This window comes from Nuphar pumila, chromosome 4 (assembly GCF_984573655.1).
Source record: "Nuphar pumila chromosome 4, dmNupPumi1.hap1.1, whole genome shotgun sequence".
In the NCBI taxonomy this organism is placed as follows: Eukaryota; Viridiplantae; Streptophyta; class Magnoliopsida; order Nymphaeales; family Nymphaeaceae; genus Nuphar; species Nuphar pumila.
The window spans coordinates 8,256,373-8,317,901 of NC_143252.1; the positions used below are offsets into that span (position 1 = coordinate 8,256,373).

At 37.9% G+C, this 61,529-nt stretch overlaps 2 protein-coding genes and 1 long non-coding RNA gene across 3 annotated transcripts; all 3 read right to left on the bottom strand.

The window, feature by feature from the left end:
• Nucleotides 1-7,724: 7,724 nt before the first annotated feature.
• Nucleotides 7,725-17,360, bottom strand: LOC149839254 (cyclin-L1-1-like). The gene is made up of 9 exons (XM_090002412.1): nt 17,238-17,360; nt 16,461-16,649; nt 16,270-16,351; nt 15,225-15,365; nt 14,726-14,895; nt 8,854-9,124; nt 8,359-8,761; nt 8,192-8,227; nt 7,725-8,065 (listed from the first exon to the last, which is right to left on the bottom strand). Exons 2-9 carry the CDS (start codon nt 16,610-16,612, stop codon nt 7,995-7,997), a joined length of 1,326 nt encoding a protein of 441 aa, XP_089858538.1. The 5' UTR covers nt 16,613-16,649; nt 17,238-17,360; the 3' UTR covers nt 7,725-7,994.
• Nucleotides 17,361-27,030: 9,670 nt separating this feature from the next.
• On the bottom strand, nt 27,031-33,363 carry LOC149839255 (coiled-coil domain-containing protein SCD2-like). The gene is made up of 12 exons (XM_090003957.1): nt 33,242-33,363; nt 33,063-33,144; nt 32,806-32,847; nt 32,620-32,682; nt 31,957-32,006; nt 31,832-31,859; nt 31,344-31,418; nt 31,146-31,256; nt 30,999-31,059; nt 27,805-27,918; nt 27,550-27,671; nt 27,031-27,114 (listed from the first exon to the last, which is right to left on the bottom strand). The coding sequence occupies exons 1-12, from the start codon at nt 33,361-33,363 to the stop codon at nt 27,031-27,033; spliced, it is 954 nt and encodes a 317-aa protein (XP_089860083.1).
• Nucleotides 33,364-40,913: 7,550 nt separating this feature from the next.
• LOC149839256 (uncharacterized) lies at nt 40,914-41,815 on the bottom strand. The gene is made up of 2 exons (XR_016431316.1): nt 41,215-41,815; nt 40,914-41,156 (listed from the first exon to the last, which is right to left on the bottom strand). It is a non-coding gene; the product is annotated as an uncharacterized LOC149839256 (long non-coding RNA).
• Between the last annotated feature and the right edge of the window lie 19,714 nt (nt 41,816-61,529).

The window sequence follows — 61,529 nt, forward strand, 5'->3', positions numbered from 1 at the left end:
AAAGTGTTATTAGAGCATCTGGTAGGGCAGAGTACTGTTGAATACTTGCTGGTTTGCTGATCTTCACTGCTGCACCAACCTTAAACTCTTGTGAACCTGCACAACAATAGGAAAGCAAATACAGATAAGTAAAACTATCAATCTGCAGATATCGATTGACTGTGTGTGCAAGCATCATGCATGTTTATATGGTAATGAAACTTCAATGCAAGCATATATTTTTTCCTAAATATGTTATATGTGTCAATGTAAAAGTGCACATACTCGGTCGTGTTTCTGTGAGAAAAATGAAATAATATTCATGCACGCACAAAATGCATAAATCGGCACTGCATATATGCATGTATGTGCATAGAACATAATTATTCTATGAAAGTGATATATCTGTGTGCGTGTAACTGTATGTAAGCATCTTAAATCGAACACAAACATAATGACCATGCTTAGATGCACATATACACAGACGCATGCACGAGTGCACAGACTTGATAAAATCAGATTTTGCGATGATAGATGCATATCATGGCATCCACATGAATACATGTACATCAATCAGAATACGGAGAGTTTATATTGAACCAACACACAGCAAGATCCATGAAAGCAAAGACTATGTTCGCATGAATCATGCAGATATACTGCTGTATGTATGAATGAATGATATTGCAACACATGATATGACCCACTATATATTGCATGGATGTAGTCACAGCAAAAAGATATTTGTTCGTGCCTATCGTTTGGGGTTTTTGGAGCCCTCACCTTGTTCTTCAAGATTAGGGTTTTAAGAATCCTAATCTTGTTCCGTTAATTGAGGGCATCCCAACCCTAATCAGGTCCATCTTCATGGGGCTTTTACCCCTAATGCTTACCTCTGCCGGAATCCGGCAAGATCGTCGGATCCCATCGGTTTCGAGTGCATCTGACCCTTTCCCATCACCACCCATATCGGAACAGTCAAGGAGAGAGAGAGAGAGAGAGAGAGAGAGAGAGAGAGAGGATTCTCCAGTGTGTTGTGCTCCCTCGCCGTCGACGCGCGCGTCGCTGGCCGGCAGGCTGCCGAGATCGGCATCTCCTCCCCTCTCTGGGGTATTTCCGTCTTTAAGGCTTACAAAATAAACCTCATAATTGATATTTTTCATATCAATGGTTAAAACAAAATATAATGCACATGGATGATTTCAAAATAGGTATCTACAAAGATGCGGTTGATTAATGATTATATTAAGTATTTCAAATGGGTGGATGATATTCTCCCAATTTCAAACGGCACGTCAGATCTTATAACATTTTCAAATAGGTTGTCTGTATTTTCAAATTTGCCAAAAAATGTATTGTCTGATAATTCTTGAAACAGGTTAAGGGTCTTAAATTTTACTCTGCAATTTATATTCTTGATAATGTTTATTGTTTAATGGTTCAGGCATGTCCTGGCTGAATGTTTGAATATTTTGTTTTTACTGTTTAGTGCCTGTGACTTTCTGAATTTTTCAGATAGGTTGTTAGAGTATTGGAATTGCTATAAAATTACAATTAAAATGCAGAAAATAAAACTCTAACCCTTATCTTAGTTTTCAAGGTTTTACTATTCTATGTTTTAAAATTTGTAAAAACAGGGTTAAAAACGAAATTTGTTGCATATGAGTGGTTAAAACCTTGGAAAATTGAAGTGGGTGGCTTTGAGCATGATATTTACAAGAGAGTGGCTAGAACTTATCGGTATTTGCAAACAGTGGTTATATTTTCTCTAAATTTTATAAATTCTTCCAAAATTATTAATTTTTCAGAAAAGTTGTTTGAGTTCTCATATTTGCAGAAAAGTTGTCTGAGCTTCTTTTTACAAAAGGGAGTTCTCCGAATTTTGAATTTTACAGTTCAGTATAGAGTTCAATAATAATTGCAGTTTAACTGTGTAGGCTTGATATATTTATAGAATGATGGTTTAAATATTCTGTTTTTACTGTTAAGTGACATGTAACTTTTTGTTTTTACACAATGGGTGTTGAGAACTTAAAAAGTGATTATAAAATCATTATGAAATTGTAGAAAAATATATATGTTCTTTTTGCATGAGAAATTAGACGCAATCATGGCTTAGCATAAGTATTATTGTTTTATCCTGTTTGAAAACTTGCCTTAATGTGGGAGTTTATCCACCTTCATAGGCAAATGGGAGAATGTCAGTATTATGCCCATGAAATGCATAGAGGTATTTTCAATTTCAAATGAAGCAATATATTGTGGATATAAAATTCTTATGAATAAGAATAAGATTCATTGAGATTATTAATTATTTTGCACATTAAGGATTTAGGAACCCTAAATTTGTGCATTTGAATGAGGGCTTCAAGAGCACTAATCAGCCATGATCAAAACCGTGGGAATAGGGCATTGATGCTTGTACTGTAACTAGTTTCACACCCTCTTTTATCAAAGTTTGCAGAGAACCCTGGCAAAAAACATGATGATTTTGCAAGTGGTTGAATGTTGAGATTATTCAAAAACGATGTTTTTGCTTGTCTACATTAGTGCCAAATTTGCATGATTTGAAAATGTCTCACAACAAAATGATGAATGTAATTTTTTCCTGCAGATTATGATGAATCTGAAATTTTGGCACCAGATATGAGCTAAGATCTAATTGCACCGGACCAGGTTTGTCTAGATCAAGTCAACTTAACTGGAAGGAATCATCAAGCATTTCAGGTTAATATGAACATATTAGAGAATCTAATTAAGTAGATTGAATTGGATCTACTGAAGTTGGATCAGATTGGACACTATGGACTCCATTTGACCCAGATGAACCAGTGTGGGCCCAAATTAGGCTTGATAAACCCGATCCAACCTAGTTGACCAAGTTAGATTGGATTGGGTCATATTCTAATAGACATTGTTGGATCTAATAAAATATATTGGATTTTGTACAACCTGAATGGATCTGAATAGATCTGATTGAATTAGTTTGAGTCCAGACAATACGATTGGAGTCGGTTGGACTGGCTTGAGCAGAGTGGATCATTGAAACAAAACCATATATGTACCTAGGACACCTAAAAAGATTTTGATGGGCTTTTCATTAACAATACCCATGTCGGTCAAATTTTTTTTATGTGGTGTTTTAGATCTATGATCTATTTTGGTATTACGTTTGAATACCTCATGCTTATGAGTTTTGAGACTGTTTATTTATTGAGTTAAATAACTGAATATTGGATCTAAATACATAGATTCATTTCTATAATCATTTTTCACTAAAAACTCATTGTATGGTTTGAATCTAGTTAGGGATGGTAGTGGACTCGGGCAGGGGTAGGGGACAAGGTCCCCACTCCCACCCCATCTCAAAATCCTGTCCTTCATCCTTGCCTCCATCTTTTGATTTTAATCTCCATTCCCGCCTTCATTCTCGTTTCATGACCTTCATCCCCGGTCCAAACGGAGCAAGATGGGCCGGGGCTCCATTTCCCCTTTGTCCATTGCTATCCGTAAAGAAGGTTTGGGGATGGGACAGGCAAAGCAAGGTGGGGATCAGGACAACGACTGGGTGGGGGATAGCGTAATTTCATCCCCACACGGGTTTTGATTTCAACCTCCATTCCCGCCTTCATCCTCATTTCATGTCCTTCATCCCCAGTCCAAACTGAGCGAGACATAATGGGGCTCCATTTTCCCTCGGTCCATTGCCATCCCTAAAGAAGGTTTGGGGACAGGGCAGGGTAGAGCAAGGTGGGAACGGGATGATGATGAGGCGGAACGAGGGAAAGCATAAGTTCATCCCCACACGGGTCTTGATTTTAACTTTCATCCCCACCTCCATCCCCGGTCCAAATGGGGCGAGGTGGGGTCTCATTTTCCTTCGGTCCACTGCCATCCCTAAATCTAGTTATGATCTGAATTGGGGCTTTGCCTAATATGGGTAAGTTTATATCCAAATTAACATGATGAGATCCAGAGTTATTTATATTGCCATAATTGATCTATATATGTTTCATGCATGTGTGCTTTGTATGGTTCTCTTTAGATCTTCTGATTGTATGGATTCATATTTGACTCAGATTTTATGATGAATCTGAATAATATCAAGCTAGATATTTGGACTTAATAATATATTTTTTATAGATATGGGTTTGGACTATAGTGAAATCCTAATTACTCAAGAATAAGCATGTAAAGGAGTTTGATATAGTTTATTTATGTTCGGTCTAAGATTATGTAATGAGTGTGAATAGTTGGTTATTGAATATAATTTGATCTACATATATGATGGATTTAGACTACAATCAAATCCTTTTGTTACCTATGATTTTGCTTAAGCTATCTAAACTTGCACGAAAATTCATTTTTTCACTATGGGTGGTGTTGAACTTGATGATAACATCACAAGTTAGTTTTGGATATAGACTCATATAAATCCAATGGATATGGGTATAAAAAAAAATTATTCGTTAATTGATCTGAATGATGAGATATAAAAAGACAACTTTCATCAAAATATGAAATTGATGCATATCTAAATTGAATTTGGATTTGAGAACTTAAGCTTTATTCCTAATGCATGTTGCTTTTAATTTGTGATGTCTTAAATGTACACATATTGCTTAATTGCAATACATTAGAAAAGTAAAAACCAAATTATAATTTGCACATGCATGTAGATATTTATTTTCATATAATAATAAATAATTATCATAAATCATGTTCCTTATGGTTTGCTCGTATGAATGCATGAAAGGTGTTTTTCATGCTTTAGAAGCTTTATGCTTGGTATGCAACATAGTTTTATTCATGTTTTTAGTAACTATTTAGATTTAAACATATTGATTCAAAATGATCAGGTGATGGTTAACCTGATGAGAGTTAAAACATGTTTTATGTGATAATGATGTACATGGATCATGTGAGTGTTCCATATAATGAAAAATGTGAATAGTGAAAGTATTTATTATATTTGGCAAATCATGATTTTTTCATAAAAGTCATTAGTTGATCAAAATCTATAGTACTACACTGGTATGCATATGAATTTTTTGCAAAGTTATTAGCACATGATGATGCCTCATATTATGGTCATGCAAGAGTTATAAAAAAAAAAACTCATGACTAACTAAAAAAGTAAGACATGTATACTCTGATGTACTCTAATAAAGTAAGGCAACCTGAATGATATATGTACAAATTAATTCACCATGGTGATCCATATTTGTTTGCTTAAGAGCTTAAACAACATAACTGAGGGTGTAGTGGATGTGAAAACGAAAATAAAATTTTGAACATAACATTGTACATTAAAGGTTTATGATTAAAAATTTGACATGATATAAAACCCATATAGTTATATGAAATGAGTGCATTGTGAATATACTCATGATAGAGATATATCATGAAAGAAAAATCTAGTTAATGTATATAAAACCTCATGATGTTATAGCTAAACTCATATTATATGTGAAAAGAATTATGGTTTATATAACGATGGAAAGACCATATGAATAAGTGTAAAATAACTCATAGCATGTGTGAAAAACCTCATACTTGAAAAATAAATGATGAAAATTTTCACATGACAATATGAGAAATAATTCATAGCATGTGAGAAAACATCGTACTTAGAAATTAATATAACATTGAAATTATGTGTTTATTTGGTGCATGTTTTATCATGAAGTGTTATATATGATACATGATGCACCAGTTGTGATATAATAGGCTTGTTTATCTCATATGGTCAAGTAGGAGATGTTGGATCTAGGTACCAAATCCATTATAGCTATAAGGTATCACAAAAGAGCCACAAAAATGGTGAGATCATTAAGAGTTATTTATGTAATTTAATTATTAGATTTGATAGTATTTAGTATGGGTTATGGATATGGTTACAGGATTAAAGGGGCATTATCTCCAAGTTGGTAGGTTACCATAAGGGGATCTTGTAAAAGGCTGGGTGAGATTAGCAATCTTACCATTTACAACCACAAAACCCACTTTACTGTGTTGTAGCTCAGTACAAGTGGGACCCACAGAGGGGTGGGTTTTGTGGTTGTAACCCAGCATTTTACAGGATCCCCTATCTTGTTTTTGTATGGTTTCCAATTTTCGTGGTTGGCTGGTGTAATATAAGCGATAGTTCTAGAAGCAGGGATATGTGTGTTAGAGAAAGAAAGTGCCTCATCCCACGCTGGGAGGAAACAAAATAGGGAAGTTCGATAGGATTTCAGTAATGATGAAAATGACCCTCCCATTCTCACAAAATCACAGTGGTTATGCACTTGTAGCACAACTAATATGAACGTACCCAAGTTCATGTGTATTTTGGGGGTGAGGAACTCTCACCATGAACTAGGTCACTTAATGGGCCCACCCAACAAGCATCAAATATTTTTTTTTTTTTAAAGGCAAGCTGGGGTTAGGCAGACCCCTGCCAGATATCTCTTAAGCCCCATGCGGCAGAGGGATTCAAACCTGGGCCATCAGCTTGGCACAGGACCCCACTTACCACATGGGATACCACCTCGCTGGTCAACAAGCATCAATTTTGAGATGTCAAGTCTGTAGATTCTTGCCCCAAGGGGGGTTGGCATAGTGGGGTGGGGCCCTTGGCCACTAGAATGGTGGTCAAGGTTTGATTCTCATGGGTGTCTTCTGTGTGCAAGCCAATGGCCAGCATAGGCCCTGGGGATGGGGGTCCTAGCCTTGGAGTTTTACGCCGTCAGCATGATAACCATAGGTATGGCAGGCCGAGCCAGCACGACCAGTTCTTCGTGCCCGGTGTGGTTTTTTCTGGTTATAAATAAAAAAAAAATCTGCAGATTCTTGCTATGCTCACAACCATGAAGAAGATGTCCTTTTCTTGGTTTTTCTTTTGTAGGAAAAAACCTGATCAAGAAGTGTAAAAAGAAAATAATAATAGCAACAAAAACAAAACAAAATTCCCATGCTCTGATGTTGAGACCTATGTCACAAATATAGCCGTTAAATCCAATATAATGCCGAAATTCAAAATGTATCTTATTTTACAGTTAAGTTTTTGTCACAATATCAACGCAGTGAAAGCAGTTTTGGTAACATGGATGCGTGACTACATTTTCTTAAAATTTTCTCGAGAAAAATTAGCTTTTTTAAAAAATCACAATATTTCCCAAGAACGAGATTGGTGATATTGGTTTAGATCCACCAAAGCCATCTGATAGCCACAAATTTTATTGAAATTCAAAGGCCATAATTTCTCTCTCTCTCTCTGATTATGACAAGAATGCAAGTGGCAAAACCAAGCTAACAATTTGTGCGTTTGGATAGACTGAGAAACGGCACAAATTGCAGGATTTGTACTATAAAACAAATAGCTTAGCATTCGAATCCTGGACTGGCAAAGTCTAGCACATTTCACCAGCTTCCCAGGTTCCACAATTCGATAGCTAAGGATTACCAACTTCAAAGACAATCCGAGTTGAAGTATCCAAACACGGTAGATTTGGCTGAACATAGTTTTCTGTCAAGTCATTTGTTATAGATGATCCATTAGAAAAACAATGCTGTGGACATGACAACTGACGCATAGATTTAACTTAATAGCTTAGGAAAACAGAAGAGGTTCTAGACTAGGGGTGGACACCCAAAACAATCTTCTCCAATTTTCCTCAAGCACTCCTCAGATTTGGGTACCGTACCATGAAATACGTATCCAACATTCCTTGTTATGCTGAATGTCATACAGATAATGAATGACAAATGACGCGGATTGTTCAATCACATTAAGACATTACCATTGGTAATCCTAAGACATGCTTTTCCTGGCTTCAGATTGTATGTTTGATCTTCATAGGCCAGTTTTTACATCCAGTTTACATCATGCTTCAAAAAATTACACTCGGAAAATACCCAGAAGGAAAACCTGAATATTTCAGGAGTCCTATCACCTTCGTTGCTAAAGAACATGGGTGAAAGGGAACCTGAGAATTAAACTAATACATCAAGATGGTAACAAAGCAAAATCCTTATGAATAAGGATGATGTCGATGTCGGTCCTTCTCGCGCGAAGAAGAATAACTATGGTAGTCACCTCTATCTGCAAGACAATTAAGTTCCTAATTAGAGAAACAAAACCAACATGAGATTCATATGCAGGCAGAATACAACAGAGTAGGAATAAGAGGAAGTTGGCTACAAGAGATTTATAGTCTGCATCACATACCCCGAGATGACTGATGTCTTGATTTCTCCGAGTGTCCTGAACGATGCAAAGGAAGGTTACTATTATTACCCCCGAAACAAAATAAGTAGAGATAGATTAAAAGACCTGAAAACATCATAACCAGTTGAATGAAAATAAATGACAAAAGTAGTCGCTTTTTGCTTTACCGGTATCTTTTCCCTTCTCCTTGCTCCAATGACGACTTCTTTCCCTGAATTTATCTCTGTCCCTTTCTGTCTCCTTTTCTCTCTCTCTTTCTCTATCAGAATCCCTTCCCCTCTCGCGATCATAGTCTCGATCTCTCTCACGATCCCGGGCTTTTGATCTCTCCTCTCTCTCCTTCTCCTTACTCTTGTCCCCATTGGCATCCACCCTATGATGATCCACCTTTGTTTTCCCTAAGCCATCTTCATTCACCTCTCCTTCTTTTGGAGCACTCGGAGCATCTTCCTCACCCTTGCTTGATTCTTTCAGCAAGTCCAGTGCCACCTTTACCACATCCTTAGTGCCAGCAGTCTCCGTGTTTGGTGTCCCCGATTGAATGGGAGTGTTGCTCCCATTCGCTGTTGCCTATGGGAAAACTTAAAGATCAGCAATTTAGGTCAGAAGATCAACATTTGGATCATATTTCTGAATTTATATTGAACACAACAAAGCTTCACCTTTGGAATTGGGGTTTGAGAGTCCCGCGTCTTGCTGGATAATGTAAAAGAATCTGAATCTTTACATACAGGTATATACTGTGCCTTGGAAAGAGAGTAAAGATGAGCAAGTACTCTACACACTTCATCAATCCCAGCCTTATCTGCACCGAAAATAGTCCACCATGGTGGATTTTCAGGAAGGGGAAGCTGGAACCGACGAGCAGCAGCATAGACAACCCCACAGGCCACAACTTCACTTTTGAAGCGGACGCACAACGTTGTACGCAAACTACCACACAAAGACGAGCATGGCCAAGACAATCAAAAAGATAAAATCAGCTTATAATAGAGGAGCAATCCTGCTAATTTAATTATAAATAAATCCAGAATAGCAAAAACAGAATATTATGAATATGTTGAAAATTAAGAATTAATCAGAGCCTTTTGTCATCTCAAGAACAAGCATGAAAAGGAGTGGCTGAGATACAGCTTGCAAGATAGACCCTAATAAATTAGGTTTCCTTTCCATCTTGTTGGATGATGACCTAGAAAGGTTTCTATTGAAGAATCACATGTCATTCACAGCTTCCACCAAAATGAAGGCATGCCGACGATCAACAAGGGAATTATAGAACATGTAAAACATGTATCACTTCCTCCACAATGCCCCTTACAAGTCATGCATCTTTAAAGACCAGTCAAAATGAGAGGGTCATTGTTGGGATAGGTCTCATAACAGAACAGGGTGAACTCAAAAAGGTGGATATACCCATAGTGCTACTTCTTGTGGCCAAAAAAGGATGACTGGAGAATATGTTTATCCAAGAAAAGGAGCATTGACAATCCAATGGACTGAGCTTTCCCAGGAACAAACCAAAAGAGGTGCAAGATGGAGTGCTAGCGTCATGGTAGGCATTCTTGGGACTTGGTCTCGGATCGGTCACTCCTGACTCGGTGACTCGGTGACTCGGCTGAGTCATGGTTTTAATTTAATTTGTTAAAAATAAATAAGAAACATAGATTTTATATATGCAAAACTCTTTAAACAGTATGTTCATTTAAAATGTGGATTTTTCCTACATTGCATATATATAAATACATAAATATATGTATGTAATGCATATTATTGTCTCTCCCCAATGTTGTCAGTATTGGAATCAGATCTGTATTGTTTGGCCAACGATTCAGGTGAATTGACCAATACCGATTCTCAAGTGAGTCGTTCTGAATCGGCCAAAAAATAATTAAAAAATATTACGTGTCAATCAGAACGTGGCACGTTAAAGCCATTAAAATAATATTGCAAAAATTAATTTTAAGCTATTTTTACATTTATTAAAAAATAGCCAATTCAGGTCAGTATCGTATCAATTTTCTGGCGATACGATACGCACCGATACCGACAACATTGCCTCTTCCAGTCAATTAAGTATATTTTCAGCAATTACTATTTAATGATACATCTAAAATTGGTAGGAATTTGCTGACTTAACTATTTGACTGCATGTAGTCCACATTTTTTCATAATGCTTAATTGCTAATTAAGACTAACTAAATTCCTAAGGAAAGTTTCTAATTCTTTAGTGTGAATTTAATTTATAACCTTCCATTTCACAATTCTCTCTCTCTCTCAAACTCAAAAAATAGATGAGATGGCTGACTTGGGCGAGTCTAGAAAAAAATCAGCTGATTTGTCCGAGTCTCGGCTGACTCAACCAAATCAATGGTCTTGACTCGGCTGAGTTTAGTTCTAACCGAGTCAATTTAGTTTTTTAACTCGGTTAAGCACCAATACGATAGACTTGCCGAGTTTGCCAACTATGACTAGCGTAAGCCATGCTGCCAGACAAGTGCCACCTTGCAGGAAGAACACCAAATTAGGAAGCAAGTGGAACTCTCTGAAAACAAGCAAGGAATAAGAGAGTGTGAAGGAATAGGAGATGGAAGAGGAGAAAGTAGTCAAGGCATGGTGGTGACCCTATGCGATACGGACACAGACATGAACATGGATACAAAATGGACATGGGATGCTGATGTGGCTATTTTGAAAATTAATGTATTTACATATTTAATCATTTAAGCTAACCGAATATACATAATAATCCAATATAATACATAGATGAACAATTTCATGTCAATGTCAAATTTTAAAAAGGAAAACAACAATAACCAAAAGAAAAAAAATCACGAACATAAAATGAGCATAGATGAAGTCAGTGACACAACAGACTGTTAACACATGCCTGTCCATATCAATGGAATACAATGTGTAAAGCAATTGATTTCAGCATCACGTGGTGTTGGCAAGAATGCAAAAAGAGGCATCTGTGTGACACAGGTGGGAGGCAAATAGGCACTGAAAGTGTGAAACAAGGAACTGCACCAAGTACAAAATATGCAGGAGGGACAAAAGGAAACATGGGCATCACTAAAAAGAAATTGTCAATAATGGAACAGTCCACCATGAAAGAATCTATACAAGCAATATGGCCCAGAAAAAAAAAAATAAGACCAAGCACAGAAAAGACCATAAAGATCAAAGAGTGGATACTAGCTGCTAAAAGTCGAAAAAATGGCGAGCAGTCTAGATCAATGTTGTAAGTATCGTACTGTATCGTACAGTATGTATTTTTACTATGGGAAATAATTATATGATACACGATACGAGTGTGTTTCATATGTATCGTATGATACAAACATGTATCGTACTGTATTGTACAATACAAGGTCTATTGTATGATACACCTTCGGCGTACTTTAAAAAGGGCCGAATTGTAATCTTTTTTTTAAGACCTCTTGAAGGCCGACTCCCTCATTTGTATAAAAGTCATTAGAGGGGTATCCACGCACCCTAGGAGTCCTGAGAGCGCTTTAAAGGCCGATCCATGTGTAAGGAAGAGGGCTTTTGCAATTTGTTCTAGTAAGAGTGCATTTCTACCATTTTTCACTCAAGTGGATTAAGGTAAAAAATCTTTATCATAAGTAAAATTACAAAACTATCATCCAAAAAATTCTGCATCAGGGGGCCCTGCCTCCTGCAACCCCTCGCCAACTTACCGTGAAGTTGGATCAACGAAAATTACGAATTTATATCAAGGTAGAAATCAGGTTCCACGCTCAAAAGACGACATCAGATGATCTGGCATAGCAATGGGGAACTCAAGTAATGAGTAGAAACGGATTGAAAATCAAGTGCAACTATTGCTATAATGTTTTTATTTATCTAATGTGAAAGTATGAGTCTTGTGGCATGTTTTTAATTGCAAGATATTTAATATTTTTCATTGTTCTTTTGAGATAGTTGATGTTTAATGATGTCTTATGCAGCTCATAGAGACATAAACGATTCATATGTGTTTTTATGGTTGTATTTTATGCAATTCATCATTATTTCATGTGTTATGATTTTTTTAGAATTTTTGCTATTTTTCTGACTTTTCATGATTTTTTACAAATTTTGAAAACTTTTATTAAAAAATTATGATTTTTTTACGATACGATACATATCTTATTTTGGGCCCAACTGGTACGGATAACGATATGATACTTAAACCTTGGTCTAGGTAAAAGTGTTGATCACAGAAGGTTGAAAATGATCACTGCAAGGGGCAACCTAAAGAACGATGGTTGTGGGTGACCTAGGGCAACCTAGCCCTTGTATTAACTGGCTGAATTTGTGCCTAGTACTTATCAAACTTTGGTCTTGGGCACTGCCCATGGCCCACTTGTTTGGCCCACAAAGTACAAAAAAACGATTTGGGTTGGGCCAAATCTTGGCCCAAAATAATTCTAAAAAGAAAAAAATTATATTTTTCAAATGGTTAGTAGCCCGCAAGCCTGTTGGGGTCAGCTCGGACACAACTAACTATAAATATGTTCAGTTTTGGTCTAAGACTTATTCAAATTGAGCCAGAAAACCTGACCAAAATGGGTTGGGTTCGCTTCAACCGCCATGACACTCATATAGGTGTCCAGCCCTTAAGACCAAGAGTCAACAAATGCATGAAAATGGTTGGAACTCAAAGATAAGGCATTGGGGAAAAGGCCATACATGCAACCTCACCCTTGAGGGTCCAATTAAGAGACTACTCATCCTCCCAGAAAAGGACAGATATCCTTGGAAGCAAGTGTGCAATAACAAGGCCTAAGGAACAAAATAACTAGAATTAGAGCAAAAACGTCAGTCATTTTACATTTGAATCGCTTCGCAGTTCATATTCAAGGGAAGCCATGAAAACAATCAAATGCCAAATTAATAACAATGCAAAGAACTTGGCCTCAAACTTAGAACACAAGGACAAACCCAACCATAATTGGCACACAACCTAGCTCAAGTGAATTGTCCATGATAAAAAATACCCACCTAGACCTTGGATAAATTCATAAAACATATAAATGGTCCAACATAACAAGGCAATTCTATCTCATAGTGAACTTGGAGAAAGAACTGCAAACCCATGGCTAAAGCTGGAAGAAAGCACCATAAGCAAGTCCACCCTCCTTTGCTAATAGTATGACCAAAGTCCACCACCTCAAGATCATGAAGAAGCCTTTATTCCTAAGCCGCAGACTTTTTTTTTTTGGGGGGGGGGGGGGGGGGGGGGGGGGGGTCTTAATAAATCCAACTCTACCAACATGAACTATGTGGTTGCCACGCACAGGTCAGTAGTGAAAGTGCACAAGTGTTCTCTAGAGGTGATTGTTGTTTGGTTGCACACGGGGCTTCTTTCATTCTTCACATTTGAATTTTTGAACCTATTTGTTGGCATATGTGGATGCAGAGAACAAGTGCAGACATCATGCTCCATGGTAATATCAATTAGCAATGTCAAATGGTCTTTGTGTTTTGGCTCATTTTGCTATGTATTCAATGGATCCATTCTTTTCAACGACCTCTTTATTTGGCAGGTTTTCAAAGGATTTATCAGGCATACTGCTATATACTAGCTTGTGTTTTTGAGCTACATATAATAGGGATCTTTGGTCCCTCAAACTCTTTTTTAGTTGAAGCTTTGCTAACAAAATACCTTTGTATTTTTCTCATCTTAACAGAGGGCATAAACAAGTTTCTTTTTTTTTATCTAAATAAAAATGACTGTTGCTTTTTTATTTATTTTTTGTCAAAGCTATCTTTGAAAATCAAGAACTTCACTTAATTGAGCCTAAAAAAAATTCCTCAATTGTGAATTTTCGGAAATAGAAGTCGGAAAAGCATGTTTTCTCTGCTCAAGAGATCTTCCAAAAAACAACTGTCAAGCTGGAACCCATTAAATCATTTGTTAGTGTACCATAGTTTATGCCTTTACACTCCAGTAAACATATCATAGCAAAGATGAAATAGGACTACAGATACATGTCATGGTGTTAATAAACCCTCATAAGAAACATGAGGTTAAATCTTTAACATCAGCGGGCAGCAAAAGCTCAAGGATGAACCTTAAGATAGGTCCACATTTTGAGTTTGGCTTCCATCATAAAAAGGAACAAGGGAGTGATACAAAACACATTTCAAAACCAGTAGTCCGTTTTTGTTTGCAAATAGTAAGTCCATAACTTGAGTTTGGATTCCAAAGGGATGTCTTCAACAGACAACTTTTAGTCTAGAGTAAAAAATTAAAATATATCAATACAAGAAACACATTGATTTTGATATAAATAATTCGCATGTACATCTTCCCATAACATGTTAGACCATACTCCATATTATGGTAGTGAAGGGACTTTCTCAAAAATCATGCTTGACCATAAGCATAAGCACACAAGTGATGCATATAACCTTCAAATGTATCATTAGTAGTTCATCAGAGTCAAACATAAAAAAACATGAATTATTGGTAATTATATATACCGATAAATGTTAATTAGATATCAACATCACAGGGCTGTGTACCTGTCATTGGCCAGATTCCATGCTTCCTGCCTCAATTCCTTAGGAGCTCCAAGAGTTTCAAGATAGGAAGGAATGAACTTATGAGGATGTTCAACATGACAGATAAAGCCCATCTCTTTCAGTAAGTGGCGTTCTGTTCTATTCAATTCCATTTTCAATTCAGTGTATTTCTGCTAAATAGAAAAAATAATACATGCTTACACATCCAGAGCTGCATCAATAAATTGGGTGCAAATGACATGACCAACATATTCACAATCAAGTAAATAACAAAACTAACTTTCCATCAAGAATAGAAATTGGTGCATGGAGAGATGGGTGCACACACACACACACACACAAGGCATTGGAGTTCCACAAACTATATAAACATTCAAAGATTAACATATTTGTGGAGACCATATGGAATTTCACTTGGAGTTGTTAGAAAAGGACAGAAAAAAGGACCAAAAAGTGAGATTTCAGGGGGAAAGGAAGCAGAGAAATACAAGCAAATTACCTTGGAGAAAAGGTCAAAATGCTCAAGTGGGCGATTTTCTCTCCTACACTCCATTCGGTGAAACACCAAGAAGATGTACTTAGCTTTTCTAGGACTTTCTTCCAGCTTTGAGGCAAGCCAAACACAGGTGGCAGCAACCTTCTGAAAAATAAACAACAAGCTGCATCATATGCAGATCATGGCAACCAATATCGGAAATCAAATGCAAAGTATAAAAGGGAGAAAGAGAAAGAATAGCAAAGTGCTCCTTATTCTTAGCAGTTTACTATACTCCTTGAACATCTTGTGTGGAGCTGTTCTTAGAGACCAAGTTGCTGAGTAAAACCAGCAGGGAGCCAATTCAAGGTAATCATGCTGAACACAAACCAACAATATCAATAAAATACATTTCACTTATCGTTTGTCATAGACATAAGTTTACATACTACTATGACAAAATTCAACTTTATATATGTTACGATCTGATTTTCGTCATTTGGTAATTCTATGTAATATGAATTCATCATTTTTTTTAGTTTATTGCACAGAGAAACCACATCCAAGATCGGAGACGTGGCCGCATTGGTTTTAGCCTACCATACCTCTCGGAAGCATAAAACTCCGCAAGTGCCCATATTAGTTCTTTCTCGTGTACAATCATTAATTTTCATCATTTGGTAAGTCTATGCAATCTGAATGAATCATTAATCACTCAAACCTGAAGATGAACTATTATTGCATTGGTTCTTTTTCCAGTATACTAACTACATTAAATAAAACATAACATTAGCAAAATAAAATATGAAGGGTTCATTTAGTTCAAGTAAAACAATTTTCAGTTATGATTGCTGGAGAAAGCTATGTAACATCTGGTTATATCATAAGCTTTCCAGAATATACCAAGTTGAAATGTTTCTAGCAGTGTCGCTAAGTCATCAAATAGACTAGCCAAGTTCCAAGGGTTAGCATGCAAGTGAATATATGCATAATAGTTATAGAAACCTTGCAATTCGTCCATAACCAATGAAAAGCATACAAGAGTAACAATTGGCAAAGACATACTAACTTTGACATTGAATCGGGCAAAAGACTTCTTGCAGTAGAAACGGTGGAAAAGAACCTGTCCTGTTGCCATAACTGCTTGAGGTCTGTACCAATAAAACTTAAGAAAAACAAACAAAAGAAAAGCTACAACAGCATGGAGGGGAGAAAAAGTAAAAAAAAAAAGAAAGACAGCATGAGAGGAGGAAAGGATACAATGTGAGCAATATGCCACTTTCTTGGATCAAGTCACACCCATAAAGTCGGAGAGTCATTTCTGTTTGCTCATCAATGCCATCCTTTCTAGAAGGTGAGTTCTTTAGTTGTTCATCCGTGACATAGAATGTGTCTATTGCGGTGTAAATCATCTTGTAATCAGGCTAAATTTTCCAAATCATGTAGTTACTGCACCCGTACAGAGTCAAAAAGAAAAAAAAAAGAGTTAATAGAGCAGAAATCGGTATCCTCTTCTATGATATCACCAAAATTTACTATCTCAAAAACCCAATTTTTCTCTACCAATTACTAAAAAGTACAATCCTCTGTTGGAAAGAAAGTTTTTCACGTTTATGGTTAAGCTACACAGGAACTAATTTAATTATCGTAAAGACTCGACTCTTTCAATTAAAGTGAGTAACCGAATCACTTGTTCAAGAACTCTACTCGTGATTTCACAAATCACGCAGACTTATAAACAAGCAAGAATCACAACCCAATTTGAAGCCCCAATTCCTAAACAGCCAAGAAAACGCAACCAAATTTCGCAATGCAACACCAATCGAAAGCGTAAAAAACATACCGCGTACACGGCTTCAATCACCCAAAGAAAATATGGTTCTGACGAGACTAGTCAAAGAAGAAAAGACTAACCCTAGCTTTTCACTACAACCCATGAATCTGAATCGCGTAAAAACAAAATGTGATTCGCCAAACAACCCAATAAAGCAAACTAACCCTAGAAAGTCAAAAATAGAAGGAAAATAAGCAACCCACCGAATAAACTCGAACGCGGAGACCACGATCCCTTTATCCCAATCCGACGAGTGATGAGCCGATCGTTTCCCTTCTCTACCTCCTCCAAGAACAAGAAAACCAGACACTCAGAGAGAGAGAGAGACGCAGGGTTAGGAAAAGGGGCAGTTAAATGAGTCGGGTTTCTATGGGATACCCGACCCGAACTGACATCAACCCGAATATCCGGATTTAGGGACGAAAATTGATGACCCGAATATTAACCGGGTCAAATCAAACACGATCCGGGAAAATGTCCGCTGGAGTTGGATATAATTTGTTGCCTTGATGTCAGACTAAGGGTGTCAATAGGTCGGATCTGGTTCATACCCTAGGTGAGTCCAAATCCGGATCTGGTTCATACCCTAGGTGAGGTGTGGGTACTGGGTTAGGACCCAGGTCTGATCAGGTCTATCATAAGGAAAAATCATACCAGGGACCTATAAGGATTACATGAACTAGGCCCGGTCCATACCCTTTGAAATAATACAGTATCAATGAGTAGAAACTCATAAATGCTACTTGTTTCGACTCAATCTGACATTGTAGATGTGATTTACTTGTTTTAGTTAGTGAGGATCGGTCCTTGGATCACCAGATTATGGTGTATGAACAGGTTTTCCTAGCTACTCAAAAAAACAATGGCTGTAATTTTTTTGGCTCAAAAATTATATTTTTAAACATGATCCAGTGACTGGTCTTTACTACGTAAAATGTGTAGATCGCATTTGCAGTGCCAGTTTTAGTTGAAACAAGTCGCACCTATGAGTTTCAACTCATTGATACCATATGGACATACAATGTACTTTATCTTAAATATAATATATGTTTTAAATATCATTTTAAGTTATATGAGTTGGAATTCATTTTCTTTATGCAACATAACTTGCATATTTTTTCAATAAAATTATGTTTATATATTAAATATTAAAATGAATTTTGTTGATTACAAATAAAGAAATTCTATGTCCTCATGTCCTATTATTCAAAAAGTTTAGAAACTCATGTTGAGTCAGGGTCTGTATCTTTGCGACATAGGACTAAAGGGAACCCTTTTTTAGAGTGATTATGCATCGATAACAAGTAAATTACAGTTTGGATCAATGTCGTTAGAATCAGTATTGTTTTGTTATTTTTTACACTGAGAAACCGCCACCAGGAACCGAGATCTAACCACGTTGGCTCTGCCTGTTGTATTTACGGTCACTGTCCTGGCAGCTTAAAACTCCGTGGGCTTACCCCTTGAATTGATTTTCAAAAGAATCAGCCGATTCAGACTCCGAACGGAACCGAGCTGAATCAGCAAATTTTTAACCATCCGTGCCTGAATTCTCTTCTCTGGCTTGAACCAGCAGCATGTAAGACCATGAATTTTTTTTTCCACAACTGACTGCATTAATGTTGTTAATTACAATCAGTCTTTTTTAAAAACAGTTACGATAATAAGCCTGAATCAAATCGTTTTCAATTGGTCATTTTAAATGATTTAAAAAAAAAATCAAAGAAACACATAACAGAAAAAAAAACTCATGAAAATATCTAAAAAAAGAGAAAATAGAGAAATAAAGTAAATGATAACTTTAAAGGGCAGAATAAAATATCAGAATATGCACGTAATGCCTAAACAATATAAATATCCAATAAATATCATAATTATCACAAGAATTAAAAAAGAAAACCAATTCAGGTGATTCTCAAGAAAGATCAGTGAACTGATTCAAATTGGATCATCTGATTCGAGCAACCCAGTTCGATTTTGAATACATTGGACAGCATAACATGATGGAACTTGACCTTTTAGTTATTTATATATATATATATATATATATATATATATATATATATATATATATATATATATATATATATATATATATTAGGGATGCAAACGGTTCAGATTTAGGATCAGAAAATGCATTGGGGAGTCAGATCCAGAACAGCCAAAATTTGCAAAAAACCCATCCTGAATTCAAACCATTTGCAATATATATATATATAGAGATATATATATAGATATGGAGAGAGAGTAATGGGTCGGTGCTAAACCCATTTGGTGCTAAATGGCTTTTTCGGGCTTTTTTCATTTTATTTTTAAATTCTGACGGTACAGATGTGATCTTGTACTTGATTTTATAGGGATCAGCTCTTGAAACGTTTGATTCCAACACATGGGTGAGTTTTAATAAAGTTCGAAAAATCAACGGTCTAATATTTTTGTGAATTTTTGAGGGTCCAAACATCATTTTTTTCATCGAAAACACATGATCCAGTTGTAGATTCTTAGTAAATCGACCATACTCAATACATTTACAACAAACAGAGAATGAATGGGTTATCCCCGGCCATTAAAAAAAACAACTACTCATACACTTATCTGGCAAGGTCACATGTTCTGCATGTATAGATCGGCAAATTGACATTAGAGCCGGACAGCGATGGCAGATCAGGTACAATCACATTGCACACTTGCTGCTGCAACTGATCAGCCTCTATCTTCTGTTGGGCTCCACAACTGACAGACTATATCCCAGAGATGGAGGACGGTCGGGTGCAGCTGCACACTCAAAGTGTACAATGTGATTTCACCTAATCCACCTCTCGGACAGCACCAAGATTTGTGGAGTATATACACTGCATGGGCCTACAAGGTCGACACACGCACAGCTTAGCCATTATTTTACCTTAAAACAGTGATATGCAACCAACCATGCATGCTACCAAGCAACATATTGGCAACATAATGACACCAATGGAGCAATTCAAACTTTTCTATTTTGAGGCACCAATGACCAATGTCATGCTAGCAACAGCGCGCGCACACCGGCATACAGCATGACCATGAAAAATCAACTAGCCAATGCCACTATATTTTCATATTAGAACACAGAGGGATTTTGAATGGAAAATAAAAATATCAGTCATTGCAATAATGTAACAAACAAAAATCTGCTCCTTGATAACATTAGGAAATGAAAACAGATAATTTTTTTTTATCAACACGCATATTGAATGAGAGAGAGAGATATTGCTGATATGATGTTCAAGCTCTGATCGGTGCTTCCATATTGGTAGGGTCATAGCAAATATAGCTTGTAAGGTCCATGAAAGTTCACAAAAAAAAAATAGTGATGGTTGTTTTAGGAAGGTATCTCAGGCTTTGGCAGTGTTGAGTTTGCTAAATCATGGCCAATCTCCTTGCGAGAAGCCTCCCATAATTGGGCCTCCAAGCCTAATTTTCTGATTTCCATCATGCCTCGCACAGCTGCATAAATACCATATAAGGCAACAAGAGAGAGAGAGAGAGAGAGAGAGAGAGAGAGAGAGAGAGAACCATCAACTGCATCATGCAATGTTGGCGATCCACTGTTCTGACTGATCCAGTATTGCAGGCGATCCTCTGCAATATCCTCTTCCAAGCCATGCACTTTAGTTCTTCTCCAGAAATATATAAGCCACGCCTGATGCGAAACAAAATTCAAAAGAAAAAAAAATCAACAAAGCAACCAGAAAGATGATCCACTAAATTCATGAAAATTCAGCCCACTTCTCTCACCAACCATAGTAAAATTAAGCAAACTAAATAGCTAAGGTCGTGTAAAGAAAACTCAAAACTGTAATTCTCACCAAGTGATAAATTCAGTTACAGCAGTCACTAATGGCTAATCAAGAGACTGCAGGGAGAGATATCACCTTCATCAATTTATTGAAATCTTGTCTAGCACATAAATATTACATCTATAATAATTTACTCAAGAGTGTGACAGCATTATGAATTTGGTGAGGTGTTTCACATTACAAGTTTATGTCCTGCATAAAATTTCAGTTAGGGAAATCAGTCTTACTCTGAAGATTTATCATCATGACCTAAAGTTATCCACTAATGTTAGCAGTTAGCACGCATTTGAAAAAAAGAGCATTTGATGCCTCTTAAGGAATTCTATATTTAAATGTAAGCAGCAAATATTTCAAAGATTTTGAGTGGAGGGATGTATTCCTCACCAAGAAGCCCCTTTTCTGTCATGTTTTATGTGTCAACATTTTATGGATTCTCTGCATATCCAGATATGCAGTTTACAAAGGGACACCCCATGTCACAAATTCCCTTTTAGGATGTGGAGGGTGCGAGAGGGAGAAAGAATCGAACTGACAAACAATATAAGACCTGAACTTATACTAGCCTCCAACTAGAATGAGGACCATCAGCAACAGCTTGTGTAACGTCCACTTAAAAAAAAAACTGACTCTGACACGTGTCGGACACGTGCTAGGCACATGTCGGACACATGCTAGGCACATGTCGGACACGTGCTAGGCACATGTCGGACACGTGCTAGGCACATGTCGGACACGTGCCTCGGTCGGTCTGCGGTGTCGGATCTGAGCCAGACCCGGATCCGAGCTGGACCCGGATCCGAGCTGGACCCGGATCCGAGCCCAGCCCGGACTCGGCTTCTCGATTATTCGAGACGCCTGTGCCTTTTAAAAAGGCACAGGCGCCTCGGGCGAGGGGCAAAAGCACTCACCCGTTCTCTCTCCTCTCTGCTCCTCTCGTCTTCTCCCGTCGCCTCTCGTCCCCCGTGACCACCACTACCGGCGACCGAAGTCACCGACCATCTCACCCTCTGAGCCAGCGCCGACGACCGAAACCGCCGGCCACCTTCTTCCTTTGCTGTGTGGGCGCCAGTGACCCATCGCCTCCGCCTTCCGTTTCGACGACCTCGGCCGACGTCTTCGACGCCACCCGCCCTTGTTCCTCTGCGTCTATCGGTGACACCGGTAGCCTCCAGGTAAACCCCCCATCTTTTCTCGTTTCGCTGTGTCGGCAGGGGGCTCTGCTCCCCCTGCCACTCGCTGTGTCGACAGGGGGACTCCGCTCCCCCTGTTTCCTCTTCCCTGGCCGGCAGGGGGGCGAAGCCCCCTGCCGCTTCCCTTTGTTGACAGGGGGACTCCGCTCCCCCTGTTCCCTTTTTTGTTTGTCGACAGGGGGGGAGCCCCCTGCCATCTGTGGTGTTCGACAGGGGGCTTCATTCCCCCTGTCCCTTTTCGTTTGTCGGCAGGGGGGTAGCCCCCTGCCACCACCTGTTGTTCATCGGGGGGCTCTGTTCCCCTTGTCCGTTCCTTGTTGGCCGGCAGGGGGGCGGGGCCCCCTGCCATTTGCCTTGTCGACAGGGAGACTCTGTTCCCCCTGTCCCTCTTTGGTTGCCGGTAGGGGGGCGGAGCCCCCTGCCATCTGTGGTGTTCGACAGGGGCTCTGTTCCCCCTGTCCCTTTTCGTTTGCCGGTAGGGGGGCGGAGCCCCCTGCCACCTGTTGTTCGACAGGGGGCTTTGTTCCCCCTGTCCCTTTTCGTTTGCCGGCAGGGGGGTAGAGCCCCCTACCACCTGTTGTTTGACAGGGGGCTCCATTCCCCCTGTTCGTTCCTTGTTTTCCAGTAGGGGGGCGGAGCCCCCTGCCACCTGCGGTTCAACAGGAGGCCCCGTTCCTCCTGTCCCCTTTGGATTGCTGGTAGGGCAGGGGACTTCCCTTGCCATCTGTTGTGTCGACAGGGGGCTTCGTTCCTCCTGTCTCTCTCTCTTTTCTTGTTAACAGGAGGCTCTGCTTCTCCTGTCCCCCTCGTCGTGCTCCCTCCACTGTCTTCTCGTAGGGAGCTTCTGTCTGGGTGGTCTGGTACCGTTGCAGATGTTGTCGGACCCGCTTTCTGACTTCGGCTTTCACGCTAACCTTTTTTTGCGCCTGCAAGTTGCACGACGGAGTGCACTCGTATCCCGTGGCCCGAGACCGTTCACACTTACGCCCGCAGGCGTCCGGGAACTCGCAACCCCCCAAGGTAGGGGAAAGTTGCGTAAAAGGACCTTGAATGAACAAAACTAAAACTAAAGAAAAGATAATTGAACACGAGGACAATTATATACGTATACATATAAGTTATATATGTATGTTCTTTAACTCAAGGATGCGGTTTCGCGATCCTTGTCCTGTTTACCTTTCAGCACTTTACTTTCTGTTGCCGTCGCGCTTTATGTGCCTAGGCTTTACTTTTTGTCTTTAACTCAAGGACGCGATTTCGCGATCCTTGTCCTGTTTACTTTTCAGCACTTTACTTTTTGTCGCCCCGCGCTTTATGCGCCTTGGCTGTTTACTTTTCAGCACTTTACTTTCTATCGCCCCGCGCTTTATGCGCCTTGGCCTTGTTCTTGACCTGTTTGTTTGTGCTCTTACTGCTTGATTTCTTGCCTGCTCCATGTAAATCGTGATTATGCTATTGTTTCTATTTCTTAGGTTTCTTTCAAGAATGCTTACAGGTTTAAGCTTGTTTTGGGTGCCTCCTTGTGGCCTTTGGCTATCAGCGTAGTCACATCCCTTGGTGATGATATGAGATGCTACGATGAGTAGCACAAGGTGGATCAACCTCATGGTATGCGATAAGGCATAATTGTGGACATTTCATTAAATGATAATCATGCGCCTTCACAAGCAAGATGCTCGAGTGAGTCGAATAGATCAGGGCATATAGAACAAGGCGATGATGAAGAAAAACCCCTCATCGTACTTGTTCGGGATGGTTCATCAAGGGAGAGGATGGATAGTACAAAAACTCTGATGGACAGGCCATTAATGGCTATTATGAGTTCTATTGCGCTTTTTATGCTTCAAAGTGAACTTTTTGCAACACTGGTTGAGACAGTTGTTAGAAGACTTGGGAGTTCACATTGTATAACCCTCAAAACTGTGTTGCGACAATAAGAGCACAATATACATAGCGAGCAATCATATATTTCATAAAAGGACTAAACACATTGAAATAGATTGTCACTACGTTCGTGAGGAATTTCAGAAGAAGACCATCACGTTGTCATATGTACCATCTGACTCCTGAGTACTTCACCAAAGCGCTCCCATCACCCAGATTTTACTTCCTCCTTGGCAAACTCTCGGTTGTTGCATCGTGAGTTTGAAGAGGGGCGTTAAGGTATTCTACCCAATATATATATATATATAAACTGAAATACCCATCAAGGGTATTTTTGTCATTTCCTTTTGTAATAGGGATCAGCCCACTAGGGGCTGATTTGTAATATCATTATATTTATTTTATTTTATACTTTTATTAGTGCTTGTATCATGTGGCTGATTGGGACAGCCCAACTACTAATTGGGCTGCCCCCTTTGCTCTTTGTTGTGCTTATAAATAGGGATCTTCCCTATTGTATATATCAATGCTATTTTAAGCATTTGTTAATGAAATATCTCTTATATTTTTACTTGTGACTCTCTTTGTGAGTTGTTGGTGTGTATCTCCATCTTTTGGTCCATAAGTGACCACTATTGTATTGGTATCTCATTGTAGCCTTTGTGGCTCTCTTTTGAGATTTTGTTGGTCTCATTACACTATCAATGTAAGAATTGTCTTTTTCATCATAAGATATTCTTCTCGAATTTTTTCATACACGTTAGGCCATTCATTGCATTTCTCATTGTAAGTTTCTTTATGTTTGTGTACATCATTAGGTCAATTACTGTAAACTATAAGTATCATATTGCTACAGAATTGCTTTCAAGTTTTTCCACTTTTTGTGTTTGAAAGCACTTGTCAGCATGTGGTATGATACACAAATGGCTTCATGTTAATAAGGAGAAGCTAAAATAAATGAAATGGTAATGGATCAGGTTCAGCATCTATGGACACTCAGTGGAAAATTGTTACAAAAGAAACTTTTTCAAAGCATAGAACATCATTAATACCTGCTTGAAGAGCACATCTTCAGATTCCTCTTGCGAAAGTTCTGGACACAAGTGTTCAACAAAGTTCAGAATAAATACATATTAGTGAACACTAACTTAAAATAAAACTTGCAGTCTCCTGGAGAAATTTACCAAAATTGCAGTTCTCAATGGCAAAAAAGAAAAAGCTTATGTTGGTAGGAACCATAATTAATCACGCTAAAAGACCTCCACAGCATCACTCAATAATCATTGAATATAACATATAGCTGAGGACAAAGAAATCTTGCACAAATTGGGCTTTAGAATTCAACATACCAATTGCTTCGGGAAGATTCTGACTATCAACAGCTGGCTTTGGATCTGTTGCAAACAGACAGAAAATTGAAGTGCTTTCATAAGATATGCCTCACTGAACATTGTAAAACTAGGAGCAATAAAGGCATGTAACAACATCAGATGCCAAACAGAAAAAAATAAAATTAAACTATTATTAATTTATATTTTATTTAGTTTCTAACCATTTTTTGCTTGTAATTAGTTTTCTCAACCATTACAGCATTACAATCACATGAGAAAAGGCAAGGGAAAGGAACAATAAAATTGAAAGAGATAAGAGTCACTAGCATTATGGAAATCAAATTTGGTAGAGAACACGTGTATGCATGCATTTGCATGCACATTCATTCATATGTGCATGTGGGGTGTAGGCAGATACATAAAAGAGATTATTAGATTGGATGAAATTTTTGGAAATTTTAGGATCTCATTGTTCTATCTAGCATCTAAAATCCATCAAATCTGTTAGGTACATAGTCCAGATAATATTCATGTCATAGATCAAGTTATTTGAAAACCTCTTCTAAAAAGGGTTATATTGTCACATCTTGAACCATCTGAATTTTATCGTTCTTGAAAAGATAACCAGGACATTCAAATTAAGTGATGAGGCATTTTATATCCTAAATTAGATAAAGCACTTGCAATTGCTTAGATGCATAGCAGTAGGTGAGCCTTTTCATGTCTCGAAACTAGCAAGAGCATGCTCTGTTTCATGCATACCTGTAAGATATGGTAACAGGCTGTTTTTGGGTTCACTTCTGAGAAACCAACGTTCCTTATTACACAACTTTGGCTTTGATCAGTCGTTTACACATGGAAAAATGTATCACATGATTGCAAGCCTTATGAAAAGCTTTCTCACTAGGAAAAAATGGTCTACTTTCTCAGGTGACAAAGTGTTTCACATACATACATACATACATACATATTATCAATTTCTTTAATCACAAAATCTTCTACAAATTTAAACAGATTCATTTGCTTATCTTTGTCATTTTCATTTTTTTTAAATTATTAAAAACACATAATATAGTTTTTCTCCTTCAGATATGGATTTTCCATTGATGTAGGAACCTGTACCAAAAACAATGGCATCCCTGGAGTTAGCCCCTCTGGGACTCTATGATGCCAAATATATCTTTTTCCATTTCAAGCTTTTTTAGTTCTCAAGGTGATACTAAGGAAGTTGATTATAGATACATACATACATATATATGCATGCATCTATTTAGGAGAAAAAGTAAATTCATAGTTTGATATCTACAAGTAGACAATATCGTTATCTACAAGAAGTTTTTACAAGGTACTAAAGAAAAATCACAATCATCACAAGCATTAACAACTTTTTGTGTCATTGGAATATTTCTGTTCTCCAATTTTGACCTTTAAATTCATAGTTTGATATCTACAAGTAGACAGTATCGTTATCTACAAGAAGTTTTTACAAGGTACTAAAGAAAAATCACAATCATCACAAGCATTAACAACTTTTTGTGTCATTGGAATATTTCTGTTCTCCAATTTTGACCTTTACACTATATCGCATAGTTTGCATGCAAGCTTCAATTGTATCCATTTCCTTCTTGCAATCAATTCTCATTTTCATCTTCTCTTTCTACATAAGTTTGGGCACATATTGGTCCGTGTAGCTGGCTTTTCAAAAATATGATTGAAGACAAAGAGACAAACATTAAGTGAACAATCCTTCATTACTCAAGGACCTGAGATTGATTGACCAACTTGCATCAAATTTGGACGCCGATGTTGGCCCATTGCAACTGCTACAGCATCCTCTATCTGAAACAAATAACCACGAAAACATTCTGAAATACGGTGTATGAGAGGAAAGCCCACAATACAAATTCAAATAAAGGCATGACATAATCTGCTGACATGCCTAACACATTTAGAACGTGAGATAGTCAAACTTGCTAAGAGAAACAACCTAAAATTGGAACTTTTTCTTTACAAGTGTCCATGTACATAATGTTCAGAACCTAAACCTTTAATATTTTCAAAACATGCATCAGTAAGTAGTCTAGACATACTACAATTCCACTTTCCAAATACATGGTAGATGTACAGTATAGCCATATGGCACATCCACACATGTATAGTGGCACTTCTGCCATTTATTTGGAAGTGAATGGCATCAAAGGGATGCAGCTAAATTTTAGAAGAACTTGCAAAATACCCAAAAAAAGACCTCCAGCCAAACTCTAAAAGGAAAACCTTTAAGGCAGCTAACTCCTTCAGGCCTTTTTCAACTAGAAGCATGCTTTCGATATTCCCTTCCCCGGTCAAATCATTTATATCCCTAGCAGAATTATCTCTTTTGGGACTATCAGCATCCCCTGTTTAGACCAAAACACCATGAAAACAAAGGCCACACCTTACTGCTACAAAAGAATCTTATCAGACAATTAGTAACTTGGAAAACCGCATGACTAAATAGGGTATCAGAACCATGGGACGTTTTAAACTGGCCTTTCCAAGAGTCTTCCTTAGCCTTCTGTCCAGCAGATATCATGACTTCAAAAGGAAGTGGAGATAAGGATGACCAGTGCTCCTGCTTGGACTTTGCAATATCCACATGGATGCCTGTGTGTTCATGCATATTAAAGTCAATAATAAACAATAAGAATATGCAGTGAAATCATATCACCAAATCCTTTTAAAAAATGCTTGAATATCTCTAATAGTAGAAACTGTTAGAAACAAAATAAATCCTTTTCCAAGTCTCTTTAGAGATAAGCAAGCAAATTAGTAGTAAAACAGCCAGCCAACTCCTAGTGGTTGGATTCCTCTATCTGAATCAAACTTCACCACCATGTTCACACTCCAAGAACAGATTGTTCTCCCACCAAGATGGGTGTGGGATCATGATAAAATGTACACTTTCCATGAATGAACAACTTCATCTTTTCTCTAACCTGAAAAGTCAATAACCTACAATAAAATCGTGTCCCAAGAATTATACATAAAAGAATACAAAGGTTTATGATATTCTTTTTTTTTGTTACTATCATTTTTCATAAGTAAAAATAATGTACAATATTTTTATCACAAGATTCAAGGCAGATTTGAATATTTCTTTGAAAGGTGTTCCTGAACATTCATTTATCTGGTCCAAACTTCAAAAATATTACTTTAATTTCCTTAACAAAATACAATAGGATTTCAAAAGAAAATCAAATCTGGATGGGAACACACACGTGCATGTGTGGCTACACACACATCCCAGCACGAAAATAAGAAAAACATGAACTGTAGTATTGTCACAGGAAAATGGATCATCACTGGTGCATTAATCCTCATCAATAATGTATTAAATGTTATATAAAAATATCAGAATCTCCTCAAAGAATTTAATCACCCACATTCCAAGTAGAAAGAAGCAACATGAATAAAAAAATGTCCTAAACAGCAATCAATACATGATCATCCTTGCAGTAGATACAGCAGCTTCTAACCAGTTTAACTACGTGGGTGGAAGTTTGAAACCTATACAGATATTCACAGCTATGAAAAAAAAACAAGTCTAAAGAAGTGTACCATGTGAGAACAAATAGAAATATGGAGAGAAAATGTTGTCTTCCCAATCATTGGAATGATGTAGAGATACAATAGGATACTACATCACGAGGACATGGACAAATATGCAGACTCAACATGGATTATGAAATTTGAATATGCAGATGTTTTGAAAATTAGGACACGAGGACATGGACTTTTTTATTTTTTAATTGATCAAACATATATTTATGATACTGTAACACAAAAATGTATTCATAATTGAAATATTAAATTATGTACGACACGTCATGATCTATGTCACAGGGATTCGGCTAGGAGGGTGCCGCACCCGCGTCGACGCGACTCGACGCGGGTGCGGGTGAAGGTGCCGCACCGGGTGCGGTCAACTCGATCCTGGGTGCGTTGACCGCACCCAGGATCATTAATGTCCATTTTTAAAAAAAAAAAAATTGCCCAAATGGGCTTCGAAAATTTTTTAAAAAAACTTTATGCTGGTCTGTCAGCTGCTGACAGACTAGCATAAAGTAAGTTTTTCACGCACAGCTGCTGACAGCAGCTGTCAGCACAGCTGCAGCAGCTGTCTGTCAGCTGCTGACAGCAGCTGACAGCTGCAAAGTTTAAAAAAAAAACCCCGACTATTCCCCAACCCCCTTTTTTTTTTTTTATATATATATATATATATATATTACTTATTACATTTTTGCCCCTGCCGCACCCCCGCACCCGGGTTTTTTGGAAGTGCCGAATCCCCGCACCCGCACCCATGTGACATAGGTCATGATGCCTCACGTGGTGGGCCACTTATCATGTCATATCACCTAGACACAGGAACTAAATAACACATCCCTATGACATAGATAGGCATGTAAAGGGGAAAAGATAAAATGACCAACTGTACAAACTACAAAGCTAAGAAATTAAACCTATAATAAAAGATAGAAAGAAATTCAACTATAATCCCCCCATAAAACCAATAAAAAGATGTGCATAATACCATTGTTTATGATATTATAAATCCACTATTACATAAGTTCCCCTTATCGCCTTTTAAAATCACTACTACTTACCATACTTTATTAGGGGCATTGTTGATAAGTAAATACTACACATCTTGAGTTCATTCTTGATCATTCTCTACTCTCGTGGCAATACGAGAAGCAAAAATGGGTTTCAGGCTTTCAGCATCTATTACATGGGGCTGTTTTGTGGCCTTCACTGCTGCAGAGTTGGGCTTTCTAAGAGATTAAAGTTGTTGTTTCCACTCCTTCACACTCATAGCACCATAAATATTGCTAACTAAATATTTATTGAGTACAGAAACTACATTGAGTTAGATTGCCATTTGTTTACAGATGGTGGTACTTAGAGGGTGTCTTCATTTTTCTCACTACCTTAGGTACACTAATCATCTTCAGCTTGCTAACTTCTTCATGAAACCCCTTATTTATTTTGGAATCCCTCTGACAGCAAACTCAAATGAGACCATGAATATTTTGTAGAGCTATGCATTTTATACAGCACGTCTTTGTACAAGGTACTAGCTCAATTTACATCATTTGTAAATATGACCTCTGCTCCTGTTCTTTAGGAATTTTTATCATATTATCCTCCCTTACAACTTTTGTATGTAAATTGGGCATCACATCTTCAATGGTAACAGAGAATGCAAGGTAAAACTGCCCTGCCTTTATATCCTTTCTTCATAAACCTAAGTCAAAAGAATCACACCAAGTGAAATCTCTAGGCCAGTTCCTTCTTGACAACTCAAGTGTGTCCTTGTGTAAGGAAGAAGCTTGCTTTAGCTACATCTCATGCAACATTCACCAAATTGAGTTGCACCAGAAATTTACCATCCACTGACTATTTGAGGGTTAGCTACTTGGTTTTTCCTAGGTAATACAAAAGTTAATGTCACTGTATATTGAGTGAATCATGTTCTAGTTGTTATCTGTATTCCTACTTTAAGCTTTAAAGCAACGTGGATGTACAAAGTAGTCTTGTGCATGAAGAGGATATGTAGGCTCCAGTTCCAGTATCATATAATATCTTGAAGCAGGATTTTTAAAGGCATGCAGCAACAGTGATATTCAAAAGACATGAAAGAAATATATTGAATAATCTACGGGAAGAAACGAGAACACTACCATGCCGAACACATAAGCTCCAATACCGAGCAAGCCAACATCTCTTCAGAACCACCTCTTCCTAACACAGGAATAAGTACACCTTTAGCTAAAAAAATGTATTAGAGAATTAATATATGATAACCATACCACAACTATTAAGCATACCATCTCTTCCTGAGTAAGTATCATTCTCTGTGTCATTGTGCGAAGTGACTTTACTTCATCCTCTGCTTCTCGGAGCTGCTCAGCAGTATATTGTAGCTCATCTCTTGCATGCTAACCAAAGTTCAACAATTCACATATACAATTTAGTTAGCTAAATTTAGACTAAGAAGAAGTGTCAGACATGAGAGCTGATGTTACCTCCATTTCCAACCGAATGGTTGCAATTTCCTCGTTTCTTATATCTTTATTCTGAGCAGCAGCTTTCAAAGCAGCCTGTCATAAGAACTACATTAGAACATTAGGATAAAGAAAATTGAAACTGGGTCATAATAGAAATTATGATGTTCCAAATGTCAGAAGCAATTGACTATTTTATGTGCTAACTTGAGGACCAATATGGTCAGCTCCACAATATCATATAATTTAAAAATAGGTACCTACAATAAATGATGGTGAATCTAAATGGGTTGGATATGAACAGATGTGGTTGGATGTGGAGTAGCATATAGGTTGCAACCTAACCCATACAAATATCTATCTCTTCTTAGATGGATGTGGATGCAGGTAATCTCTAACCTTACTCATATGGCCATATCTAGCCATTTTTAGCCCTTTTTGATCAACTTAACAAAACCTAGTATTCTCTTATTCCAAGTGATGGATGGATAGTACATATTTTTGCGCACCTCTCTTGCCTGCAAGGCAGCCTCTTTTCTGAAGATACAAGGAAAAATAAATACATGAATAAACAGTGATGTTGTACAATGTTCCAATACGAGATGGTTTATATTTGCCAAGTCATACTGCCAACCTGCTCAATAGCTTTGCTTCCAATGATACACCTTCACCAAGGGCAGCAACCTGAGAGTAAGAAGCAAAACATACTCTAAATAAATGAATAGAAATTGCAAAAAAGTAAGCTTCTAACTCTTTGTATGACATGAATTTACTCTTTCCCAAGCACAACACTTCCCCATAATCAGGTCATCTAAGATTAAAATCTAAGAACATGTTAAACAATAAATATTCCGGACAAGTAAACAAAAATGAAGATTTTAAACCATATGTTAGGGGTGATTATTGGATCATAGGTGGCCTGGCTGGGTCTGGACTCTGGACCACCATTTTGAGGCCCAGGATGGCTCGAACCATGCCAACCTATGGTCAAAAATAGCCACAAACTAGGCCAGCCTGGCCATTCCATGTCTTTCCCTTTCAAGAAAGGGCTAGGCCTGCTGACGGTCCATGGCCGGGTCCTGGGACACAGTTTTGGCCCTTGGCCTGGTGCAACTTGTTGATGAGTGGAGCTTGATCTAGTTGTGATCATGCTTTTAATGAAGATCACAAAGTACCTTGTAATTACAACCTTTAGCTTTTTAGCATAAATACCTTAAACTTGATGATTGAAAAATGAACCAAGTTTTGAGAAAACCCTCATTTTTATACAGTCCTCAATTCATACAGGGGAAGCTACCTGTTTCTCAAGTTGCCTGGCCCTTGCTTCTGCTTCCTCGCACCTCTCCTCTGCAAGCCGAAGCTGAGATATTTATCGCAAAAAAAACATTTTATACTTTCACAGCATAAATGTATTATAGATTTTATAAAAACAATCACATTCGAACTAAGTTAAATGCAAAAGCAACTACAGTTGACACCAAACCTTATCAAGGATATTTTCATTCTCTTCTTGTAACATATCAAGCTGCCATTTCAAAATAACCATGTCATAACAAGAAAGAAACATGGAAAGAGCAATCATATTCCAATTATATGATAAATTTGCTTGGTTTTTAAAGTTTTAAACTCTACAAGTAAATATGCACATATTAAAGAAGTCCTTTTCTTTCAGGGAAGCATACACACAAAAGTCGTGCTGCTGATTGAAAGGAAAACTAAATGTAGTCATTTGAAAGACACCTCATCCTGGAGAGCAGAAGCATCACGCAGATTTGCTAGTTCTCGTTCTCGTGCATTGGAATTCATTATATTTGATGGATACCTGTGCAAGTGTGCATGTATTGCACAAATTAAGCAAAAACTTATATACATGTCTAGAAATGCTAATTTTTGATAAACAAAAGAAACAATAAAATCACCAAGAGAAGCAGAGGTACATAATGAGCTTCCAAAATAATATCACAATGGAAACATCACATGGCTTAACAAATGATAACAACCAATTTAAGCAAAGCAACTCAACATGATGAACAGAAGCCATCTATGTTATCAGAAGTGTTGGGTGATACTTGGGCGCTAGGCCTCGAATGGTTACTTGGCCTGCCTAGGTGCACTCAGGCATCTTCTAGGATCACCTAGAACAAAAGAAAAAAAGTTCAAAAAATAAAAAAAATAGAATTTTGGGTTTAAAAACATGATAATCAAAATCCATTGTTTACAATGGTTGCACAAAATGTCATCATTTCACATATTCACTTTGTAGTTGACTAAATCATGATGTGCAATTCTTACTATCACAATTATTAATTAATAAAACTTAAAAAGTACAATATGTCAATAATGCCATTCTAATTCCAACTGAAAAGTTAAAAGGAAAAAGAAAAAGAAAACACTTTCCATCCTTCAACTCCCAATTAGAATCAAAATAAAATAAAGAAACAAGCAATAATACTTAAAACTATTGTAAAAAAAAAGATGAGAAAAAATGAAGGGTGGATTTTTTATTTTATATTTCTCTACTTATAGGAAAAGGCTTTAATGACCCAAAACCCACAAAAATAGCTTGAAAATGACAAAAGAATGTGAAAGCAAGCAAAAAAACATCAAGAGGGTTCCTAAAGCTTGAGAATAAGAATTGAGAAAATAGTGAGTTCTCTTTTGCATGATTAACATTTTGATGCAAATGAGAAAATCTGCAGGTATATAAGTGTTTTTGTTCTTTTTATCTTCACGCTTCACTTACTGATTTTGTTTCAAGGGTACTCCTATTGTTGTAATATCCTAAACTAACATGTTTCAAAATAAAATAAATGGAAGAAGGAACCTGCACAGTTTTTCCTAATTTCACAATACCCTCTCTACTTCTTGCTTTTTATGCTTTCATTTTATTTTATTACTCTCTAGTCTCTAACACACCTACACATGTATTCTCCTACAGTACTGGGTTGAAAAGAGGCGTATGTTTAATGCTTATTGCTTTTGGATAGGGTTAAAAATAAACTTAAAACCAATAATGACCCTTTATGGGGCTAACCTTGACAATAATGACCCTAAGCAAGAAGCCTAAGGTCAAGGTATTACAGTCAACATGACCAATCAACTAGTCGACTGGTTGAGCACTCATCAACAAGGTCAACTGCCTAGGGAAAATTTTCCTAGAAACCACAACTACTCAACCTAGGTTGACTATATCAGCTGTCTCACCTAGGTGACGTCTATGTGTGCTTGTGACTACATAGACAGCCCTTACTCGGTAATGACATTAAGTGTATAGGTGCACAAATTTGCTAAACCCAGTTTTTATATACATCTCCCATTCACATGGTGGTAATTGAGCTATTGATAGCTCATGCAAATCGTAGCACCGATCAAGTCAAGACACGGAACATACTGATCCTGTGGAGAAATCCTCTGGAAACGGGGTTGATCAACCATTGCACTTGAATGAGAGCCTCTCGTTCCATGCATGCACAAACATTTTTTTTGTCCATATTCCTTTCCCAAGCTGCCACATGGCAGGGATAGAACTACCTAAAAAGATGGAGAAGTGATCCATTGCATTGACATGTTGTTCCCCATTTGACACTAGAATGTGCATTGATCATGAAAGGGGCATTGCCATTGTGGACAGAGAGGATTGAACTAGAATGGACTCTCTCCCTCTCCCTCCCTCTTTTTTATTATTCATACAACAAAAGCACGTGGTTGGCAATTGTAAATGGCACGCAATGGATTGACCTTCTCTGCTCCTTTCATCTTAATAGGGGATCTTCATGCATGTAATCATGTGTGTGTGCACACTTGCTTGCATGTGTTTGTGTCTGTCCATACATCTAGCTCTCTTTCCATAAAAATATCTAATATTTTAAAAATGTTGCCAAAAATTGATTGAGATCTTGGAAACCAACAAAATACAAGATACAGTATTTTCAGGATATAGCAAAATTCATATGTATCAGCAAAAGAACATGATTTTATCAAGAGTCTTTCTAATATTAAACTTAACTTCAAAATATCAAATTCAGATGTCCATACTTTCTCAACTTGTCCTCTCTTTTCAAAAAATGTTATGATTTCCATGAGAACTTTTTTTTAATTCTCCCAAGTCATTTCCTTGCTTGGAGAAAAAAATGCTTATGAAACAGACACAAAATATGAATCCAATATGCAGCTAGAAAGGGTCCCTAATTGAACTCTTTGTATGGGATAAACAAGAAGTCAAGTTAATAAGCCATTTTGCAGGAAGAGGGGCAAGAGCAAACGATGAAGGAATTTTTCTTGAGTATCCATGTCTCAACCTGCAAACAAACCCCAAACAAGCAAAGTTCTTAGATATCATTTCTTTTTTCCCTAAGAATTGTAAGTAATGCTCAAATTCTTGGTTTCCAACCTCATCTTAACTTGACACCCTGTACATCATATTATTTTTTATTTACAATGGCTAGTAAAGTTCACTATGATTGCTTTTATATGAGTTGTCTTTCCTGGATTGTTTTCCTACCAGTCATTCCAGCAGCAACTTTTGGGTTGTGCCCTACCTTGATACACAGTTCATCTATTGCAGTTTTTTATTGGTTGAGCTAAACTGGCATGGTATAATGTACGTGGTAATGGTTAGAGACTCCCCTCAGGTTCTCATTGGGTATTTAAGGTGTACATGTTGTGTCCAAGTGACTTTGTACAGTATATTAATGTCTTTTACGTTCCTATTATAGGGGAAATGAATACCTAACAAACATGGAAGTTCAAATTATAAGTAGAGGATGGAACTTCTCCATAGGAGTCATTGCACAAAATATGTTTCCCAACAAGAACAATCTATACCGTGCATAAATAAATTATGTGAGCTACCTCTCTTCCTCCTTTAATCCTTCTTTTCATTTAATTCTCACAATGCAAACATACTTTTTCTTGCAAATGTCACCATTATTTATATTACAACAGGCGTTGCTGTATCTTGGAAGATTTTCAATTATCAGGGAGTTCCCCAATACCAACTCCAAGAAAAAGATTCTTGAAAAGGAGAGAGCTTCCAGGTAAAATTTCATCCCCTATTCACAACTATCTTTCTTACTTAGTCATATAGTATCTCCACAAAGTACAAAACATGTAAGAACATGTGCACTTCAACAATGAGTAAAACAAAAGAAATCACGACTGAAATTTGCCTGTGCTAAACTTTTGGTGGAAGTTCCCAATCTTTGGCTACATGCTATGTCACAGACTTACATACTAGATAAATTACTGAATATTGAAGGTAAGGGAACCATCAAAAGATAATTTTACTAAGACTTATGGTGAAATCAGTTAAGTCAATATTAGTCATCCTGGAACACATGTAAAGAAATAAAATCATTCAACAATGCTTTACCAAAAAAAAACAATATGACAGGCCAGGAAATGGATGTTGCCCTTAGAATTATGTTGATACCTTTTATGTCTTTGACTGTCAACAACAAAATCTGTCATAGTTACTGGATGCTGCGGCGGTCTTAGAAATGGTCCACTGGGTGGGATCACTGGAGCTGTTTTCACTGATAATGATGGTCTTCCAGCAGATGCCGCACGAACAGTTGAATTGTGATCAACACGGTTTTTAACCAACTAATTGTAAACATATAAAACCTCAGAAACCTATATGCATGTAATCAACTAAAATAAAGGATCAAACTAATCACGAAATGATGGTGTTACCAAATCAAATCCCAGATGAATAAAGTCACCTACAGATAAGAACACAGTAAAAATGAAATTCTTCCAAATTTCAATATTGAGCTAACTTTCTTTTTGATAGACAAAATCAACACAGTCGAAAAAAGGTGTGAAGTACAAAATTTCTAGGTTTAATTTTTTTAATTGACAAAATCAAGACAGTTCAAAAAAGTCATAAAATTTTCAAAATTAAAAGGACATTGCATATGCCACTAACATGTTTGCTATAAGCGCAAAAAAAAGGAAGGCAACCAATGTAAGGTACAAAGAATTATATTGACATGGCACATAGAATCTCTAAAGCAGGAATATCACACATCTTCATTGTTTAAACTTATTGCCAAAAAATTTGAGAGATTGCAAAAAAAAAAGAACCTTTCTTCCACTGTGTGCATCAAGATACAAGAAAGCTAGCATATTGGTCCGTGAAGCATATGAGTTTTGCCAGGGGGGCATAATACTCATATCAATTCAAAATAAACATTAGCAAGTCTAACACTTTCTTGATCTGATCTGTACATCAGAAGACCAGTTACACAATCATAGAATGACAAGCAGATGACAAGAGTAGTCCTACAAACACTATTAAGAAGAAAAACCAAGTAATGAAACAATGGGTAGCTTTGCACTTCGTAAATTAGTGCAAAATAATCATAGAACACCAAAGAACACATGCATGTAGTCATTGAACTGATCAAAATAGATGCATCATATGAACAAATCAAAAATTTGAGTACACAGTAACCAAGGAAATAAAACTTTTTCCATCAAAACATGGGGTTGTTATCAAAGATGATCTCCAATCCTCCTATATGAATTGTGCAGTAATAAAGAACTATACAAGCCCAATCAAACTATGGCATGGCAAAATACTGCAATTATGGGTCAATTATATAATTCAAATGAAATGTATGATTGTTGTCATTCTTTCTTTATTATTACAATTGCAAAGGATGGCCAACTAGTTTTCTTCCCCATTGTTGAGGGGTATTTGGACAAGATCTTTGATGTGAAACTTCACTTTATTTCAAATAATTTTTGAAATCATTAGACCAGTATTCTTCCCTTGTGTCTGATTGAAAAATGACAATATTGGTTTGAAATTGGTTTTGCACAATTTTGTAAAATTCTTTGAAACATAAGAATACATCAAATTTTTGCCTAAGGAAATAGATCCAAGTATTCCTAGTATAATCATCAATGAATATTACATAATTAGAGTGCCCTCCTTTAGACATGACTAGAGCGGTTACCCATACATCTGAATGCACAAGTTCAAAAGGTTTGGTAGAGAAAAGTTCTAGAGCCAAAAGGAATTTTCTTTATTTTTCCAAGAATACATTTATTACATGTGAACCCTTTAATACAAGTGTTTCAAAAACAGAAAAAGGGTTAACTTAGATACATTAGGATGACTTAATCTTTAATGTCACACAAATATATCTTTTTTCTTGACAAAATTAACAACAACAACAACTACTACAACTACGCCTTCATCCCAAAACAATTGGGGTCAGCGATATGAACCAAAAAAAGAAATTCATTTTGGGTCTTCCACATGAATCTTTTCCTCCAATCATTTCTATCCAATGCCATGTCCTCGGTGAGGTTCAAAGCATTCATATCCTTTCCTATCATCTCCATCCAAGTCTTCTTAGGCCTACCCCGACCTCTTTTAACTAATATATTTTCCCATTTCTCCAACCTTCTAACTGGAGCATCATTAGGCCTTCGCCGAATATGTCCAAACCACCGTAAACGATTATCTCGCATCTTATTTTCAATGGGTGCAACACCTACCTTCTTACGTATCTCCTCGTTCCGAATCTTATCTTTTATTGTATTTCCACACATCCATCTAAGCATCCGCATCTCAGCTACACTCATTTTTTGAATATGATGTCTCTTGGCAGCCCAACATTCCGTACCATATAGTAAAGTGGGCCTAATAGTCGTCCTATAAAACTTTCCCTTCAACCGCAATGGCATTCTACGATCGCACAACACTCCAATTGCACTTTTCCATTTCATACACCCAACCTTTATCCTATGATTTACATCTCCATCAATTTCTCCATACTTTTGAATGATGGATCCCAAATATTTGAAATAATCATTCACCGGTATTTCTTGCTCACCAAGCTTCACTACACTCCCATCACTACTTCGTTGCTTACTAAACCGACATTCCATATATTCAGTCTTACTCTTACTCAACTTAAAACCTCTAGCTTCCAATGTCTGTTTCCATAATTCTAACTTAGCATTAACCCCAGCTCTAGACTCATCAATCAAAACAATATCATCAGCAAACAACATACACCACGGTACATTTTCTTGAATTGATCTCGTAAGCTCATCCATCACTATCGCAAATAGAAAAGGGCTTAAAGCAGATCCTTGATGTAACCCAACCGTTATCGGAAAATTGGTTGTCACCCCTCCACAAGTGCGGACATTGGTTACTACTCCTTCATACATATCTTTAATTATACTAATGTACTTGAGAGAAACACCTTTCTTCATCATTGTCCACCAGAGAACGTCCCTAGGTACTCTATCGTATGCCTTCTCTAAATCAATAAAAACCATATGCAAATCTTTGTTCCTCTCTCTATATCTTTCAATAAGTTGTCTAAGAAGATGTATAGCTTCCATAGTTGATCTTCCAGGCATAAAACCAAATTGATTCTCCGATATCATGACAACCTTCCTCAACCTAGACTCAATCACCCTCTCCCAAAGTTTCATAGCAGACTCATGAGTTTTATACCACTATAGTTTGTGCAATCTTGTATATCACCCTTATTCTTATATAAAGGCACCAAAGTACTCTTCCTCCACTCATTAGGCATCTTATTTGTTCGCCAAATCAAGTTAAAAAGATTTGTCAACCATTCTAAACCTTTCTCTCCCAAGCATTTCCAAGCCTCGATAGGTATACCATCTGGGCCAACTGCCCTTCTAGATTTCATTTTCTTTAAAGCCTCTGCAATTTCTTTCTTTTGAATCTTGCGCATGAAGTCACGATTTATCTCATGAAAAGGAATGGAGAAGTCTCCAAGATCCAGTGGCGGAGCCAGGGGTGGGCATGGGTGGGCGGTTGCCCACCCCAAAATTAGAAACCCAAAAAAAAAAAATCCAACAAGTGTCAGGTATAATATCAGTAATAGTTTTTTGCACATTATCCAATAATTCTGTTACTTTACCTTATATTTTTACATACATTAGTTTAAAAGAGTCTTTGATTAGCCCATAAATGAATTGATTCGGACCTAAATTCACGCGGGTCTGGACTGTAGTCTGACCTGTATGCAGCCTTAGACTCTCTCTTTCGCCCTCTCTATATGTCTCTCTCCCTCTACCGCCAAGGCCGAAATAGAACAGGCAAAGACGACCATCTCTCTCTGAAACCAATGGCCTGCACCATCAATTTTCGGCGTCTAGATGAAGGGCTGGGAGACCAGAACAGCAACAAGCGGAATAGATCGGTTGCCGACGATGGTGGTCAGCCCCTCGCCATGGAGATCGATGACCACCCATCTTCGAATAGGGCGGCCCTCCCTTCCGCCTAGGACCCGAACAGACCCACCTTCGGCAAGCCCACCTACGGTGGAGTCATCACTGGGAACTTCTGGCGTTGTCCCTAAGACCCAAAGTCTGCCCACCCAACGAAAAACTTCTGGCTCCGCCACTGCCAAGATCTTGAGCATGACTATCATTAAATAGCTTATCAAAATAATCTTTCCATCTCTCCTTAATCTCCTCATTTTTTACTAAAACCCTTTGCGTTTCATCTTTGATACATCTAACCATACCCAAATCCCTCGATTTCCTATCTCTCATCTTTGCAAGCCTATAAATATCTTTCTCGTCTTCTTTGGTATCCAACTTGTTATAAACCTCCTTATATACCTTAGCCCTCGCGTTTCGAACTACTTTTTTAGCTTCCTTCTTTGCTATCATATACTTCTCCAAATTCTCATTATCACGACTCTTACTTAGATTTCTATAACACTCTCTTTTAACCTTAATAGCTAATTTGACATCCTCGTTCCACCATGATGTATCCTTACCTAGTGGTGCACCGCCTTTAGACTCACCCAATACCTCCTTAGCCACCTTTCTCATGCCACCCGCTATCTTATTCCACATTGATTCTGAATCCTCCTCGAGACACCAATCAACTTCCTTAACTACCTGCTCTACAAACATTCCTTGTTTAGCTCCTTTCAGTGCCCACCACTTAATTCTAGGATCTATCCTATGTCTATCCCTTTTGCGGCATTGTCTAATTCTAAGATCTAAAATTAAGACTCTATGTTGTGTAGCTACACTTTCTCCCGGTATAACCTTACAATCGATGCAACAACCCCTATCTCTCTTTCTAAGTAGGAAAAATCTATCTGACTCGTATTAACCCCACTTTTAAATGTTACTAGGTGAGACTCCCTCTTCCTAAACCAAGTGTTTGCTAAGATCATATCATAGGACAAACAAAAATCTAAAATCCTTTCTCCACTTTCATTTCTTTCTCCTATACCATAGCCTCCATGGATACTCTCAAATCCATCCCTACTAATGCCTACATGTCCATTAAGGTCACCACCGATGAAAAGCTTTTCTCCATAAGATATCCCTTGTACTACTCCATCTAAATCTTCCCAAAATTGATGCTTAATGGAATCATCTAAACCTACTTGAGGTGCATAAACACTAATAATATTAATAATATCCGTACCTAATACTAATTTAATAAGTAAAATTCTATCACCCTTCCTACGAACGTCAACTACATTATCTATAAATTGACGACTCATAACAATCCCTACTCCATTCCTATTCCTATTTATTCCTGTATACCAAATCTTATATCCCCAAGGTTCTATCACTTTTGCTTTCTCACCTACCCATTTGGTCTCTTGTAGACATAAAATATCAATCTTTCTCCTACACATAACATCTACTAACTCTACCAACTTACCAGCTAAAGACCCTATGTTCCAAGTGGCTAACCTAATTTTATGGTCTTGGACTAACTTCTTTACCCCCACCCGTCCAACAAAGTGAGGGAACCCTTGCCTATTTGACACCACACCCGGGCGCCGGTGTGACGCGTCGCTTCTGGGCGACGACCTAGCAACCCTTGCCCATTTATCACTGCCTCCGGGCCTAGAGAGTACAGCGCGTCGCTCAGTAGGGAACGCCCCAACGAAATTCTCATATTGGTTCATTTTCATAGGGTATGCCAAAATTACAAAATGATTATTTAGGAAGATAAAAAAAAATTACAAAATGATTATTTAGGAAGATAAAAAAAAAACATGTAGTAGAGATTTTCCCTCCTATTTTCTTCCCCAATCATTTTCCTTGACTGACGATTCTACACCCAACATTTTTTTGATGAGAAGAAGACCTCGTACCCATAATCTAAAATTTGAAAAATGGATAAGTTTAAATTGAGTTTTGAAATAACTCTAACTTTAGGTACTTGAATTTTTGTTTGAAATGTTTGAAAATGTTCCAATACTTTTAATTTCTATATTAGTTCCAGCGACCGTAGAAACACAAGAATTATAAACAGATTTTGTGCATTCGGATAAAAGGGATTCTAAAGGAGTCATATGAAAGAAGGAACCAAAGTCAAGAATCCAAGAAAGTGTACATAGAGGAGAAGAAGTAGATATGAAAGCACCGAAAGTTGATGCAGAGAAAGTCTTAAGGAATAGTTGCAATGCTTTTGTTAGATATTGAATAGAATCCTTAAGCTCTCCTCCTTTCATGATGGCTTCATCACCCTTTTTTGGGTGATGTTTTTTCAACGGTTGCTACCTTCCTTTTGAACTAGGGACATTCCGGTTTGATATGTCCCGGTTCTTGGCAAAAATGACAAATAATTCTCCTCCCTCCTCTATTGTTATAAGTTCCTCCATTGTTATTTTTTCAAAAATGAGGAGGTCTATACACTTTAACATTATTGTTGGGTCTTGATACAACGAGAACCTCTTCACTTCCTTTAGTCATGCCAAGTCGGGTCTCGGTTTGGTATACCTCTCCAAGAGCATCATCAAGAAAGGTGGTGGGAGTTCTATGCAAGATATTAAAACTAACATGCTTAAACTCGAGTCTCAACCCAAAAAGGAAAGAAAATAAATGTTCCTCCTCAAGTTGTTTTTGCCTCATTTCAATAGCGGGACCATCCCACTTAGGCTCAAGCAATGCTAATATTAGAATATGGACTTGATATGGATCCAATAAAGGATCCATATCCATTCACGAGTTTTGTATTCTAACGTAATTTGTATTACTAATATAGGGCACTTTTGTCCATGTAAAATTATTGTAACCCTATTAAGTCTAATGAAGAATTACTGCAGCCATTAAGAAAAACGCAAAGGCTGCCGATTCCAGAAAGCTCTCTTCTCCTCCTTACTCTTTCTTGTATTTCCAAGAAAGCACGTCTGTTCATCAGTAGTTTTATCATGGTATCAAAGCAGCGGAACTTCTGGGCGTGAAAGGTCTTACTCAGTGACGTAAAAAGTCGACTTTTCCTTGCCGTCAACAGGTTACGTTCTATTTTTGTCTTTCAGTTTATCTTCTTTCTTCTTCTTCCGATTTCCTTCCGACCTCTCCTTGTTGTCAACAGGTCGCGATCTGCCTCCTATCACCTTCTTCTTCTTCTATCTTCGTCTGCTAAAGGTCCAATATTCCTATCGCAGATCTGAAACGCATTCAGATCTGTTGTGTATCTTCAACAGATCTGAAATAAAATTCAGATCCACTGTCATCCCCTTCTCTTCAGATCTGCTGCAGTTAAAACCTTTCGTGACATCCTCTGTCTTTCTATTTAAAACCCTAAAATAAATTTATATATATATATATATTTTCACCTCTCTGACTGAGCCCTAAAATCAACAACTACATCTATGTTCTCCTTCACCAGCCGGTTGTGTCGTGTAGGTTATCTCATGTTTTCCTCCTTATTCTGGCCCTATACTCAATCTAAAATAAGTCACGTCGAACTTGCTTCACTAATTCGATTTCAGATTTCTCTTCAAAATCATTGTTCTTGTTCTTAATTCCTCTTAACTTCAAATATTAATTTCCAAGGTTTGCAAATGGATACTTCTGCCAACTCTGGTCTTTCTTCCAATTTTCTGGGGCAGTTAGTCTCTGAAAAACTAAATACAAATAAATATCTGACTTGGAAAAGGCAGATTACTCCTTTCATTCGAAGTCAAGATCTTTCAGGTCACTTGGATGGTTCAATTTCAGCGCCTTCAGAGTCTATCACACAAGAAGCAAAAGAGGAAGGAGGATTTCCAAAGTTCAAACATCATTCGCAACCCTGCATTTGTTGCTTGGATGAAGCGCGATCAAGCCCTCGTCGCGTATATCACTTCCACATTGTCACAAGAGGTATTAGTTTCTATTCATGATGATTGTCCAGCTAAAGTATTATGGGAGACTCTAGCTCAGACCTACTCTCAGATATCAGAGGCTAAGGTGTTATTTCTCAAGCGTGAATTTCAACTTTTAAAAAAGGAGTCAATGACCATTATTGAATTTTTAAATCAAGTCAAAAGCATCACAGATCAATTAGCAATTGTCAGATATCCAGTGTCAGATAAAGAAAAAGTGCAACAGACACTGAGTGCCCTGGGGTCCGAGTATCATGTTCTTGTCACTTCTTTATCGTGTTTGCCTACGTTGCCCAATTTTGAGGATTTATGTGCTAAATTGTTCCAGTACGAGATATCTTTGAAAAGCATGTTAGATGCTTCAGCAGGGCAAACATCTACACATGATGTTTTTGCCACAGGATTCCTCCTATAGAGGGGGGCGTGGCAGAGGCAGAGAAACACAAATCCAGGGTGGACGTGGGTTACTACCTACGCCAAATTTCATTGTCGGCCTTTCAAAGAGTGTTCCCACATGCTACCAGTGCAACAAATATGGTCATATCAAAGCTAACTGCTGGTTTAACCCACAAAATCGTAACAGAATGCAAAACCATAGAAATGTTGTCACATCAGGAACTGTATGTACCTTCCGGGTCAATGATGATGCTAAGGATCTTCTCTTGTCTGCAATGGCCAACTTGAACTTGAAACAAAATGATGATAGAATATGGTATGTAGACTCTGAGGCAGCAGCTCATGTCACTGGCAATGCAGGTAAGTTCTCTACTTTGACCCCATATTTTGGTAAATCTAATATTATAACTGGAGATGGGACTCACCACCCTATTTCGAACGTAGGCAATGTCCTCATTTCTTTGTCTGAGTCTTCATCCATTCATTTATCTAATGTTGTCCATGCACCAAATATAAAGAAAAACATTGTCTCTGTTTCTAAGCTTGTTGATTCTACCAATTCATCTGTGGAATTTACTCCTACCTCTGTCTTTGTCAAGGATCTTCAAACGAAGAAGACGTTCGCTAAAGGAGAGCGGTGTAGAAACATGTATATTTTCAATAAAGATCCAGCCTCCAGTGTCCTGAAGCCAAAGTCCGATCATGTCTCTAAAAGTGTTTTAAGTATATCCAAATGCAATAAGCCAGATCTTTGGCATTCTCGTCTTGGTCATTGTAGTCGAGTCTTTATTAAAAAATTAGTGTCCAATGGTTTTCTTTCAGAGTCTGTTTCATCTTCATTACTGAAGGACAAAGTGTGTCTCAGTTGTCAGGTCTGCAAGAGTCATGTACTTCCCTTTCATCGGATAAATAAAAGAGCTCCCATGCCTTTTGAAATAATATGTTCTGATGTTTGGGGCCCAACCCCCAATCTTTCCTTTTCTAGAAGCAAATACTATGTATCCTTTATTGACAGTTTTTCTCGCTTTACCTGGATATTCTTTATGAAACATAAATCAGAAGTTTTTCTTATTTTCCGTCACTTTCATGCCTACGTTAAAACTCAATTCTCTCAAAATATTCAAATTCTCCAATGTGATGGAGGTGGTGAGTATTCCTCCAAAGAATTTTTAGATTTCCTCCAAGATAATGGGATACATCGTAGAGTTTCTTGCCCGTATATTCCACAACAAAATGGAATTGCCTAACGGAAACATAGACATATTGTGGAGAGTGCAATGAGTATGATGCATGGTTGTAACTTGCCTATTAATCTTTGGACAGAAGTTTTTCATACTGCTACTCATATGATAAATCGTCTTCCTATGCCTATTCTTGAAAATCAGTCTCTCTATTATGTTCTCTTTGGTGTATATCCTGATTATGATGAGTTACGAGTTTTTGGATGCACATGTTATGTACACATTGATAAATCCATAAGAACTAAATTTCAGGACAAAACCTCTATATGCCAATTTGTAGGTTATGCAGATGAACACAAGGGTTACAGGTGCTATGATCCTGCCAATAAGAAGATTAGAATTTTCAGAAATGTTGTTTTTGATGAAAATAGTTTTCTGGGAAATAAAGCAGACCGCAATCGTGAACATATTGTGTAAAAACTGCAAAAAAAAATGATTCGGGCCGGACCCGACCCGAGGCCACCACCTCTCGTTGTCTTTAAGAGACAGCGAGGCAGGAGAAGGGTTACGAAACCCCTTCCCCTCTCTACTCTCTTGTTTCTCTCACTCTCTCCCGACCGACTCCCTCTCCTTTGCGTTGCCGAGCACCGCCACCGACGACCCCCCTCCTTCTAGCGAGCTCCTTCCAGCAGCCCCAGGTACGCATCCACCGCCCCTCTTCTTTTCTTTTCCTTCTGTCTTTCTCTCCCTCTTCTCTCCGTTTGCGCAGGGAGGGTCTAAGCCACCTCCCTGCCTCCCTCAATCGCAAGGGAGGGGAAAAAGCCCCTCCTTGCTGCCCTAAATCGCATAGGAGGGGCAGCGCCCCCTCCCTGCGACGTGTTTTGCAAGGGAGGGGGCAAACCTCCCTCCTGATGCCTCTGTTGCAATGAAGGGGTCGAGCCCCTCCCTGTATGCCGTATTAGCGAGGGAGGGGTCGAGCCCCCTCCCTGCGTCTCCTTCCGGCAGGGGAGGGGTCGATCCCTCCCTGTGCTCCCTGCGGTCAGGGGAGGGGTTGAACCCCCTCGTTGCACCACCTTTAGCAGGGGAGGGCCCCAACCCCTCCCTGCTTCTTTTCCGGCAGGGGAGGGGGTCGAGCTCCCCTCCCTGCTCCTTGCTCTCTGTTACAGCAGGGGAGGGGGTCGAGCCTCCTCCCTGTGCCTCTTCTCTCTTTAGGCAGGGGCATCGCCCCTGCCATCGCTGTTTTTCGGCAAGCAGGGGCAAGCCTCCTCGCCTCGCTCTTCCCTGGCATCAGGTAGGGGCTTCGCCCCCTGCTTGCTCGCATTTCATCAGGCAAGGGCCAAGCCCCTGCCTCCTTGCATGTTCGACAGGCAGAGGCGAAGCCCCCTGCCTCTCTTCTTCTTTGTCAGGCGAGGGCACAGCCCTGCCTGCCCTCGCTCTCTGAAGACAGGGGTGCAACCCCTTGCCTCCCCGTTGGTAGCTGACAGCAAGGGCTCGCAGCCCCTGTCCCTGCTCACTGCCTCCTCGTAAATTGCTGACAACAGGTCAGCAGGGGCTCGCAGCCCCTGCTTCTTGCGCTGATAGCAGGTGTGCAAGGCCACGATGCCCCTGCCTCTGCTTCCTTCACGTCAGGTTAGCGGCAGTGCCCCTGATCTTCTTTTTTTGGTGTTAGCTTGCTAAGACTGTCACGTTTGAAGCTCGTACGACGGATCTCGCTCGCGCACCGTGACTCGAGCTGTCAATCGTTTACACTCGCAGGCGCCAATAAGCTTGCAACTCTCCAAGGTAATGGAAGATTGCACGAAGGACTTGGACAATTGAATTGAGTTCAATTAACTAAAAAGGACAATTAAATAAATATATATATAAATATATTTATACGAGTACGCATTTAACTAAAGACGTGGTTTCGTGATCCTTGTCCTTTATTTTCTGTCATGCCTTCCTTTTGTCGTCGCGCATTGTACCTAGGCTTTGCGTTTACACTGCTGCTTACAGTATTTACTTTGCTGTCGCGCTTTGCGCCCAGGCTCTTGCTTTTGCAAATGTTTTGTTATTGCAGATGACGTTCAGGTTTTCACTCATTGCATGTGCTATAAAGGCATCCTCATGGAGGATGTAAAGGCATTTACCGCTCTCCCTCTTGCGACAAGAGTTGAGTCGAGAGCTTAATGATACATCCTCATATAAGGAGATGGATACCTCGCAAGGATCCTGGCTTTTAGAGTGAGCAATCTTGCAAGGTAGACTTAAGAATTTAGAGAGTTGCGCAAAAGCATCAAAGACTGCCCAAATCGAAGCATTTGGAAGGATGTGATTGGCTGGTTCTGTTCGTCTTTTCGACATATCTCGGGTAACCCCAAATTGGGGCTCGAGCGAACTTCTTAGCGTGGGGGTTCTGTTGAGAAACCCGTATCCCGTCTATCGAGGCCAGTATTGAGTCATGCGAGGCATGTAGATACCCCAATAGCGGATGAGATTCTAGAAAATCGCATGCTAAATGTTGGCACAAGCAGTTGGTTGTTTCAAAAGATAAAGAATGTCAAAAGTAAAGTTTGAGAAACATTACATCTTTATGAAACACTTTTGTTAAGGTTCCTATTGAGGAGCTATACCCCTTTCATCCTAGAGTACTTGTAGTCGTGCACTATACGCTAGTACTGCGATGATCGGATGAGACGGTCGTGTGACCTTGAATAGTGCTAAATGCACAATGTTGTAATCACATAAATGGTGACTGGTCGTCTTCACAGGCTAGATGCTCGAGTGGTTGAAAGACCACAGCATAGGATAGGTCGTTAGTTAAGCAACACCTAACGCACCCATTCACTTCTTGTTGTCTGTCAAGAGAGAGGACGGAGTGGTACAAAACTCTAATGGACAGATTGTTAACAACCACCCCACGGGCAAAGATTCGGCCTTCCCAGTCATTAGAGTTAGGGGAAGGGACTACCAGACATTATCCTAGATGGTAGATTCTATGGACTTCTGCAAAAGTTGGATGCATCCGTTGCCATTTACCTGCCTTTGAGGAATCCTCTCTCGGCTAAATCCATCCCCTTAGAAGCGGACTCAACTAGCTATTCGGGTTATTGAAAATACATAGAATAACAGACGCCTGAACTAGTCTCAGTTGTTTCTATGTTTTGCCTGCGCATACCTGCAGGCCAATAATATCGAAACATAAAGTTTGTTCACACTGGTTGATAGGTAATAGAGACTTGCTAGTTGCGTGGTAGTTCACAACTTATGATCAAATGAATCGGCATGCTGTGTTTGACAGTTGCACTGCTTACTTGCTTTGAACGGTTTACCTGTTTAACTGCATATTTGCTTTAAAATGCTTAGCATGCTGAATTAAATGTATTTAATTCGGTTTCTTATAGTCTCTCTTGTGCACCTACTAGTTTTTCGCGAAACTAACCCATTCTATGGGTACAGGTGATGATTAGGTACACCACAGGCCATGGCACAATGGCAAGATGGCTTCAAGACTTCCTTTTTCCTGCTCTTAGCTCGCGTCCTGGACGTTTGTGGGTTTTGTCACGGATTTTCCTTTGGATATCTAAATTTTGTACTATTTGGGAACTTCTTAAATGAAAGTGGCTTTTCCAAGTGTTTTGCAAGTAACATGGATTGTGCGTTTTGGTTCTTTTAGCTAACGTGCCCAAAGTTATCAGCTTGCCTTTCTAAATTTAACAAAAGAATAGTCTTCCGCTGATTTAATAAACAAACTCTGAAGGAAAGAGATTTTTTCTAGTCTCTTGCCTGTTTTCTGAAGGGTTCACAAGTTTGAAATTTTGGGGCGTTACATATTGACGCAGTTGCTAATTTGTATGATCCATGGCTCAGTACTGAACTCATTTCACATGCTGCAGAACATACTACTTTGGCCCCTGAAAGCATACATGGTGAGACGGATTCAGATGATGCATCACAAACAGAATGTATGAGATACAAATGTAATGTCTATACCAGGAGACCCAGAGAGCAAACAAATGTACCTGCTGGAGAACACGTGGCATTGTCTAATAACAGAGAGGCACCAAGAAGATCAGGCAGGATAAGGAGTCCTATTGAGAAATGGGTAAGTTATGATAACTTTTCTATGGATTTTCAGATTTTTCTATCCAAGATTGAAAAACACGATGAACCACTTGGTTTTTGTCAAGCTATTCAATCCAACAAATGGATTAAAGCGATGAATGAGGAGATCGAGGCACTTCATGAGTGTCAAACATGGGAGATAGTTTATCGTCCTCCAGATAAAAATGTTGTTGGTTCAAAATGGGTATATAAGATTAAGTATAAACCAGATGGTAGTATTGAATGATACAAGGCATGTCTTGTTGCCAAAGGTTTCACTCAAGAATACGGCCAAGATTATGATGAGACATTCATCCCAGTGGTGAAAATAAGAACAATTCGTATTATACTTGGCTTGGCAATTGAACATAGGTGGACCCTTAGTCAGCTTGATGTTAAAAATGCATTCCTTCATGGGGATTTAAAGAAAGAGGTCTACATGGAGCAACCTCAAGGTTATGCAGAGGGAGACCCAAAAGAATATGTATGCAAATTAACTAGAGCTTTGTATAGTTTGAAGCAAGTCTCCAGGTCATGGTTTGAAAGCTTCTCCTTAGAGATTCAGAACCACAGTTTCTTTCGTTCCCAACTAGATCATTCTCTGTTTATATACAGGGATGGTACTACTATGGTTTTCTTACTTATATATGTTGATGATATCGTGATCACTGGTAATGCTCCAGACCATATTCAACGAATTAAAGTTTTATTGAGTATGCAGTTTAAAATGAAAGATCTTGGGGAATTGAGATATTTTCTTGGTATAGAGGTGGACAGACAGGATAGAAAAATGTCATTGACTCAACACAAATACACTCTTGATCTTCTGGCTAAAGCAGGAATGACAGATTGCAAACCACTGCCTACACCCAGTGTTGTCAACCAAAAGCTCAGTATTTGTGATGGTGAGTTATATCCTGATGCAATCAAGTATCGCAGTTTAGTGGGTATGTTACAGTACCTTACTTTTAGTAGACCAGACATTGTATATTCTGTTAATCAAATGTCTCAGTTCATGCATGAACCGAAGACTGGTCACATGGATGTTGTCAAACGTATCCTTCGTTATCTAAAAGGCACAGTGGGTGATGGACTTACATATATACAATCTTCATGGGAGACACCAAAACATGACATATTGGCCTATACAGATGCAGACTGGGCAGGTGATCAAGATGAGAGGAGGTCTGTTTCAGGATACTGTGTTTTTATTGGAAGAAATTTTGTCTCATGGAGTAGCAAAAAACAGAAGGCTATGGCAAGATCTAGCACAGAGGCAGAGTATAGATCTATGACAGCTACCACAACAGAAGTGACCTGAATTAGGCATTTACTTACAGAGATGGGAGAGGATATCTCAAGTTTGACACTTATGTGTGATAATAGAAGTGCTATACAAATTGCATTCAATCCTATCCATCACAGTCGGACTAAGCATATTGAGATTGACCAACATTTCATCAGACAAAGAGATTGAACCGGTTTATGTGTCTTCAAAAGACCAAGTTGTTGATATGTTTACAAAAGGTCTCACAAGCCACCGTTTCTGGTATCTGAAGAACAAGTTGCACATGGTTCACTCCCATGCACAACTTGAGGGAGGGTATTAGAATATGGACTGGATATGGATCCAATAAAGGATCTATATCCATTCACGAGTTTTGTATTCTAACGTAATTTGTATTACTAATACAGGGCACTTTCATCCATGTAAAATTATTGTAACCCTATTAAGTCTAATGAAGGATTACTGCAGCCATTAAGAAAAACGTAGAGGCTGCCGATTCTAGAATGTACATTATTTTCTTCATTTTTTTTAACAATTTATGATTTGAGCAATGGTCCAAATCCTCTAATTCTGCCAAGGGGTTCCTTGACAACCTAAAGTGCTTGTCACCTTTCCTTTCTTGACACAAGCTTGATTCTCATCAAACACCGAGTTCTAAAATGCTAATCTTTGAAGCATTGCACTATGATTTCAGCAATTTACAACAAGATGCATAGATCTGTAACATACATCTTATATATATTTACATACATATGTACATAATACTTAGTACACATGTTTCTATACATGAGAGAGAGAGAGAGGACAGCCTATATTTTTCTGGAGTTTCCTCCTTGGCCACCAAACCATAATTCTATCCTACCTTCTTTGCCTCTTCTTCATTTGCTGCAGATAATCACTTTCTAGCACAGCCATGTCTAACATAAATGCAAGATCCCTAGAAGTGTGTAGTGACACTTTATGAGGTTATTTTAGGTATTCCCTTTTATCTTTTACATTTATCACATACACAGTTTGTGAGGTATGTCATTCACTGTTCAACTTGATGAAAACAGTTTACTTTTCTTCCAAATTTCTCCATTAAAGAGCCCTGAAAAATAAAAGGAAATAGAGTTGCCACCATGACACAATATTGGTGTCATTTGAATTTTCTAATTTACCTCCATCTGAGGTCATTAGATACCACTAGACAGAGAAAACTTATGATTCACCTTTAGGATAATCCTGGGGAAAATTGCAGCTTAATTGACATTATTATCCCACAGGCACCATATGAACTATGTTAATGCTAATCCACTCTATGAAATACTCCATATTCTCAAATGAAAAGCTGAATCCATGTTATGTGACTCCTCATAGTAGCAGAAATATGTACCGCATTCACCAACAAATTATTGATGTGTCAAACACTATCAATGATATAAGACTGTTGAAAAGTGTTCACCACAGAGTCAGATTATCAACAATGGAGAAAATCTGCTATCTCAACCTTACCCATCTTTTCTTTGATCTTATAAGTGGACTATTTGATTACTGAACATTAAAACATTGCCCTATCTAAATCATGCAACATTATCCATCCCCAAGCAAATGCATATGGTGCTGTAGTTGTTCAAGTCTTTGAATTGTTGTTTTTTCGTGTCTCCTATACAACTGGATAAAATTGAAGAGTGCATCAAGCCATCCTCAAGAAGAGACAACAACATAGCACATGAGTTATGATGTTACTGCCAGTTGGATGTATTTCATCTGATTCACAGGATTATGCATTGACAATTTTGGCTCCCAGAGAACAACCTAAGAACTTAATAAGAAATTTGGCAGACTTGACAGTTTTACCTATGCTTTTTGTCCCGAAGGGCATGCAATTGTTTTTCTCCAAATAATGGTGGTCAATATAACACTTCAAGACCACTGACACTGCAAATTTTCTGGCATGAGCCAGTTGATACAATTTTATAGGTGCATTGCCTAAGGAAAGAAAAGGTTGGACATGAAATACATTCTAATGCATCAAATCAGAAACTGGCAAATAAAATAGTTATTGAACGTGTAAAACTTTCCAAATCACAAAAGCTGAGAAGAGTTGGAGCACCTTCCACTTTGACATGATAGGCACGTATGATTGTAAACATATTTAAGTGAACATGTTTTTTCATGGAAATCTCCATTCATGTGGTAAGATTGAAGCTAGAAATGCATGAAAAAAATATGTAGTGATTTGACAAGAGAATCAAACCAAATGGTAGACATGATATATCCATCCTGAGCCATTACAAGAGGAAACACACACACACACACACACACACACACACACACACACACACACACACACACACACACACCTGAGCCATTAAAGAAGGAAAGACACGCACACACAAATATATAGGTGTGCATGTGTGTGCATATTTCAGAGTTTTTCTATGCATTCCTAGAAGATCAGCTATATGTATGATGAAACTAACAGGCTTAGGTTCAAAGATATAGGAATGCCAATCAAAAAATGAAAAAAGAAAGAATAAGACAGTTACCCGGGGACTAGGAGACCTCGCGGCCTTTCCTGCTGAAAGACCAATGCCACTTGTAACTTGGGATGAACTATAATCCAATGAAAGCACATCATCAATGTCATCTTCATCATCAGTCGGCTGATGTGCCATTACTGCTGCAAGCCTCTGAGCGGCAGCTTTTGCGGCATAGTTCTGGGACCTTTTGAAATTAGTTATGCCAGTGGATCCAGATCGGACATGATGATGAAGAGGTGACATCAATGGAGAAGATGGTTCGATCGTACTGGAGATACTCCTCTGTCTCACGTATAACGGACTCTTTGGTCTCGCTCGCTCCATTACTGTAGCTCTAGAAATGACGGGACACGGATTAAACTAAGAAACCCGGTCTCTTCTGCAATTCAAACAGATCTACCAGGTTTAGCATTTCATCTTGCCAACAAATAATGATCATCTACTAACTGAGAACCATGCAGATCTTCATTTTCATATTGCAAAATTGACAATTTCTAAAACAAATTAATCACAATAACCGCGCCTGGCAATATAAGCCTACCATTTTCTAGCAATAATATATCATACAAACAATGCATATTTTGACATTTTTTTTTACCTAGTGTTTACATGCTCCTGGATCATTCAAACATGAAAACTACAGGCGTTCGACGAATAGATTTAGTACAATAAGCAAGTGCAATCGCTCTCTGTGCATTTTGAGCTATTCCCTGAACCAAATCTTTTTGACACTACAAAGATCGTCCAAATCTGATTTCTTTGAAAAAAGAAAAAGCCAAAACAAAGCCTTAAATTCAAAAACAAAAAAGAGGACACGAATGATCATAGTCCTGCATAAATCCACATGAAACAAACAATGCAAGGCTACTTTTCACTAATTTTTATGTAACATCCTTAAGGATTACATAACCTTTCAGATTCAAATCACACGTCAGATCCATTGGAACTTAATTATTCAACATTTTCAAACCGTACATCTTTGTCGTAGTAATTATTCAACATGCTCACAAAACCAGGCCCTAATTGTCCAAATTTTGTCTGAAAAAGGCCAGAAAAGGTTGCGACACGAGCTACAAACGGCATTATATCCAATCCAAAACCACTCCTAAGTAGAAAAACCAGATGATTGATCAAAAACTAAATTGAGGGTGATCGCTACCAGCAAATCTATAAATCAAACTTAAATCCACAACTTTTCTCTAAGATTTCTGTGAAAAGAGGAAAAATAAAACGAGTACCAAAACGCAGCTGATTTCTCGCATAAAAAAAAAGATCAAGATTAAAACTGGCTCATTAGTTCCGATTCAGCACAATCCGACGAACTCTGCCGGTTTGGTTTGGATTCGAACCTTCGAATCTCAACGCGATCTGAGGCGAAACGTTCAAGATCGACGAAGAAAAGAGGGAGGATGCTAAATTTTTAGCGATATGAGATGGAAATTCACAGGGAGAGAGAGAGAGAGACGTTAACGAACTTTCTCCTTTCCCTCCAGTTTGCCCAGAGAATTCTTTTCCCTCCGAAAGCGGAGAGTCAGTTATATAAAAGTTACGATAGTACCCTCCTTTTATATGTAATATTACGGTTGCACCCTTTTCCTCTTCTTGCTCTTGGCTTGGGTTAATGGTTCAAACGGGTCGGGCTTGGTTGGACCCAATATCCAAACCCAATTTTTTGGGTGGGGGTTCCGGCGGACCGTGACAAATATTGCAAGATTCATGAAAAAAGATCAAGAAAATATCGGGATAAATTACTTGAACTTTTTAAACGATAATTTACCGTGATGGTTTTCAAAAAATCATGATTTTTTATAAAAACATAAACATCGTATTTTAAACATGATATTTATGTTTTTAATGGCTATTTATAGTAAAAAATAAATTTTTTATTTTTAAATATTTTCATTTGTATTTCTGTATACTTTTTTTTTATTTGTTTATTATTGTTGATATTTTGCTGAAAATAACGCAATCTTTTATTTAAATAATCACCACTGAGAGTTTTTGGCTGCCAATATTTTGCCTCAAACATTTATCACTGTGATCCTGCCTGCGTACTATTTTCGAATTTTATAAATGATATCCAAATGATTCAGGTCAGATTCAGATTTGCTTACTTGGATTACTTTCGAAACTGGTCGGATCTGAATTCACATCAAAACTGAAGGTATTATCTTTTTTCTTTTGGAAAATGAATGTATTGTCCTTCTAGGCATTTTCGAAAGTGCCTATTAATTTGTCGAAATCCTCTTTATGTTCAAAATTACTAATTATTGACTTTTTTAGAATATTTTTACCCTTCGCACAATTGAACTTGCTGATGTTCGTGCAATACATATGTATGTCATCTGATGGTCACAACATCTCAATAGCTATTAGATTTGTGAACCTGACAACATTCGTATAAAAAAAAAATGACTATACCTTACAAAAAATATGACGTGTATTCTCAAATGTCCTAATTTTTTTAAAATCAACCTGCTCTAAAGCTATAAATGTAAAAAAAATTAAAACATTTTTACCCTTCACACAAGCTAACCTCATGAAGTTTGTATGATGTATAGTTTTGCTCGTTGGCTAAGGCAAAACCTCACTTAAATGTATATTCCCACATATTTTTTTGCGATCCTCAAAAAGCACACAAATTCTCATGAAGTATTATTTATGCAGTCTTCTCTATTAATCGTAAAATCACAAATACCTTAGTAAAATCATATATTTCATACCAAAGTCGTGAAAAACCGTGTTAACCTCGTTTCTACTTTCTTTAATTGTCACTTAAATATATGTTCATACCTACTTTTTTGTGGTATTCATGAAGTGTACAAAAACAAGTTTTGCAAACCTCCGTATGATCGTAACTTTGCAAATACCTTAGTAAAATCGTATATTTTATATCAAAGTCATTGTATATTAATCAAATCTCATTTATGTAAACTTCATTTAAATGTATATTCGCACCTTATTTTTTACGGTCCTCACAAAGCACACAAATATAACTGTAACTTCACAAATAATAAAGTAAAACTCATGCAAACTTTTTCATTAATGCTCAAAGAGGTAGCATGCACCCATTTAATGCCTCAAATGATCACCCAAAGGGCCTCATGCACCCACACTCCTTTCCAACATTCCAAATATGTTGATGCTAGCTTTTAAGGCTAGGTATCGCTCCTCATATAGGTAAAAAATGACCTTCGACTCTCCTGCCAAAATTTCAAAACAGTTTGGTAAAATAATTTTTTTAAGAGATTTCATGAGTTACAAAATAATCCAAAGAGAGTGATAAAAAGCTCGATCAAAGTCAAACCAAGATCGGACCGATCCAGGTTGGGCTAAATATGAATCCAAAGTCAAAGCCAAGTTTAAAGTTCAATTGACAAGCCCCTCAAGGGTCTTGTCCTCTAAAACAACTCCACACATTTTAAACTCAAATGTGTTTCTAAAAAAATGTTTAATGTGAGACTAACTATATTTTATAAAGTAGAGTTCCTTCAAAATCTATTTCCCAAAAAACTAGACAAAAAATGATTTGACAAAAAAACTTGCTTCAAAAGGCTATACATTTTGAACCAAATAACAAGGGGTTCTATTTTTCAGAGGGTATGGTGCTTTCTATATAATAACATATTGCTAGATTTTTCTATGCTATAAAAACCCAATAACAAGATTTGTGATTGTGATATTGAAAAAGGACAATGGTGTATATGTGGGGTATGTTTGATGGTTTGTTCAGGTTTAGACGAAATAAACAAAAAAAATATAGAACAAAACATTGGTTTTGTTCATTCCGTAACAATTGTACCAATGTTAACATTTGTTTGGACCATACTCGGATGCTGTGTTTCAAATGTCTGATGTTTGATGACGATGTGAGAACAAGTGAGACAGGCACCGGGATCTTGCTGGGCCACGAACGCCGAGTTGTAGAACACCTGCAATAGATGTTTCACAAATGATTGCCCGAAATTGAAAAATCCAAAACTAAAATTTGATGAATCTAACAATAAGCAACCACTTGGACATTGAATTATACCATATCCCAACACAACATGTTAATCAAAACACAATCATATAGAGTATGAGAGAGAGAGAGAGAGTTTGGGTATTTCTCTTGCAATTTGCCTAAACATGATGCATGTTGCAATTTTGTAACTACATGAGATTGTCCTCTTCACATGGGATGAATTTCTTTTCCAGCAAAGCACACATTCTTGGGGTTCCAGTAACAGATTTAACTATGAATATGTATTGCATGTAATTTTTTCTTTCAAATAAAGCAAGCCCCAATACCCCATAGACACAAGTAGTCATAGGTCTAAATTTGCATCTTTATCGTCATCTTACCTACCACCATTTTCCAGCCATTGGATTGTCAAAACACGAGGTTTTGGCAGCTTCTAACAACAATCCATCCGGCCAGTTCCAGCCAATTTAGTGGCTATAACAAAATAACAAGGACGTCACTTTACCCACTTCCAAAAGGCCAAAACAGCTAGTATATGCCATTTGACTTAGAACAACCCTTTAAAACACTACAATAGATCAACCACCCCATCTCCGGTAACTAAGAAGGGTTCAGTTGTATCCGATACAATGCCTCGGAATTTTAAAGTTGTGATTTTTAGGAAAAAAATGAATTTTTAATAGTCAATCATTATTCAAAGTTAAGATGATAGTTCAACAAAAATAGTAGTTTGAAAAGAATGAGTCAGTGAACCCTGGGCGAATTACAAGCAAAATTTTCAACAAATGAATTGGGTCCTCAAATGTCTTAGATTAGGGCTTGCATTTTCATACATCCATTAAAACCATGAAGATTTAAAACAAGGTTTTATATAAAAATTGTGTATGCAAAAGTTCTCATACAAAATATCCAAAAATATGCACAGGAGCGAACAACAAAGAGAATGAATTATTGATATCATCGCACCATTGCTTGCAACATCCATCTAATCGTCTCTTGCATCCCATAGAATGGGTCAGACTCATGAAAGCCTAGTAGGTGCAACGATATTAGATAAAAGAACAAGACTACTATCTAGATTATCATATATCAAAATGTTGGATCATACATAAATGAATGAACCATTGTATAGGCGGTGTATCGTTTATAGATTAAAGAAGTAGAGTGAGCATCATAACTTTTTTTCAATAATTATCTACCTACAGGTACTCACAGAATAAAACATAACAACAACTGAAACCGTTTGAGGGTTTATTATTTTATGTAAATTGATAACCCGAACGACTAGCTGAGTTTCACTTTAAAGAAAACAATTTTAGAGACTGAGAGAGAATTTCTCAAAGACAAGAATAAACAGATGATGCATCTGAACTTTTGCAAAAGTTTATAGAATCTACCACTTAAGATAATATTTGATAGTCTTGTCCCCTAACTTCGATAACCGGGGATAATGAGTCATTGTCACTCGAGGAGCATAGTTGTTAACAACATTGTCCATCAAAGTTTGTAACTTCTATCCTCTTTCTTAACATAACTAAATGATGAATGATTGTGTTGGGTCTTCTTTTATTAAGTAAATCATTCATTATGCTCTGGTCTTTAAAATTGAATCGAGCATCTTGCCTATAAAGGCGATCATGTATGTTTGCATTATTTTCTCATAATACAGTGCATTATCGCACAACGAGGTTTGTCATAAACCTTAAATTAATTCATCAGCATACAAGCATGTCATGCATGCTGATAGTACTACTATGATAAGAGTATAATTGGTCCCTCATAAAGAAGACCAATCTAAAAGACTGGAAATTTACAATTTCTACAATCTCGAGTCAGGGGCATATCTAGGTTATTTTCTAATACAGAACAAAAAGACTTGATATAAGTACGATCAAAGTCTACATAGTCAAAGTCTTGCATTTTATCGGTTCGAAGAGAAGACTCAATTGTGAATACCTGAGTTGTGTCAGTATCAACTTATTTAAAATTTGAATTAGGTTGTAATAGTGTTTTGAAGAACATTTCCAACACTAGCAGGTTGTCCGATCAAAACAGACGTAAAAACTTTGATGCATGCGAGGGCGAGAGCATTATTTTTTTGTAGGGTAAGTGGCATACGTGTACGTCAAATATCTCGAACATGCAAATGTAAAACACTTATTTTGTTTTACGAAACGTCGGAGGCATGCAGAGTTAAAATCTCGCATGAAATCTCTTTTAAAATTGAATTAAAGCAGAGGAGCGCAAAACTGCGACTTTTAAACAAATACTCGCATGATTTAAAATAAGCAGGAGTACACAAAATTGTGCATTATAAATAAATGTGCACATAATTGAAATAGAGCAAGCGCACACAAAACTGCGCACTCTGAATAATTATATATGTATACATATAATACACATATATTAAAGCAACATCCACTAAAAGACTATCATAAATAAAGAGAAAGTATGTGAAACCATATACTTGAAACAAATGCACAATTTAAATATGACAAGAGTATGCAAAATTATGTATTCTTAATACTTATATATGTATGTATATAATACACATATATTAAAGTAGCGTTAGCCAAAAAACTCATAAATAAAGCGAAAGTATGAAAAATTGCGTACTTGAAACAAATGCGTAATTTAAATAAGACAAGAATACACAAAACTGTGCCCTTAAGTTAAATGTGTACATATATATTAATAATATATTTACATTTGACATAGATACAAATACATATATATCAAAAATATTCAGTTGTCGTCATTGTATGCAAATTTTTTCAACTTTGAAGATGGTCTGATTCTTTAACGATTTTGAGCATAGGTTTTTAACTTGCTTGTGCCTTGGTATTCATGTCAAAAGTACTTAGTCTTGTCTGTTGCACCAGTGTGGTGTGTTCAAAGGGTTTTTATCGTACTGCATAAAGAACGAGGTTAAATTTCTATTTTTGAGAAAAGAGGCAAGGATTACATCACAGGGGTTGAACTTGAACCTAGGTCGAGTCATCCATACCGAACTGGGGTTGTCTTAAAGCAAGGACCCAAGCTTGGAATGTGCGGTGAAACCCTAAGACTAGGTCAACTCAGTCTAACCGAGCCGGACCCGAAAAGAAAAGGGAAGGGGGCTCAACTTGGCTTTGATCGAGCCGAGCTCGGTTGAGCCTGAGCCGAGCACATCCCAAAAGGGAGGGGCTGGCCCCAAGAGGTCGATCCAACTCGACTAGTAAACCGGGACAGACTTGATTAAAAAAGAACAAGGGGGCCTGCGGCCCATGATTGAGTCAGGCTTGGTGTCACGTAAAGGGACTGAGTATGCTAACTCAGCTAAGTTGAGCCAAGCAAGAGGCAACCCAAGGTTGCCCTTGAGAGAGCCGAGCTCGATAGAATCTAATCGAGCTATTATTAAGTTAGGGGAGTCTAATCGAGTTGGGTTCGGTTTCCCTACCAAGGGTTCAAGCTAGGTGGGCGTGCCAGCTTGGTTATCAAACTGAGCCAGGCTCGATCTCTGAGAAGACAGGGTAGAACCCGAGATCCTGAGAGTGCCCCAGCTCTAAGCACACTGGTCGAGTTGGTGGCCCAATCGATACGGGCCCACCCCAAAAGCCCCGTGGCCTGGCTTAGTTGGGTGGGCAGGCTCGACTGA

Bases quoted from the DNA above. Each gene is read 5' to 3' on its own strand.
- LOC149839254 (XM_090002412.1), bottom strand. From the start codon at position 16,612: ATGATTTACACCGCAATAGACACATTCTATGTCACGGATGAACAACTA. The intron at 15,366-16,269 runs GTTAGTATGTCT...TTTATTTTTCAG, and splicing joins TTGCCCGATTCAATGTCAAA to AAGGTTGCTGCCACCTGTGT. The intron at 8,228-8,358 runs GTAAAGCAAAAA...TGCATCGTTCAG, and splicing joins GGAGAAGGGAAAAGATACCG to GACACTCGGAGAAATCAAGA.
- LOC149839255 (XM_090003957.1), bottom strand. From the start codon at position 33,363: ATGGCTTCTGTTCATCATGTTGAGTTGCTTTGCTTAAATTGGTTGTTA. The intron at 31,860-31,956 runs GTTGGCAGTATG...TTGTATCTTCAG, and splicing joins GAAGCAAAGCTATTGAGCAG to AAAAGAGGCTGCCTTGCAGG. The intron at 31,257-31,343 runs GTAACATCAGCT...AACTTTGGTTAG, and splicing joins CCATTCGGTTGGAAATGGAG to CATGCAAGAGATGAGCTACA.